We start from the raw sequence: 72,089 nt of genomic DNA on the forward strand, positions 1-72,089 counted from the left end.
AAAAAAAAAGACTGAACCTTGACTAATGCCCCTCGACAGCAAGTAATGATTGTCAAAGTCATTAATTAGAATGAAGTCATGGTACCCTTCTTTTTACATCTGTTATTTGCTTCTTTGTTCTGAAGACTCCTTCATTTCATTTTAGTTTTTCTTTAGAGGAAACATACACACAATTAATGTGCTTGCTATTTAACTGTGCTTATTAGAAGGACCACTTTTATTCAAAATTTCTACGTAATGACAGTTGCTCTGAAAACACAGACACTTAAGCTAGTAAGTAAATATTGTTCATTTTAGACCTGTAGCCAAGATCCTAATTCATAAATTTACTACTATTCTCTATTTAGAGAATTAGTACCCAAAAAAACATTAAAATGGAGACATTCAGATAAGTAGTGGCAGTTTGGAAATATTTTGATTTCTTAGAGCATTGCCTATTCAGTTTTTGCTAATAATATAAGACTTGGTGTGTTTGTCAGCTAGAACCTCTAAAAATGCAAAGTCCCAAGCTTGGATATGTAAATTGTACAAAAGAAATGTGGAAATGGGTTTTACCCTCAAGAAATTGTTTATCTAAAAAACCAAAGAAGTAAACGGATAATGCAATTACATGGGTCATTCAAAGCAACTCATTTTTGGAGGAAAAGAGAAACTATAATAATAATTAATCATATTTTTTCCAATCTATAATGCTCAAGTTCTCTAAATAACTGTGCAGTGCCCCATTATATTTGCCCTTGTAGACACAACCTAAAATAAATGAAGCAATTTAAGACACTCAACATTGCTTTAGCGCTTTTTTTTTTTTTTTAGTAATTGTATCTCTACACCAAGGAAGATTTCAGGTAGTTGGTGTCATTTTTATGTACCAGTAAGTTCAAGTGACTCTTTAATAATAATGGGTCTCTTATTAGACTCAAAAGAAAGATGCTAACATCTGAAATTCTTACTGCAAAATCATTGTACAGGTGACGTTGACATCTAAGTAACATTTATTACAATATGAAAACTCTGCAAAAAGATTTTGCAATAAGAAGACCGTGACAGTGGCTAGGTATCCAAAGAGATGAAAGGACTTGAAATAAAACTTAAGAAACACTGGCCTAGGGACAAAGAAAATTCATGTTCTCTATATAACTTCACCCATGTTACAATTAACCACCACCTAGTCAATGTTATTGCTGCTGAATCAGATGTAAGTGAAAAATTTGCTCAGTGTGATTTGTTATACTAGAGGCCTCACTAGAAATAGTGTAAGTTTTGCCCATTTCCTCAAAGTTCTTGAATACACCATAGGGTATTTCTGATGGGAGCCTATTATTGAACATTCAAGACATTATCAGATCCGGGGTTAGCTTCACGGGCAGCTACTTGGGCGGTTGTCCAGAGCATCTCTCTATAAGGGCCACTAGGGTATTACAGCAAGTATAATTAGATAGAGGAAATTGTATTTTCCGGAACTCTTCTTTGGTTGAAAGGATTAACATGATTAACTGCTTGGGGGATGTTTAGTGTGGGAGCAGGTGAGATCCTCAAAGTAAAAGTGTGAGTAACTTCAGTTTCATTCAAAGAAAGGAAAGTGTGGGTAACTGAAGGGAATTTATTTTGTTGAGTGGGTGATGAGAGTTTGGCGGGGGCAGAGCTAAGTCTCTGGGGACAGTAGAGAGATCATTTCCTATTTGTTAACATACCCTGTAGTAGAGCAGAAGTTGTTTCCAGAGTGCTTTGAGTTCCTCAAGAGCAGTATATATTAGCGGTTTTGGTCATTCATCAAATATATTTTAATCATCTCTGGAAGATGGTTCTTTGGGACACCAGTCTGCGGTCTTTCTGCTGGCTTTCTGAATAAAGTCTCTATTCCTTGCCTCCCCCTCGACCCCCACCAAAAAAAAAAAGATTATCTCTGATATGTTGTTGGTGAATTTAAAGATTAAAGACAGTTTCTTGCTCTCAAGGATTTACAGTCTGTTTGAAAAAAGGGTATACACACAAGTGTCTTCTGTGACATGAGTGTTATTTTAAAGGTATAGAGCATAGCAGAAGCCTAGAGAAAGCCAAAGCTTGCTGTGCCCGAGGGTATCAGAGGAGGCTTCACACAATAATATGTGAACTAAGATGTAGAGAACAAACGTGTGGACTCCAAGGGGGGAAAGTGGTGGGGGGGTGGGTGGTGGTGGTGGGATGAACTGGGAGATTGGGATTGACATGTATACACTAATATGTATAAAATGGATGACTAATAAGAACCTGCTGTTTAAAATAATAATAATAATAAAATTCAAAAAAAAATAGTAATGTGTGAACTAACGAGACAATACAAGTTTGACAAGGAAAGGCAGGACATTCTGAGTAGTAAGATCAGCATATGCAAAGGCAAGGAGGTAAAAAGAGAGAATGTTCAGTAAATGGCTCAGGTTTCTAAGAACAGAAGAGAATGTGAAGGGAGAGCTGGACAGCTGAGCAGCAGCCAAAGTAAATCCTAGTCTTTATGCTAAGAAATTGAGGTTTTTATATAGTGGATATATAGAGGGACATGAAATTTTTCAGGCGAGTTTTACTAAAATTGATATATATTGATGCTGGATGCTTATATTGTCGTGATGGCATGCAAGTTCTTGCTGAGAAGGAGAAGAAGATAAATTGAAGGTGGCAAGGCTGGAGGGAGAAAAGTTAAGAAACTACTGGGACAAGCTAGAAAGAGATGATATGGTTCTCAACGAGGCTAGTAGTAAAGAGGATTGAAAGAAAGGTGTGAAAAAGGGAATAGGTTGGAGAGGAAGAAAAGGAAGTATGTTCTAAATGACAGCAACTAATGTGATGTGAGGGGTGAGAAGTGAAGAGATTATGGTAACACTTAGATTGAGAACTGTGTCGATTTAAGTACCACTTGCTCAGATAAAGAAGAAAAGCCATTTCTTTTTGGTTGGCAGTGTAGTCTTCAAAGAGGTAAGATAAGATTACTTTTCAGAACATTGAGTAGAATAAGCACTCCTAAAATCAATTAGGTCTTCATTAAAGCATTAAATATATGTTTAATAGCTTCTGAATGTTAAATTCTAAGTGAAAAAATGACTTATCATCATCTGTCTTGGTTCTGTCCACAAGAGTCACTGAGCAAGAAAAAGCACCAGATAAAAGACAGTTTAGGGAGATCCTTTCTTGAATCATAGAAGCAAATAACTTTAGAGTCCACCATGTCTCATGGATTAAACATCTCATTCTCCTTAAGGGGACAAAGCAGGCTTCAGTAGCCCAAGAGCAGTCCTCCAAATAAGAGTTGCTATTTCTGGAAACAAAGGTACACTAAAACCAGGGGGCATTTACAAAAGAGATCAAATGGGATCCAAGGGCATCTGGGTGGAATAGAACACATTCTCAGCTCCAAAATCCTTCTGAGAATCTCTCCAGATGACCCCGGCTTAAAGGATCTCCTGTCACTCTGAATTATTGTTCGCAGGATTTTTCATAAATGTAATGAATTAACTGTGATATAACATTTTGAAAAGACATTCCTCCCTATCTATATTTTAAACTCCATTAGGGCAGAAATTATATTATTTCTAGCTATATCAGTCAGGGTTCAACCAGAGAACCAGAACCACTAGGAGATAAATATCCATATAATGTTAAATGATTTGCTACTGGGATTTGACCTTATGCATGTGGGAATTGGTGAAGCATTCTCTGTAAGGCTTTGTCTTCATGTCTCAAGCTGAAGTTCAAAGTCCATAAGCAGGCAGGCAAGAATGGAAGATGGATGTAAACTGAGGGAGATCAGGAGTAGGCTGGAACCCACAAACATGAGCTGGAACCCCACAAGGATGGACTGAAACCCGTGTCAATTCTTGTTTCCTCTGACGATGGTGGTGTGGATGTCTTGCACGCATCAGGGCCCATTTTGATGTAGGAAACATATTCCTGGCCCATGAGTCAAAGAAGCTTGAGGAAGATCCAGGGCAAGGTGGAGCATTACAGGTCCAGTTGCTAACTCACATCAACAAGGTGAGCCAGCAGATCATTGACAATGTGTGTGAAATTCAAAATGGCTCTTGCTTGGCTTCTACCCTCCAAATCTCCCATAAGAAATGTCTCTTCTGAAATATACAGGAAAGGGAATTCTGGGAAATGTCATTCAGCCTAGCTAAGTTGATACATTACAAAGGTACCACATTAGCTATATCTTCAGAACCTTCAGAGTGCCTGTCACAGAGTGGATGCTAAGTTTACATTCATGGAATGAACAAATACATGAATGACTGGTGGAAGGGGCAGGGTTTACCGTAGACTGATGGGAGTTCAAAGAGCAAGGATGAAATAAATGTTTAATCAGTCCTTCATCATGTTGCAGAATGTAGTCCAGTGCCAATGAGAAAACACATACAATTCTCTGTGTCTCTTTCTCTGTCTCTTTCTGTCTCTTGCTCACACACATGCACTGACACGCACACACACGCACACACTCTTTTTTCCTCTTTAAAATGTGTAAAGTGTAGGCAATGAATTAGTTGAAACAGCATTGTCCTACTTTCCAGGCTGTAAACTCATCACTGTAATAACTACAAAGCCTTTACAGTAATGGCACATGAGTAGGAATTTGTGAAATGAATTTTTTGGCAGTTCATTAGTAAATTTGGGTTTTGCCACAGCCTTAGGGAGCAGAAGGGATCCCAGAAGGTATAGCAATCAGCAGATGAACTAAACCTCCCCTCAATAATCTGAAATGCTATTTTAAAAGAATTAAGCAATGAGAAATAAAGCCTGGAAAATGAAATAATAGCTCATTAAAATTAATCTTTTTGAGTTATGTGGGTTGGGACAAAATACATTCTAATCACCACTGTAATTCAGATAACTAATGTGGTAGTTTCAAAGGATTTTTATTGTGTGTTCCCAAAAAGTCCTTTTACACTGGGTTAGCTAAATGCTTCAAGGTCTGTATCATGCTTTAATTCATTTTATGTCCCTGGAACCTATCAGAGTGCCAGCATGTCTTAATGCTCAGTAATATTTGTTGGCAGAATAAATGAGACAGTGAATTAAGGACATTTAATAGGAACAGACTGAAGTTAGTTAATGATATAGACTTGAGTTGTAGGCAAAATGCAGCTTAGAACACTAAATAATGGGTTCTTGTTGAGATGACAAACTGGCCTGGGATATTGGTTCCTCCCCCAAAGTCAACCCTAAGGAAACTACAGAAGCTGCAGAAAAGCTTGGATTTGAGGAATGAAAAGTGAAAAACCACAGAACCCCCAAGGAGTCTGAGGTCTGCCTTGGCCGTTTGGGAATTTTGGGTGGGTAATGGTGAAAAGTACAGATCAGAGGAGAAAAGGAGGCAGCTGTGAGGATACAGGTTGTAGGATCCTATTAAGCTTTGCTTCTGCTCTTTTACAACGGAAATCATACACAATACTCTAGACCTCCAGTGTCAGACAAGAGCAAGGCTAAGTTCAGGCTATGTAAAAGACATTACATTGACATTCCTTCAATATCAGGTGTGAGTGAAATTGCAGCTTGCCCTCCGTCTCCTATTACTGATGATCCTTCAGCTCTACCATCTCCCACCTCCTCTCCCTCCTCCAGTCAATAACTCTTCTTGCCTGTTCACTTGATGCCAGCCCCTGTATGCCAGCTGCTGTACTGTACTACTGTACTTTTCAAGGTGCTGTACTGTAAGATTAAAAGTGTTTATTTTTTGTTTTTTTATGTATTATTTGTGTGAGAAGTATTATAAACCTATTACAGTACAGTATTACATAGCTGATTGTGTTAGTTGGGTACCTAGGCTAACTCTGTTGGACTTATGAACAAATTGGACTTACGAACACGCTCTCAGAATGGAACTCATTTGTATGTAGGGGACTTACTGAATGAAAACTGGCAGGGTGGCCAGACATGCTCACGTATTCACATCTCTGTTCCTCTAAACCCAGCAATAAAAGATTAGGAGGCCCTACCTCCTGTTAGGGCCACTGCTTCCTAAGTGTTTAAAGGTGAAACAATGAGCAGAAGAGTTGCTTGGTGGATTGGAAATAAATGGGAGTGCTTAGCAGACTTTCCATAGTTCCTGGAGTTCTGTGCTCCAGAGCTTTTCTCTTTCTAACTCCTTATATTCACCTGGAGGTTCTTCAGCCCTGTCTTTCAGCCCTTTCTATTGTCGATTTCACACAGATCATCAGGTACCCATGACACGAATTAACAGGCAAAATAACCTGACACTTGCAAAATAACCAGCTACTAGCAAAGAAAGATCACAGAGGAACAACATAACCCATCTGAGGCAGAACAATTGAAACATACAGAGAACACTTAAAATAAGCATGGTAAATTTACTAAAAGGTAAAGGAAGGTGTTTGCAATATGAAGAAAGAACAAGAAATCATACAAAGAGCCAAGTGGAAAAACAGGAATAAAAATGATAGAAATAAAGAACTCAGTAGTCAGGATAAATAGCAGGACATAGAGAGTTATGAGAAGATCAGATGGATGGACTTTGAAGAAAGCTGAAAAAAAAAACATGGAAAATAGAAAAAGACATTTAGTGGATGAAAATGTTGAAAATAAAAATACCAATATGTAGGCAACAGAAAGTACAGAATGAGGGAGAATAAAAGAAAACTGGAAAAAGGAAATATCTGAAGCAATAATTAAGATTTCTAAAATTAAAGATGAAAATGTCATATTAAAGGGGCTCAAATTGGGAGAGACAAGGACAAGGTGTGCAGGAGGGATAAGAGAATGTCACAGTTAAGTATTTTAGTGAAATTTAAGGGAAAAGAAAAAAATTCCAGAGAGAAAGAACATGTCACCTACAAACATTGTCATTTATTCATTTATATGTTTGTTTATTTTTGAGATATAATTGACATATAACATTATATTAGTTTCAGGTGTATAACACAATGACTCAATTTTTGTATCTATTGTGAAAGGTTCACCACAGTAAATCTAGCCAACCTCTGTCACTGTACATAGTTACAAGTTTTTTCCCCTTGAGATAAGAACTCTTAAGGTCTACTCTCTTGGCAGCTTTTAAATATGCAATACAATGTTATTAACTATAGTCACTGTGCTGCACATTATATCCCCGTGAGTTATTTATTTCACAGCTGGAGGTTTGTACCTTTTGACCCTCTTCACCCATTTTGCACACCCCCTTTCAAACCCTCCCCCGGCCCCCTCCACCCCTTCCTCTGGCAACCAGCAATCTGTTCTCTAAATCTGTGAGCTTGGGGTTTTTTTGTATTTTGTTTTTGTGTTTTTTTAGATTCACACAGTATTTGTCTTTCTCTGTCTGACTTACTTCACTTAGGATAATGCCCTGTACATCCATCCATGTTGTCACAAATGGCAACATTCCATTGTGTATGTGTGTTTGTGTATATCACCTTTTCTTTATCTATTCACCCCTCAGTGGGCACTTACAGGTTGCTTCCACATCTTGGCTGTTGTGAATATGCTGCAATGAACATGGGGGTGCGTACTTTTTTTTGAGTTACTGTTTTTGTTTTCTTCGAGTAAATACCCAGAAGTGGAACTGCTGGATCATATGGTAGTTCTATTTTTAATTCTTTGAGGAACCTCCATACTGTTTCCCATGGTGGTTGCACCAATTTACATTCCCACCAACAATACACAAGGGTTCTCTTTGCTTCACATTCTTGCCAACAATTGTTATTTCTTGTCTTTAATAATAGCCGTTTTGACAGATGTGAGGTGATATCTCATTTTGGTTTTGATTTCCATTTCCCTAATGATTAGTGATGTTGAGCATCTTTTCATGTAACTGTTGGCTATCTGTATGTCTTCTTTGCAAAACTGTCTATTTAGATCTTCTGCCCATTTTTTAATCAGATTTTGTTTTGAAATTGAGTTGTATGTGTTCTTTATGTATTTTGTATATTAACCCCTTATCACATATATGATTTGTAAATATTTTCTCCCATTTAGTAGGTTGCCTTTTTATTCTGTTGATGGTTTCCTTTGCTGTGCAGAAGCTTTTTAGTTTGATGTAGTCTCACTTGTTTATTTTTGCTTTTGTTGCCTTTGCTTTTGGTGTCAAATTCTAAAAATCATTGCCAAGACCCATGTCAAGAGCTTACTGCCTATGTTTTGTTCTAGGAATTTTATAGCATCAGGTTTTACATTCAAGCCTTTAATTCATTTTGTGTTAATTTTTGTGTATGGTGTAAGATAATGGTCCAGTTTCCTTCTTTTGCATGTGGCTGTCCAGTTTTCCCAACACCATTTATTGAAGAGACTCTTCTTCCCCCATGGTCTATTCTTAGCCCCTTTGTCATGGATTAATTGACCAAATATGCTTGGGTTTATTTCTGGGATATCTACTTTGTTCCATTGATCCATGTGTCTGTTTTTTTTCTTTTCTAATGCCCATACCATACTGTTTTGATTACTGTAACTTTGTAGTATAGTTTGAAATTGGGAAGTAGTATGTCTCTAGCTCTGTTCTTCTTTTTCAAGGTTGCTTTGGCTATTTGGGGTCTTTTGTGGTTCCATACAAATTTTAGGATTGTTTGTTCTATTTCTGTTTTCATTCCAAAAATGCCATTGGAATTTTGATAGAGCTGCATTGAATCTGTAGGTTCCTTTGGATAGTATGGACATTTTAACAATATTAATTCTTCCAGCCCATGAGCATGGAATATCTTTCCATTTATGTGTGTCTTCTTCAATTTCTTTCAACAGTGTCTTATAGATTTCAGTGTACAGGTCTTTCACCTCCTTGGTTAAATTTATTCCTAGGTATTTTATTCTTTTTGATGCAATTGTAAATGGGATTATTTTCCTAATTTCTCTTTCTGATAGTTCGTTTTTAGTGTATAGAAACACAACAGATTTTTGCATATTGATTTGTACCCTGCAACTTTACTGAATTTATTAGTTCAAACAGTTTTTTGGTGAAGTCTTTATCATTTTCTGTATATAGAAGAAGAAAACAATTCCAGGGGGATTTTTTAAGTGATATAGGAGGTAGGGGAAATCAAATAACTTGGTTATGCTTAGGTTTTCTTAAAAAGAGGGAGAGAGAGAAAGAGAGAGAAATGTATTCTTAACAATTCAGAGCAATCCAGAATGCAAATACAGACAATACAGGAGGAGATATATATATTGATAAGTTTAAGAAATTAATGAGTGAATAGACATAACCTTGGTCTTATATTAAAGGCAAAAACTTGAGTACACATGTGTAACATATAGTTTCAAATATGAAGAACAAAACTTGTTTATACAGAGGAAAGTAAGAAAGGAAAAGGTGAAGGAGAAAAGTGCAGAAAATGAAATATATCAAATGGAACAGCAGAAATGTTCTACTATAAAAATAATTAAAATATTTATAATAGAGAAACACCAGACAACCTTAGACTGTATTTTTAAACATAACAAAAATGATCTAACAAAATTCTCTTTTAAAAAGAGATATTTAACACAAAAAAATTTCAAAAATGTTAAAAATAAAAGAAACTTACAGACCAGGCAAATATGAGTGTGAAAACTAAAATGGAATAGTACTCTTAATATCTGACAAAATATAATTTGAAGGGGAAAAATGTGGTATAATGAACATATTTGTTCAGGATTTTGCTCTGGGTTACCTGAAAAAAGGAACAAGCTGGATTCAGTCTCACATTTCTCTTTTCTATCAGGAAGGTAGAACTCAATTTGCCATGAGATTAGTGGCCCTTCCCCTGCAACTGGAAGAGAGATAATTACAGACAACTCCTATAAAAAGCCATTATCTGTATTCAAAATACCTAGCACCCACAGGATTTTTCATTGATAAATTTTCTCTATAAAAGAGCTCAAAAAGGGTTTCAGTTCTGACCCTTGAAAAATAGACTCATGCTATGGGTCCATGGTCCTATTCCACCTCTCCGTGGGATGTTGGGAAGATGCGGGGATCTTCTCTCCTTTTTCTCTTTTGACTCTTGTCTTCATAAGATGCCCCTTTTCCTTAACATGTGCAAGATAATATTGTAGAATTCATCCTGAGCACTGGTGTACTGTCGGGGAGTAACCATTCAGCAATCTAACCTCTACAAGAATATTGTAAGGGTCAAAAAAGGAGGTTGACTACTTATAGAAAGAACATTAGAGCAAGATGATATCACACCTATGCATCTAACACGTTAAAGATTAGTAAAAAACAAAAGTCGGTTCCTTGAAAAGATTTTCAGACTTTTGCTAAGACTGCCTCAAGAGTGAGAGAAGGACAGAGGATTAATATCTAGAATTCACAAAGAACTCCTACAAGTCAACAAAAAGAATACAACTCTAAAAAAATATGGCAAAGGATAAGAACAGGCGATCTCTATAAGAGGAATCTCCAGAGGATCACAAGTATATCAAAAGTTTCTGAAATTTATTAGTAATTAAACTAAGGCAAACATGAGCTATTACTTTATACCTAGTAAATACTCAAAAAATTAAAATATAGGAAAACACCAAATGGTGGTAGGATTGGAGATTATTGCCACTGCTCTGAAAATCACTTGGTGGGTCTTATTCAAATGCAGTGTGTAGGAGTATATATACACAGTATGCATACTAAACATATATACATAAATATATATTTATGTTTTATATATATATACACACACACATGGAACACACGCACACAGACACATGATCAAGCAGTTGTGACCCTGAGTTTAGAGTCTAAAGATTTTCTCACACAGATGATAAAGGGCATCTAGGAGCATGTTAATCATAATATTGCTCATGGTGATTGGAAATTAGGGTCTATCCCAACCTGAGTATCTAGCAGTGGGGTACTAGATAGGTCCCCAGTGGCAGATATATCCCATGAAGTACAAGGAAGCCCTCATAGAAACAGAAGTAAAACTGGATGACCCAAAGGCAGATAAGATAGGTGGATTGTAGGGCTTCCCTGGTGGCGCAGTGGTTGAGAATCTGCCTGCTAATGCAGGGGACACGGGTTCGAGCCCTGGTCTGGGAAGATCCCACATGCCACGGAGCAGCTGGGCCCGTGAGCCACAACTACTGAGCCTGCGCGTCTGGAGCCTGTGTCCCGCAACGGGAGGGGCCGCAATAGTGAAAGGCCCGCGCACCGCGATGAAGAGCGGTCCCCACACCGCGATGAAGAGTGGCCCCCACTTGCCGCAACTAGAGAAAGCCCTCGCACGAACCGAAGACCCAACACAGCCAAAAATAAATAAATAAATAAATAAAGTAGCTATAAAATTAAAAAAAAAAAAAAAAAAAGCTACTCTTAAAAAAAAAAAAAAAAAAAAAAGATAGGTGGATTGTAAAAATAGTGTAATGAGTATAAAAATGAGAGCGACAGAGAATTATCCGTTTATTGTTAAAATATACTAAAGATACATACAGCAAAATAAGAAACATTGTACAGATTGCACCAAGCGATGATTACCTGACTTAGCAAATTAAAATGCAGGATACCGAGTTAAATTTGAATTTCAGATAAAATATGAATTTTTTTTTAGTATAAGTGTGGGCCAGATATTTAGTATAAGTATGTCCCATACAATGTTTGAGACTTACTCATACTAAAAAGTTATTTGTAGTTTATCAGAAATTCATATCTAACTGGGGGTCCTGTGTTTTATCTGTCAACCCTATACCAAACAAATGATACACAAACACATGAGAATGGTTGCCTTTTGAGGGTGGGGAGGTGTAGGAAAATGCAGATAAAATGAAATAAAACAAACAAGGGGAATAAAAGCAAAAAAGGGCAATGCATAGATCAATGATGATAAAATGCCATGCTCTGACCATAACTGACTAGCTGATTCTAAGAATACAAAGAAAAAGGGGACATTTTTGGAGAAAAAAGGAATCTTCTGCCATGATTTGTAAGAGCTTGGTTATAAAAGAGATGTGAAGATCGTGGTGTGGAACTGACTTGTAAGGAAATTCCCTAGTAAATTAACAATTGTCCTTTTGGTTTTGGGAATAACTAATTATTTTTAGATAAGCAAAAAACCTATTTTCATTCTTTCTGAAAGTTTCATCTTTAGTGAATAAAACTGTTTAATGAAAGTTCAACACATTAAAATGATAAGTTCAGGGCTATTGTGTGATAAAAACATATTTTGAAATACCATACCATATTTTAACGCACACGGGTAAAATGCACATGCAGAGTAATTACTTGAGCAGCAAAGAGAGTTAGCTCTAAGATACTTTGGTCTCCTCCTGCCATTGTACCTTAGAGAAAATGCCCTCCGCCAAGCTAAACAAGACTCTTGGGTCCCGAAGCCCCCAACCCATCATAAGCCCAGGTATTTTAGCAGCAACGTCATCCTTATCACCTGTTTTGTCCTAAGACAAACATAGTTTTCTCAGGCCCGGCCATCGAAATGCTGATGTTAGTACCTTGCAAATTTGAAACAACGTGCAAATCAAAATGTTGGATTAATAAATTCTTAAAAGCAGCCAAATTCCAACAAGTGAGTTCACTCACAGGGCTACCCGCAAGCAAATGGCAGGATTCCTTGCTAGAGTCTTGTTTTCATAATTAAATCAGTATCTGGGTGTGGGAATTCTCTGCTTGTTTGCAACAACTTGAGATGTTGGCATCAGTTAGAGATGAGAGAAAAATTCATAGACCTAAAAACCCAATCCCTCTAAACCCCTCATGCTCTTGCACAGGGAGCGCCAGTTTCCTTTCTCTTAGTTACCTATTTCCCTTTACTCTTTTTTTTTTTCCTTTAATTAATAGTAATCTTTTATTTATTTATTTTTATATTTATTTTTGGCTGTGTTGGGTCTTCGTTTCTGCGTGAGGGCTTTCTCTAGTTGCGGCGAGTGGGGGCCACTCTTCATCGCGGTGCGTGGGCCTCTCACTATCGTGGCCTCTCTTGTTGCGGAGCACAGGCTCCAGACGCGCAGGCTCAGTAGTTGTGGCTCACGGGCCTAGTTGCTCCGCGGCATGTGGGATCTTCCCAGACCAGGGCTCGAACCCGTGTCCCCTGCATTGGCAGGCAGATTCTCAACCACTGCGCCACCAGGGAAGCCCTACTCTTTATCTTACTAATTGTTCTTCCTTTATGCTCTATCTTGCCGTCCTAGGTTAGATCAGCCAAGGTTGGTACCCTCCTCTTTGCTGCTTTTGGATAGAGTTTCACCAGTTCCTCATGGTTTACCTGTGTTCCTGCCTCTCCCAAGGTTTCTTTCTATAACTCAAGAGTCTTTCCTGAATTTATCACTAAAGTGCTTGACTAAGCAGCTGATGCCAACTAGCAGTTTATTTCTGAGATCAAAGATCTTTGAGCCAATTTCATATTTTCACAATAAACAATTAAATGGCCCTCTGCAATCTGGCTCATATCATTCAATTTTCGGAGTCTAGTAGCCAGAGGGTGGGGTCTGAAGTTATTATACCGAGTGCTTTGAAATCCGAGCTCTGGTGGCCAATGGCTATGTAAATATAGCAGGTTTTAGAACTTCTCTAAACCGTATCTTTAATGTTCCAACCAAATACAGTCTTTATTTTTTAATGCACATAAAGGAATGGTCACTGCCATTTCTTCTCTAACTTTTCCGTTAAAGTTCTTCAAAGAAAAAGCAGAGCAGAAAACACATTTCTAGCAGAAAATATTTGCCCTCTTTGTCACTTAATTTGCCTGTGATCCTGGGCAGATAATTTCCTATTTTTATTTTATGTATAGATATGAATAACAATCATACCTACCTCATGATATTATTGTGAACGTGAAAAATTCAGCAAATATTTATTGAGTGTCTGTAATGTGTGTCTTCAGTAAACAAGGTGGTCTCTTGAAACTTGTTTCTAGTGTGAAGAGAGAGAAAATAAGCAAATAGGCAAATATTAAATATGATAAATATCACCAAATGGTTATGAAATGTAATATACATACAGTTTCTGAAATATTTGGTCGTTTGCTTTTAGTTAGTTTAATCATATGCATATATATAAAGAAATTGAGTTACATGCTCACCGTCCTAGGTACTCTGCCAGATAAAGCAGGGTTGCAAACTTTTTTTGTAAAGGACAGAAAATAAATGTTTTAGGCTCTGTAGGCCATAACATCTCTGTCACAATTGCTCAACTCTGTCACTGCAGCACCAAAGCAGCCACAGACAATACATTAACAAACAGGCATGGCTGTGTTCAATTAAACTTTATGGACACTGAACTTTGAATTTTATATAATTTTCTTATGTCACAAAATAACGATCTTCTTTTGATTTGTTTTCAACCATTTGAAAATATAAAAAGTACTCGTATTTGGCATGCCATACAAAAGAGGCAGCAGCCTGGATTTGGCTCCAAAGTTCTCTGATGCAGACCAGCTTCTCAAACTTTAATATGTGTACAAATTACTTGAGATCTTGTTAAAATGCAGAGTTGGTTTAGTGGGTCTGGGATGGGATCTGAGATTCTCTGCTTCCAATAAGCTCCAAGAGAATGCTGATGTTACAGATCTTGAGTAGTGAGAATATAGAAATTATTTTTGTGAATGTACAGAAAAACTTCTGCAAGCATACAGTGAACGTGCTATAGAATATATCTTGCAGGACAATGGGGAGTAAATAGAATCTTCAGTATTTTTACTTTAAACTTCTGTTTTGCTGATTTTTTTAAACTGAGATTTCACTTCCAAAATAATTTTTTTAAGAAAGTGAAATTCAGGGCAGGCAAAAGCACACTTGGCAAAGGCATATTATGGCATTTTAAGGAGCTATAAACTCATGTTTTCTAAGAATAGTAACAAACATGGAAAACATGTGTAATATCATGTTATGAGAAAAAAAATAATACACACAGCATGTATTGTACCATACATAAACATGTATATATACCCACTAGAAAGAAATACCACAAAACGTTGGCAGTGATTATACGTGGGGAATGAATAAGAGAGAGTTTTACTTTTTTCTTTGTACTTCCATATTTTCCAAATTTTCCATGGCAGACACATGTTATTTTAAAATCAGAAAAAATGAGATACTTTTTTTATAGAAGATAAAGAAGCAAAAAGTAGGCCATGCTAAAGTCATGAGTTATTCTTCACTCAGAGTCAAGCATGGGCTAGCTTATTCAGCAAATGCTCCCAGAGCACAGACCTATGACCTTGAGAGAGTAGTAGCAGTAGTTTTGTTCTCCGAGTCTGGAAACTTCCAGTCAAATCCAACAACTGACAAGTGGCCCAACCTAGACTCCCACTGAGGCCTTCTAATTCCAAGACCCATGTTCCTTTTCCTCCTCTTTACTGTTTCCCCCTGAGCAAAGATGGGGTTGTGCAAGGCGCTCACTATTCATTCAGATCTACAGGTAGGATCACCCTAGGAAGAACTATAAATTTACGAATGTTTGGCTTAGACAATGCTATAAACTAAGGTATATATGAGGGGTGCTTAAATTTTAACAGACATAATCAAAAGGGGTGTACTTCACATATTAACATTTGAGGATGCCGAAAGTTTGGGAAGGAGGAAGACTTTTCTTCTAAGAACTGGGTAACTACACAAAACAGAGGCTTAATTATTCTTTGGAGAACAGAAATGACACCTATTTTTGTTCAATCTGAGGCAGATACAAGGAAATAGATACTTATGAAATGAACCTTAGAAAGTAAATCATGCAATCTCTGGAAGGCTCCTCACCACCTCCCTAGGTAGCCCATGCTTTATTTTGACAACATTTACTCTTACAAAGTTCTTATGTTGTGCTTCAATTAGAGAACTGCCACCCTCTGGCCTTTCTTGTCCTTCCTGGGACCATGTGGAAAAGTCATGAGATGTACAAAGCTCTTCTGTGAGGGAGCAGAGTTCCAGAATATTACTGTGCTCCTGCTTAGGAAGCTGATGTCATGATTTAGCCCTGTTCAGTACAATACCCTACACTTGAGTCACTCTGTAAACTTCAAAGCCTTTGGTACCCTTATCTCATTTAATCCTTACAGCATCACAATACCATCTGATATAGGCTGGGCAGGGTCTTAAAAGACACGACTCAAAAGAGTGTTTCCATGACTTGCCTAAGGACACACAGCACAAAGATGGTAGAGTTTACAATAGAAGTTGAAGTCTTCTGATTCTTGGCCCATTCTCTTTTCATTAAACTTCCCTGTTGATTTTACAAATGGGATAAACACAGAGCCAGATGACAGACAGCTAGATTTGTTAGGACTTTTCACTTTGTTTCAAGTTACAATTTTCAGTAGTTTTTTAGTTCCTACATTGAATCCAGTATAAGTAAAGCAGGAACTGAAGTAGACTAGGACACATTTAGCCCTGATGTTATGTGTCAAAATACCATTTGGATTTGTCCATTTGAATCTACATTCTAGGATTTTTCGAAACAAAGAATAAATAAATACATGCATTCTTGAGCACAGTGATTCATGAATTTGGGAGTTTCATTTTGTGATTTTTTTTTTTTTTTGGTAGACTGATTACTGTTCCAAGCTTATCTTTTGATCTTCTAAGAATAAATGCTTTTAAAAGAAATTGCTGTTGAAGTTGCTACAGTATTTTGGCTTTGATGTGTTGCTTTATTCACATTTTCTTGTTTTTCCTACTGTATATTACCTTTCAGGATCTTTGAGAAACAACCTCTTCATTTTCAAAATTCCAATTACAGATTTTTAATAAAAAAAGGGGTATGGTTGGATTTATTTGTTATTATAGATTGAGTTAAAATCCATTAGTAAATTAAACTGAAATTATTTCTTTTACAAAGGAAGAAATTTATAAATCAAGAAACCCAGGGTTACCATAGCAATCCGTGACATCTAAAGATTGGAAACAGAGGACTATATTCTACTTTCTAGAAAACACTTCATTAGAGGAAAGATATATGATGTGTCTTCAGGGCGGAATATGACAATAAGAGTAGATCATTGCTTAACAAAAATACTTCCATTTTTTTCCCTGACTAAAAATAATGCAAGGTAATTTGGAACAATTTTTATCAAAAATGTGCATAATACTTCTGTCTTTGGCACCATTTGATATTTATTCAATAACAGGAATGGGGTAGGATTGTGTACTTAGCTGACTATGTTTTGGAAATACCCTAGCTGTAGCAAATATGTTATGTGGGAAACTGGGCAGAAGGAGTGAGATTGGAGAGAAGACATTTTTTTTGAAAAGCAAGAAGTGAATCAAAGGGGAATGAAGTCAATCAAATGAGGTGGGCTTTCTCTAGGAATTAACACAGAATTGTCTGTGTGTGTGTGTGTGTGTGTGTGAGAGAGAGAGAGAGAGAGAGAGAGAGAGAGAGAGAGAGAGAGATGCATGTGTCTTTGCATAGTTTCTGGTCTTTTGGCTCATCAAATATACACCAAATAGACCTGCTGCAGTGGACATCTGTTGTTTTTGCCTGCCCAGCATCCATTCCCCCTTCTTTTAGAAACAGCATTTCATTTTTCCTTTGAAAAACTGTACTTTGCCCAACATGTATAGTCTTTGTGTGGTATTCATTCAAGGTGTCTTGTTTTCCTCTGGCCAGAGGGTAGACACCTGACCCCAGCAGGCCAGCCAGACTCTCCTTTGGGCATCTGAATCTTTCATGAATGATATACAGGCAGGAAAGGGTTGGCAGGGCTCCATCTCAGCCATAGAACCATGAAGAGATTCTCCTTTGCTTCCTGAATTTTGACACTCAGACTTGCCCCATTACTGTCTTTTCAGAGGTTTGATTGCTCAGTTTTTCTTGTATTTAGATTTTTCTTTTTAAATTAGCTTAAGTTAGCCAGACTTAGTTTCTGTTACTTATAACCAAACCCTAACTGTTATTCATGACAAATGGGGCATGAGACACACCAACTGCTAGATTGCATATTTTACAATTTTCTATTTTACTGTTGAGTTTCATTCGGGAAGCTCAATGGTCCTAACATTCATCATTTTCTAGGGGCTGAATTCTGTCCTTTCAACAGATCTTCATCCTTAAGGCAACCGCCAGTATTCTACTTAACTCGTTAAATTTGAGATTCAGGATGCATGTGAGGAGGAAGAACGTGGTGAATTTTACAAGCCAGTAGTCCAGGTTGGTTATTCCAGCGAAGCAGCAAAAGGGGAAGCAAGAAGACTAGTCAGTGTTCTGGACGCCTTACACCCATAGGTAGGACTTTGTGTGTCAAGAACAACGAGAGACTTTAGCCACAGACTGAGGCTCCAGAAGATGAGGAGGCCCAGATGAGAAGGAAAAAACCCTCAGTCATCCAAGCATTTTATAGAAATAGGATAATTCATAAAAGTAGTTGCAAAGGGGCTTAGTGGAAAGAAGTGTTCAGTTTTTTGTGAAGGACATTAGGGCAGGAGCTGTTGCTTTGATTTTGATATATAATGCCATACCCTGAAACTCACTGTTGTTATTTTTTATTATCATTTTTTTTTCCAATTCCATCTCTGGGTATTCCTTTCCTGAGTTAGGGACATGAGAGCCCATTTTTTCAGATGAGAAGAAGTTGTATCTTTGGTAAATGACTTATTCAAAATAACAGAGCTAGTAAGTAGAAAAGCCAGTCAAGTCTTTGTTCTCAATAGTAGGAAGTTCTATACTTTTAAAATTTAAACCAAAATTTAAATTCCGTAAATTTTATAAGTAATACTATACCTTATGTCTACGGTATTATACATATGTGGATTTCTCTCAACATTGAAAGATTATTTCTTCAGTCTCGGAAAGGTTGTCAGTTTTTCTCAGGCTCCCAGAGGTTCTGAGGTTTCTAAGCCCCTCTAGAAATAGTAATCAATATTAATGCTGCTAATAACAACAGTTAAACATTGTAGATCACCTGCTATTTCTCAGTCTCTGTGTTATCCTCAGTATATGCATTATTTCATTTAAACTTTACAGAGGAGACATCATTAGTAGTATTACCGTTATCTTCCTTTTATAGATGAAGAAGCTGGAGCTTAGTGAGGTAAAAGTGAACTGCCTGATGTCTCCCAGTTCCTGAGAGGTGGAGACAGGACTCAAACACAGGAAGTTTGACTCCAAAGACAAGCTCTCCCAACATCACACTCCTACCTTCTCAAATTGAGCTTTGCCTTTTCTCGGTGGGCTGCATCTATGAGTTACCATTCCTTAAAAGGTTGTGCTAAAAATTACTGAGAACAGTATACTTGTTACTTTCACAACAGTAAAGAATAGGTCAAATTAAATTATTTCACAGCAGGTTATCATTCTCTCTCCTTCTCTCTCTCTCTCTCTCTTGAATTAGTAATAGTATCTGCCTCCAAAGCAACTGTGGCAAGCCTCCCTCCCACCCTTTCTCCCAGGCATCTAACTCTTCTCCTATTTGTTCTATTTTAAGCTCCAACTAGAGTCCATCCTTAGTTAACCTTCCTGACAATTGGTTGTTCTCTCCTCAGTTCCGCCATAGGACTGATAACAGTGTAAAATACTGTTTTTCGGTTACATAGTCGGCTTCCTCATGAGATTGTGTACTGCTCTAAGTTGAGAACTCAGCTTGTTATATTCCCAGAGTCTTACACAATGCCTGGCACATGGTGGCACTCCCAGTGTCCATGCGTAAATGGTCTAAGGAAGTCTTCCTTTGAAATCCACATTGTCCTCTACCTTCCAAGTATATTTTTAAAAACAGAGCTCCCCACGCTTGATGTCCTCCCCTTCCGTTGATTTCAATTATTTACATCAGAATTACTTAATCATGTGGCAGATAATTAAGGAATACATTATTTATGTTAAATAAATTAACCCGACATCCCTTCTCCTCTCCTTCCCTTTGGCTGCCGAGCCTGGGTTTCAGTCATCTCACAAGGAGCGCTGGCGTCTTGCGGGCCCGCGTAGCACACTGTCGTGGCTGCCTGGTCCTCCAGACGCTCTGACAAGCTCACCTCCCACCTTGTGCCCTCACTCTCCTTTCTCTGCCCTGTTGCTGCCATACCCAGGTTTTTAGTCCTCGAAGCTCTGTGACCACGGGCAGCCCCCTAACCTGTGTGAGCCTCAGTTTCCTCATCTCTTACTGACGCACAGAGTTGTGGTAAAGGTTTAATGAGGTCATGCCTTGGATCTTTTAGGAAATAAAATGTCTGCTTAAACAATTTTATGCTCCAAAATGCATTAGTATCCTATCATATATCTGTAGGAGACATCTGTATTCACCAGCAATAAATTGGAGTTACACATCTATGGGATGTTAGAACTGGAAGCATTTTATCATAATAATCTATTCCAATTTCTCTTTCCACAGATGAGAAGATAGGCTCAGAATGCATAAGTTATTCTCCCAACATTTACTAAACTATTAATAGTAATGATGAACATTTATTAATAATAACTAACATTTAATGAGTCCTCGTCTGTACCAGGCATCGTGCTAAGGCTTAACATACTTTATTACGTTTAATGATTACAATAATACCTTGGAAAAAGTATTACTATCCTCATTTGACTGATGAAGAAGCTGAGGCAGAGAGTTTATGTAATATGCCCAAGGCCATGGAGGTAGTAAGTGTTAGGGATCAAGCCCAGGCTCATCTTATATCTGGAGCCCAAGTTCTCGCTCATTGTTCTAAATTACTTCCCACAACGTCGTCAGTTAGGAGTAGGGCCCAGAGTGGGCACTGGAGCCTGACCTCTTGCTTCTAAGTCAGCGAATCTTTGTGATACTATTTCTTAGGCTACCAAATCCCCAGCTACACACCTTGTATGTATATAGCAAGAATGTCTCTTTGTTGCAGAAACAGCTGCACCAGATCTCTCATGACCTTTTTTTTTGTTTTTTTTTGAATTTTTGAATTTTATTTATTTTTTTATACAGCAGGTTCTTATTAGTTATCCATTTTCTAATGACCTCTTGATAGATCTTTATGGCTGGGCTCTCAATGTCAGCATCCATGCATCTATTTAGATATTCTCTTTATGTAGGCATTTGTGCTTGTGGAGTTTCAGCATTGGTAAGAACATTCTCTCCTTTACCACCAAATGGCAAATGTGCTCTGAAGTATCTGTAGGATTTTCACACCTAATGGATCCATCCAAGCACATTGGTCAATAACATACATTTAATCTCTAGACAATGGCTATTTCCTCTGATTTAGGTGGGCACTTACTTGTGTGGTGTATGACACTCAAGTGTACTGTCAGACCCCAAATAGAGATTTTTGATTTCAGATGTCGAATATAACTGTTGATTCTGGCTCAGCAGTGTTCCATTTTCTGTCCAGTGTTGATGTGGAAGCAGTTGAAGACTTCAGGGAATTTATGTAGCATGCGGTACTCCAGTTCACACAAGGGAAGGTGCTGTGCCCATATTTGCTGCATGGACTACGTGTTTTATTAAATCTGCCATGATATTTGAACATGCTGTGTTGCACAGAAGACAGTGTTTTCCCCAGAGGAGAGATCCTGTGCTTGATTGACAGGGCGGGTGACCACAGGTCAAGGTTGCTTGGTGTTATCGGCCATCTGTTATCTTGGCAAGTATTTGACTGGAGGGCATTAATGTGTTCGTAATTTCCCACTTGATCTGAGAATAAGGCTAAAAAGACATTGTCACCAGTGGGAGCTGCAGAGCAGAGCAGCACCAGCAGTTCGTCTCCTGGCTTCCTGCTCAGAGTGGCATGGACTGAAATCAACCTTTCTATCTGAGTCCCCTTCCCTGACACGTCATTGAGAAGGCAGCCCCCTTGTCATGCTGCTTAGAGAGAAAAGCCAAAAGCAGGTCTCAGCAGCAGGATTATGTAAACAGTTTTAAATCACTCCAAAAGGTCTTGATCATTATAAAACCTTTTTAAAGTAAGACAGCCAATTCTTCAGTTTTGCTAAAAAGCAGTGAAATCTCATACCTATTCATATGTTCATTTCTTGTTGCCCCATTTGGTTGAGAAGTCTGTGCTGAAACATAGGATTTTGATTAAGCCCTTAATATTCAAGGAGATATTTACCTATTGATATGCTTGCTGTATGGATGAGAACAGGAGTGATCGCTGTGGAACTTCTGTGGTTAATGGTCAAGTCACTTTCTTGTACCCTCTTCAATGCAAAATTTGCAACAAGTAAAACATTCCAGAGAAAGATCAGCTATAATATGTCCTTAGAGCCAACATGAAAGCCCAGGTGAGCCATACTGACTAACAGGAAATAAGATTTTAACATCCTAATGAATACATTAGTGTATGCTGCTGTTTATTGATCCACTGAGTTTAGGCAGCTCTTCCTTTTAAACTAAAACAAGGAATAAAAGCAGATGGAGAAGAAATTCTTAAACAGACTGTAAATGAATCAAGAAAAATAACATATTTTCAGGCAGGGTATGCTTTAAAAAATAATATAGTCACCCAAAGAGATAGGAGGATTTGTCAAAAAGACTGTTATTGCTGAAGTTTAGTTTTTGTTTGGGAACTTCAACTCCCTAGAAATGTTAGTCTAGCAGAGGACCAACATGTATAAGTTCAACTTTCAGAAGATATCTGAAAACATTAAAATATTATGAAGGTAAATCCAGATCTCTCTTTCCTCATGATTTTTATCTTTAGCTGATAAATCATGGCTGAAGACACTCAAGTACATGTATAGACCTTATAACTAGTGATATTTGTGCAAGGAAATCAGGCCTAGCTCCAAAGATGGATGCTCTAGATTTTCTAATCTCAGAGAGATGAAGGGACCGGGGGACTCTGGTGGGGTTCAGAAAGGAGGAGTCTAGCTGTTTTGACTATTGTGATAACACTGCTTTGCTTTTGATTAATAACAAGAAAATCATTCCCCAAAAGTACTACTTTCCTTATATTCCCCCAAATGTATTCAAATCCTTCTCTATGATAATTATTCCAAAAATCTCCTCTAATTTTTTTTGTTATTATAATAAGAAACTCAAAATTGAGTATTATTAAAAAAAGTCCAGGGTCTTCCCTGGTGGTGCAGTGGTTAAGAATCCACCTGCCAATGCAGGGGACATGGGTTCGATCCCTGTTCCAGGAAGATCCCACGTGCCACGGAGCAACTAAGCCCGTGTGCCACAACTACTGAGCCTGTGCTCTAGAGCCCGCGAGCCATAACTACTGAAGCCCACATGCCTAGAGCCTGTGCTCCGCAACAAGAGGAGCCACCACAGTGAGAAGCCTGTGCACCGCTACGAAGAGTAGCCCTTGCTCGCCGCAACTAGAGAAAGACTGAGCACAGCAACAAAGACCCAACATAGCCAAAAATAAAGAAAAAAAAAGGCCAAAAAAGTCCATTCACTTTCCATGCCTATATATGAATAAAGGGGTATAGGTATGTTATTGGCTGAAAGTTCCACCTAAGGAATAAATGCACTTTACTGTTCTTTATCATGTCAGAGTAGTGTTTACTGAGTTCCAGAGATATTTATAAATTATTGCTATCGATGGGCTGAAATATAATTGAGAAAGAAGGAAAGAGAATCATCCAGTGATCAAAAACAAGTTGCTTTGTCTTTCTAATATTACTTGCCCAACTTCAGAGCAAATTTGCGGGTAGTGAATTCTTTTAGTTTCTTCATCTGATAATGTTTTGTTTTGTTTTGTTTTGCTCTTCATTTCTGAAGGATATTTTCACTGGGTTCACAGTATTTTTTGTTCAGATTTTCACTGGGTTCACAGTATTTTTTGTTCAACACTTTAAAAATGCTGTGACACTTCCTTCTGGCCCCATGGTTTCTGAAAAGAAATCTGCTATCATTCAAATCATTACTTAACCGTAGGTAACATTCAAGGTTTTTTTCTTTGTCTTTTGTCTTTAGCAGTTTAATTATGTTTGGAGGCATTGATTTTTTTTTTCCTTTTGGGATTTGCTGAACTTCTTAAATCTGTAGGCTTATGTATTTCACCAGACTTGAAAAGTTTCTAGCCATTATTTCTTCAGATTTTCTTAGTACTGTACTCTTTCTCTTTTCTCAGAGACAGTAATAGACATTCTGTTATTGTCCACAAGTTCCTAAGACTGTTGTCTCTTTGTTGTTCAGATTGGATAATTTCTATTGTTCTATCTTCAGATTCACTGACTTTTCTCCATTCTGCTAATGAGCCTATCCAGTGAGTTTATAATTTCATTTATTGTATCTTTTCAGTTCATTAGTCTAATTAATTCTTCTTTATATCATCTTTTTCTCTGAAGAGACTTTCTGTTTTTCCATTTGCTTTAAGTGTCTTTGCAACTGTTTGTTAAAGCATTTTTATGCTTTAAATTCTTTATCAAATAATTCTAACATTTTTCTTATCTGAGCATCAATATCTGTTAATTGTCTTTTCCCATACAAGTTGAGATTTTCCTGGTTCTTGGTATGTCTGGTAATTTTGTGTTAAGTCCTAGACATTTTCAATATTATGTTATGAACTTTTGAGTCTGTTGAATTTTAAGGAGAATGTTTATACTTTTGTTTGAGCAGTTTAGGTTCAAGTTGTAAGTTATAATGTGCCTTCTTTGGGCTGTGGCCTCAGTGTCAGTTCAGTGTTCAAATCCTTTGTGGTGCTGTTCAGATCTGCTCCACATATGTGCCACATGGTGACCACTGTGGGATCTGGGCAGTGATCTATTTGTTCAGCTCTCAAATTATTCAACATGCTGATTAAAATCAGATCCATGCAATTCATAAACAAGTTCATGGTTATTATTATCCCAAACTTCTTCTCTTCAGTCTCCCCAGTATTTACCATTTCTCTGAAGTGCTCCATTTCAGTTCTCCGTCCAGAATGCTGGGGCTTTGGTTGCCCAGTGCCCAAACTTGCTGTGCACCACTGTGATTGTGTCTGCATCCAAGGCCAAGTTGCAAGAGGAGAGAGAGTGAGCAAGCGAGAGAGAGAGAAATCTTCTCTTGGAACCATAGTTTCATAAAATAGAGAGGAAGGTGCTCCTCTCTCTGATTTCTGGCTCCTGCAGGCTCCCATTTCTGCCACTACTGCTGCTAGCACAGGATTTCTTGGGGGCTCGAGTGTGAAGAAATGGAGAAACAGTAAAAGAAAAATGATCATTTCTGCCCTCTCTCTGAGTGCTTGGGAATCCTTTCCACTCTTCCAGCAAAATGAGAAGGAACTCTCTGTCTGTGCCCCAGTTACCACTTTTGGGTCTCAGATTACATTGAGATCGGTTAGGTTGAAAGAAACAAGAAGAAAAAATGTTAGTAATCTCATTGCCATTTCAGAGGTGTTATGAATTCTTGTGTTCTTCCCCAATCTGCTTGCTGCTCTTTATTTTTCAGAGTCTTCACCTAGTTGCTCCTTGCATCCTGTCAGGTTTTATAGCTGGGTAGAGGTTGTGTAGCTGTATAGAGAATGTATACAGTGTGAAGGATGGGGTGGGGTGTGCTTACTCTACCTCATCTGGCCCTGGAGCCAGTTTGCTTAATATTAAAGTCTTAGTAATGATCGGTCCAGTCTCACCTAGAACTTCTAAAATACTTTACAAAGTTCTTGGAATTTATAATGTTAGTGCCACTAATTCAGCTTTACTATAACTACCAAAAGAAAAGTCTACAACTTCACATTTGTGAATTTTAAAAATTAATAGGTTATTTTGAATGTTGTCCATTGAGTGTGTAGTAATCACAAAAGATTGTCTCTTCTCTAAGCCCACAAATTCTTAAGTGAAAATTCACAGCTGCTACAGTAAGTACTTTTAGCGAAGAACTAAACTATGATTATGGCGTGTTATTTGTGTGTGTGTGAACCGACAAGTGTTACTTTTAAACAAAACTATAATATGCTATACACTTAGTTAGAAAAAGGGGCGGGTAGTATCCTGTTCATCAAGATAGTCTCGACTCTCAATCAAAGCAAAAGAAATAAATCATTTCGTAAAACAGTTTATTATTATTTAAATTCTACATAGGTGGCTGTCCAAAAAAATTTAAAGTTGCTCTGTTCTAGGGGATGCAGAGTACATTTGGGCCTCTGGGGACCATGGTGCACTTTAATAGATGTTTTAGGTAATATTTCTTCTTAAGAAGAAACTGAAGCAAAGAGTTTAGGGTATCCAAGATCTAAGTCATTACTGGTAGCCTTCTTATGTTTTCCTAAATGGAAAGGTGGATACAGTTAGAAATATGCTCCCTTGTAATATTGCTTGCCTTTCCTGGCACCTCTCTCCTCTTCTTACCCATTTCTATAAGGTCATGTTACCTTTTTTCTAAGCCAATAAGATGATAAGTGATTTCATTTTATTAAAGCTTTGGCTGAAAACGCTATTATGTCTCTTAAGATGGTGATTTGTTGAAGAACAGAAGGGCTGAAATGATAAAATCCAATAGTAGAATTTCGGGCATGTTAGCTGGCAAGAGAGAGAAATTCTACTTAAGAAGCGTCCCATTCCTCTAAAATTAAACCACGTGTATACATGCTCATTTATAACCTTGTGTGCATCCTATGCCTCTTTATTGTCTTTGAAACACATTGTTTTTAGCACTATCAGCCATAGAACTGGAAAAGGTCAATGGAATATAGCATCACCAAATGAAAGAGGAATTTAATTAACCATTTATTAATATATTAGTAAATGAGGGCAGCAGTTCCTTTAACAAACTGTGAATGGTAACTGTGGCTGTTCTTTTTTTCCCCAGTGACTTGGTACTTTTTGTTCTGTGATGACAATATTCTGCTTCCAAAAGGGATGACTCAGTCTGTAAAGCAATGTCTTCTTACTTGCGGAATAAGATTGCTAATACTGAAAAATGGATCCCTGCACTTAGATGTTTGCTACTATCTCTTAGGTTTCCAAGTGACAAAAAGTATTTCGTGTTACCCATGAAATAATAATACAAAGAGCTAAAATTCATCAGGTCCTTATATGTGCCAAGCATTGTATTAAACACCACATGCATTAACTAATCACACATTTGCCACCCAACCTATGTGGGTAGATGCTGTTTTTATTCATATTTTATAGATATATTAAACTGACACTCAAGAGAGGTGAAGTAAATTTCTTAGGATAATTCAGATAGCAAGTGGCAGAGTTAGCATTTAAACCCCGCATTGTGTAACATCCAGGACAATGTCTTATCTGGTCTGCTGTCAATAAATAGGAAACAGCTGTTCTTAAAAGTGTTATTGAACTCAAAGACGAGTTAGGTGTTAGTGTGCTAATTAGTAAATGTATATTTTAAGAAGGCACACTTAAACAGTCTCTTTGGTAACATTTTCACAGTGAGTGTGAAAGAAGTGCATATTTTTAAAAACTTATACTCTGGGAAAGCATTTTGAAATACGATGTTTGGAAAAGTTTACATTGAAAGGCAATTCCATTGCCAGAAACAATGTGTGTCACATTAAAAAAAAAAACAACAACAGCAACAACAACAAAAGAGTCATGTCTGAGCAGTTAAAAGTTTGGAAATGGCATTTTCAAACCTATTTTAAAACCCTCGAAATAGTATTTTTATTTTTATTATCTTTTTTTATAAATTTATTTTTAATTTATTTATTTTTGGCTTAGTTGGGTCTTTGTTGCTGTGCGCAGGCTTTCTCTAGTTGTGATGAGCAGGGGCCACTCTTCATTGCGGTGCGTGGACTTCTCATTGTGGTGGCCTCTCTTGTTGCGGAGCATGGGCTCTAGGCGTGTGGGCTCAGTAGTTGTGGCTCACGGGCTCTAGAGCACAGGCTCAGTAGTTGTGGCACACGGGCTTCGTTGCTCCGTGGCATGTGGGATCTTCCCAGACGAGGGCTTGAACCTGTGTCCCCTGCATTGGCAGGCGGATTCCCAACTACTGTGCCACCAGGGAAGTCCCTAAATAGTATTTTTAAGCTGGAGTTGTAACTAATCTCTTACATTATAATAAAAATAACACTTTATGACTAGTTTGCAAGAATAGCTGAATGACATTAAAGAAGATTGAAATTTATGAGCTGCATTTAAGCCAAAAAGATACCCTTACATAATTGGTGGATAAGATTGAAAAATGAATATCATGATTTAGTAAGCAATGTCAGTGATTTGTGAGGTTTCCTTTTTATCAATGACAATGATTAAGAACACATGTTAGGACAAAAAATCAAACTGAACTTGAAATCAGAACTGTGAATCATTATAACACAAAGTGCATATTCAGTCACTTTGCCCTCACTAAAAATATATTTAAAAACATGATGATGATGATGATATTCTTATACTTCTAGATTCAAATACAGGATCAAACAACAAATAGAATAGATATGAAGGAGTCAATCCACAATGTATACCTTTGTTTTCCTAACATCATATATAACCATTTCCTCATTCTTTTTTTTATAAGAGTTTTTTTCTTTTTTACATGGACCATTTTTAAAGTCTCTATTGAATTTTGTTACAATATTGCCTCTGTTTTATGGGGTTTTTTTTGGTTTTTTTTTTTTTGGCTGTGAGGCATGTGGGATCCCAGCCCCTCAACCAGAGATCGAACTCGCATCCCCTGCACACGAAGGCGAAGTCCCAACCACTGGACTGCCAGGGAAGTCCCCATTTCCTCATTCTTAAACTTCTAATCAAACATAAAAGCGATAAACTGCCTAGCTGTCAAAATAATACTAATCTATGCAACATAGATAACTATTATTAATATATTTTAGAAAGCGCATAATGTTTTGGACCATTAATTAAATAATATAACATTTCATGCTTATCTCACCCTTTTCTGTTTTTCATGTGTATATCATTTGGTGCAGTTTTAAATATATATAATGCGCATTTGAATAAGAATTTGTTGGATTCATGCTCAACAGATTTCTGTTGGGAAGACTGCTCAAGTTAAAAGCTTGGGAGGCCAATGGAATGAGTTTTCTGTGCATGGGCAGCAGTAGAGGATGGTGGTGTAGAGCATAGCTTTCAGAGTCAGACAGCTCTGTGTTTGAAGATCAAGCCAGCTCTATGTTTGCCAGTTACTTCCATTCTCTGAATGCCAGTTTCTGTTTCTGTAAAATGGAGATAAAATTACTTACTTCAGACTATTACAATGAGAGGTATATTATATAAAACACAGAGCACAGTTTTCATACCTAATAAGAGTTCAGTACATTTTAATTTTTTTTTTAAGGCAGCATCATAGTTTGCATAGAATATATGGGAAGGTGACAACATATGTCTTAGACATATTTGTTCTGAGCAGATAACAATTTATCTTTATACATGATGAAAAATGATAGCACCAGCATTGCTTATAATTGTATGAAAAATGGAAACTGAGTCTCATACTTGAAAAGAGTGTATGAGAGTAAAATACAATTTAATAAAATTGTATTTTATTCATTCAAGTAGATAGTATATGAAATGAAAACAAATGTACTAACATGGATAAATCGCAAAAATGCAATTTGGAGGCTTTTTTTAAAAAGAACAAGTTGTAGAATTTAAAAAACCAAGTTGTACAATATAACAATACATAAAAAAATTTGGAAACATGACAAACAATGTTGTTTACAGATAGGTGCATATAGAATGAAGGTATAAAGAAATGCTTGGGAATGATAGGTACCAAATTCTGGAGAATGGTGGTTACCTCTTAGTGTGTGAAAAAGGAATGAACTTCAACAGCATTTGTAAGGTTTTAATCCTCAGTCTTGGTGAGAGAAACATGAAAGTTCATTATGTTTCTCCTTTTACCTTTTTGTTGCCACATTTTTCCCTATTTAAAAAAAGTCGAAGACAAAAATATTTGTCTATGCAAAAAATAGTGAATGGCCAACGATTTGAGACTGCTGTCTTAAAAGAGAGGGAGGGAGAAAGGAAAAATATGGAGTAAAAGTAATTTGCTTGACATTTTCCTTCGAAAAGCATTTTGAACAAGCAAGCCAAAAAAAAAAAAAAAAAAAAAAGTGGAAGGGGGCACATCTGGTTAAGGGGCTGGCGTTGAATGCTTAATTATTCCATTTTTGACACAAGGACGTGTTTTAACATCTTGAAAAACCAGGTAACTTTCCTTATATGAAGCCTGAGTAAGAAAAGGAAAAGCATTGTTAGTCTCTATACCTTTCTTCTTTTTATTTTAATAAGAAATGGTATCATCGTAGGCAGACAATTTGATGTCATATTTTTCTATGATATTTTCACAGTGTGCACTAGGGCGCCTGTACTCTGCACTATATGCCATGCAGGAATTTTTTTTTTTCCCCCTTCACATCAGAGCCTCAAAAACAAGCTCCACGGCATCAGGCACAAAGACTATCAATAAACATTCCATCTTTTCATTTTCTCCCTAGTTATTTAATAAAGAAAAGGCATGACTGTCCAACAGCAGTCATTTTCAGAAATGATTTCTCTTCTCATGGGTCTTTGATGACCAAGAGTTCTCCCACCTCCAGCCTCTCTGCTTGACCCCTGGGGATGGGCAGGAAGCCTCACTAGGGAAGGCAATTGAGAAACTTGCCCAGCACAGTCGTTGGCCTCCCTTGTGATCAGACTGCCTGCGACTTGAAGGAATATCTGGCACCAGTGTGTGTGTCCTCTCCCTGGCTGCACGCATTTGTGTTCCCTCCATGGCTTTGCTATCAGTGGGAGTGGCTTGCTGACATACCTGGCAAAATGCAGGCCACTCCTGTTAGCATATCAGCAATGCGGCCCAGGTTGCTAGGGAGCTGCCCTCTGAGCATCCCTTGATCTATTTTTAAATTTCCATGCTTGTTTCCTCTCTGAAAGGAAGCAAAGAATAATACCGCTTGGCTTTCTCCTCTTTTAAGAAACAAAGTAACCAACAAGGCTAGGACCTGTTGTGAAGTTAAAAAGCATTTGCTAATTAAGCTTCAGAATGTTATGGTATTTGTGCCCATCTAGTTTCTGCTTAATTAATTTCCAGATAAGGCAGCATCTCAGAAGAGGTAGAAGCCGGTGTCTAAAAGAAGTGTAGGTGAAATTTGCTGGTCTTTTTTTTTTTTTTTTTTAATCCATTATGAAGCTCTTGAAACACTATTCTTCCAAGTGTTTAACGATAACCCATTGTGGGGCACCCAGGATCTGCCCCCCATGGGTAATAAATGAGAAATTTGGAGGGCTATTGAACAGTGAGTTTTCACAGCTGATACACAGAAAAGTATTTAGCACAGGTGTTTTGGTAACTGTGAAATACTGAGGAAATTCAGTCTTCTGTGACGCTTAGATTCACTATCTTGTGTGGGATGGAGTCTTACGGAACTTGCAAAATATCTGTAATATAAATAAAAGAAGAAGAAGGACAAAATTAGCTTTTCACAGAACTCCAGAAATTGTTCCTTGTATGGAAAAGTCTTCCTTTTTGGCCATCGGTAACTAGCAGTTTTCTTAGTATTTTTTTTCCATGTTAAAATGAATCCAATTTCAAATGTTGTTAGTGAATTTTTAAAAGGATGTGTTATATGCATGCAGGTGTGGAGAAATCTGGTGGAATAACAAGTGTGCTAGTCTCCATGTGTCAGGATATTTTTTTTGAGCCTTTAAGAAAAGATTTTTTTTTTCCTCCTTCTCCATGGCCAGTTTCAACCCTCAACAGCAGCTAATCAACAAGGTTAGGAGCTGTTCGCTCTTCAAATTACAATGCTAGAAGCAAGTTACACTTTCTGGAATCCATAGTAATATTCCAGGGCTACCATTTGGGAAGTCGTGAGCTTGGATATCGTGGTTTTTCTCTGTACATCAGTGAGGAGTTCAGTTAGTCTGAACTTTGAGGCAACAGTCTATATAAATTTCCATGAAATTTCTTGTCTTTTAAAATTTATCATCTTCGGTCTGATGTATTTTTACCAGATGAGATATTGTTTAAGAAAAACAAACAAACATGCATCTGTAGGAAAGTTTATATAGAAACCACTAGAATTACAGTGGAATTTCTTCATTTAAAACACACAGTTTAATTTCTGACATCTGTCAATAACTTTCTGGGGACCAATCGTTTTTCTAAATTCTTCATTGTCTTTAATATTCATAGAAACCCTATAAACGAGATGCTATTGTTATTCTCTTTTTTATAGCTGAAACAACTCCAGTTTCCTGAGAGGAAGTTATTTGCTTTAGGTCATTCAAACACAGGGCTGTCAGGTCACAGAACCTATATACACTTTCCTACTATCCCGTGTGATCTCACTTCTTTGGACAAATAGTACACATGATTGATGTTAGCTGAAATTGTTGAAACAGTTTCTCAACTAACAAATTCAAGGCATCTACCAAGATGCACTCCTCAAAGGTTGCACGTGGGTTGGCTCACTCTTCAAACATTAGCCAAGGAGAGGCAGTTTGGCCATGGGGATCAGCAAAATATGGGTTTTAATCCTGGCTCCTCTACTGGCTACCTGAACTTGGGCAAGTTATCAAAGCTCCATTTCCATCTGTAAAATGTTGATAATATTATCTCCTCCTTTGGTGGTTATGAGGATTAAATGAGATGCTATAGGTGAAAAACTTAATAAATAAATGGTAGCTAAAAATTAAGACTTAACACTGTCAAAGTGTAACTTGGAAACTGTAATCACAAATTACCTTAGGACTTAAGGAGTCTCTGTCTTACTCTTCCAAGTTGAGGGATAAATGCTTAGTGTGAAGCTCTGAGCACCAAGGCCCACTTCCATATTTTCAGTAACTTGTGTAAGAGCATAGCTCCAGCCTTAGAGGAAAGAAACCAGAAGGGCAGGACATGTAATTACCACAAACTGTCAGGAGCATCTTGAAGCGTGCCCTCCTTTGTCCATGTCTTCATTGTTTTGGTGGGTGATGATGTCCTTGGAGAGATAAGAATTGTTCCTTGTTTCCATTTTTTTAAATGATTCTGAAATCTTTTGATATAAAATGCAACATCACTGGTGAGAGATTGATTTTCATGTTTTTTGGTTTTGTTGTTGTTTTTTTTTTTTTTACTATTCTGACACGGCCTGGAAGCCAAAGAGTGTTTGACGTTCTGAAATCTCATCCTGATGACTTGCCATTTGTGGAAGAGGAACGCAGAAAAACATTGAGTCTTCCTAGCTAAATGTGATGTTCTTGTTCTGCTCTTTGGGTGCAGACCTATCAAGTATTATCCATGATCTGGAATGGGGCAGACATTCCAGTGTTACTGCTGCAAAGACGAACTAAGAAGGAGCTAGAATCTTTGGGGGTTGCTTATGTTCTTTCATTTACTGAGTACCTAACCACATCCTCAAAATAGTACACAGTGCTATGTCCTGTGTAGCAAATACTGCTAGTACTGAGCATACGGACACCAACTGGTTGTACCCCTGGCTCACTTGCATGAAAAATCAGGCAGGTAAACAGGACAATGAGTGCCCGAATTGTTCTCTAAGAATATTGCTAAGGGAGGTAGGGGAAGCTGGGGTGGATTTTTTCAGGAAATGCCAGTTATTCACTCCCTTTTCCCCTTTGGCTTCCAAACCAGTTGAGAAGTAAATCTAGGAAGTGAGATAGCAAGAAGATTGTCAACTTCATTACAGTAGAGCTGGATTGGAGAGTGTGACTTAGACTGAGGGGCCAACAGGGGTTTCTCCCAGCCCCCAGCCCCGCTTGCCTGCCCAAATGAACTCATTATTCCCCTGGTCTCTGGCAGAGGACCCAGACCACGGCCGGCTGGGGCAGCACTCCCCAGGCTGGCTCATCTGGCAGAGAAGGCTATAGGTGTGGGCGGTAGGTGAGTAGCTTCAGAGAGAGCCTCAAGAGGAAAATGAATGTGCAGGAGCACTTCTCCTCTTACCACAGAGTTAAGTCCCTCTGCCTCCCCTGAACATAAATGAGAAATGGGGTAGGAGAAATGGGTGCGTACTTACTCCACCCAGCAGGCCAAAAGACATTATGTCTTGGCTCACGAAGGAAACGTGTTTCGAGGGAACAGTCTGTTCCCCTTACAATGCTTCTTTGAGCTGAATCATGCAGGACCAAGAGGAGCCTGCAGAAGAACAAAGGGAAAAATGTTTCAGACAGATGACACAGCATATGCAAAGATGGAGATAGAAGGGCCTGGTGTGAGATCCAGGTGAATAAAGAGAAGAAAATAGAAGTACTGTGGATTTATGTTTACAGCTCCCAATGTACTACACTATCAATATTTCCTTTTGATCTTCATGATAATGCTGAGAGAGAAAATTCTGATAGCATTTGATATTCTTAGTTTATATGGCATCTGTGGTTGAATGAGCTAAGTTATACAAAGCACTCCGCACAGTGTCTAAAGGACAATTGATAAGTATTAGCTATTATTAGTTACCACTACAATCCTATCAGTTACTGTTACTGTGGTTGTTATTGTTATTATTGCTCTTGTTACTGCCAAGGTCCCACAGCTAGGAAGTACCATTATTAGTGACATAGCTAGTATGTGGCGTAGCTAGTGAATCTTGTAGCAAGTAAGTGGTAGAACTGGGACTCAGTGACATGGTGTCTAGTAGAGTCCAGGGACTTAATAAGCGCTCTAAAGAGCTGTGAAAATCTGTGAGTTTGCCCTGTTACATGAACAAGTTAGCCTGTGACTATTCCATGGGCCCTGGCTCACAAGACTCCTGGCTCAGAACAAAATAACTTTATGACTTGTGGGACAGCAGGAGGCAAGGGCTTCATGCTCCCATTTGTTCTTCTTGACCCCAAGTCCTATCAGGGTGATGTGGGATGGCCTAGGGGGATGTCACCCACAGTGTGCTTGCGCCACAGCTGAGGAATCCGAAGCTTCGAAATCCCCCAATTTTACGAAGAGTTGAAACTTCCTAACCTTTACCTGGAGGGGAGATATTATCTTTATTATCCTGATCAGGAGGCAAATCTGCCCTCTGACCCCTGGGAAAGATAGGATCTCTATCTTCTAATGCTGTTTGCTACACAAACATCTTTGAAAACTATAGTCTAGAAAAAGAATGGATATAAAACGTGCAGAAACAGGGAATAGTCTCTCAACAAGCATGTTGACAGAAAGTCACTCTCCGATTTTGGGGATTAGCCATTTAGTTAATCTAACAGTACCCAGAGAAAGCTAAATTGATGCACATAACAGAGAAGTTTACAGATAAGCTTGGTAAACAGATTTCATTCACTGGAAACTTCCTTACAACTCTTCCCTTAAGGGACTGCAGAAGAGAAGGGAAATTTGCCAGGGAGAAATCCAGCAGAGTCTCAGATCCCTCAGACCATGGATTGCTCAGGAACCCAGAGGAACCGAGCCCTTCCAGTGCTTGGAAGGAAGGAAGCGTCATCACCTTGAGCATCGTGTGCTCCAGAAAGTAAGGATGGAGGAGTGTATATTAGAAAATGGAGACACGGTCTAAAAGTGAAAAACAGTGACTGACTATCAAGGAGCAGAAGTGAGGTCATATATTCCTTTGGACAGAAGCATAAATTCAAGCACTGAATTCTCTCTCTCTTTCCCCGGGATGCCTGGGTATATCTTTTAATGAATTCTTTACCTTTTAGAAATACCTGTTTCTGGTTCCTAGCCCTAAACTTTCTCATTCAGTATGATCTGAGGAATCTCTTTTTTGAAAACTCCCCAGGTGATGAATGGACAGCAAGGACTGGGGACTGCTCATTTTGGATACATTCTAATATTTGGCTTCATATGCAGCTAAGTGATTTTAAATAATTGTCATAGCAGCTTATAATTTAAGAATTGTCTTTTGAGAAAAACAAAAAAAAACCAAAAACCCTCCCAGACAATGTAAGGAGAATTAAGTAATAATCTCTTAAATCTTGTCTTATATTTGGAATTAAGATGTGTGGTTTCATAAAGTATCTACTCTTGGAAACTCTAATGCTTCCTCATAAGAAAATAGGTTATGGTAATAAAGATGCTATGCTAGATAGTAGACTTCGGGTTTTTCACATTTGCTTTAGAGAAATCAGGCCTCCGAAATACACTCAAGAAGGGAGCTTCATGTTAGCTTTTCTCATTTGTGGTGGCATTCTAATGCACAACTTCATAATTGATCTTGAACCTGTCAATTCCATCATCTAATCTCTAATCAAAAATAGGTGCTAGGTGACTCTGGTTCACATGCTAATGTGACTTCCTGGTTTTTTCTGACACTATCATATAATGTCAAGACTCTTCCCAACTCTCTTTAACCATTCAGTTTTTCCAAAGAGCAGGCCTGTCAGCTGGAGGCAGTAAAACTGGCTTCGTGTTTTCCACACTTACAGATCAAATGCAGTCACGGTGGCTCCAAGACAACTGACTTTGCATAAGCACCTCCAGTTTCACATTGATCTACATAGAGGGTCTTTTCATCTGCCCCCTAATATGAATATTAATATTCAGTGAACAGACCAAACTGTGTCTGGTCCCAGGAAGGAGCACTCAGTGGCACATTTCAGGACATGATGAAAGAAAACTGAGTTTTTTGTAGTTATATTGGTATTGTTTATTACCTGTTTTGTTAGGAAATTTCCGCCTCATGTACTGGAGTTGTTTTGTTATGTGCTAGTTGCTCTAACTAGGATTTCTAAAAAAACAAAAAAGTTGGAACAGTTAAACTTTATTTGCAGGTGGGAGTGAGACTGAAATTTTTGGGAGAGGGATAATCTACTGTGTTTAATATTAGATTGTTATTTTATTTAACAAATAGTAATCGAATGCCTCTTAGGGCAGCATAGTAATTGGCACTAAGAAATCTACAAAATAATAATCCCGTCATTTGTAGTCTGAATACCTCTTGGATGCTTATTGTCTTATTTTGTAAAGATGGAGAAAGTATAGCATTTTTCTTCAAGGAGATTATATAATTTGAGGGTGGGGGGTTGAAGGAGTGGGGTAGCATAAGTAATAAATTAGCTAATAGGCTACAAATTAAAATGTAATCTCTTAGCAATAAGAGATTATATAAAGTAAAGCATGGATAGGGAATTTATTTTGACGGATAATTCACAAAGACCCAATCAATTATGATGAGTGGAACCAAATTATGAGTTTTAAGATACTTAAGGTAGTAGAGTGAAAATGGCTTCTCTTTAAGATAATACAATTCAATTTGGCAAAAAATTTCCTAAGCAGTTTAACTTTTAAAGGGCCTTTGCACTTACGCTTTTTTTTTTTTAAATTAATTATTTATTTATTTATCTATTTTTGGCTGTGTTGGGTCTTCGTTTCTGTGCGAGGGCTTTCTCCAGTTGCGGCAAGCGGGGGCCACTCTTCATCGCGGTGCGCAGGCCTCTCACTATCGCGGCCTCTCTTGTTGCGGAGCACAGGCTCCAGATGCACAGGCTCAGCAATTGTGGCTCACGGGCCTAGTCGCTCCGCGGCATGTGGGATCTTCCCAGACCAGGGCTCGAACCCGTGTCCCCTGCATTGGCAGGCAGATTCTCAACCACTGAGCCACCAGGGAAGCCCTGCACTTATGCTTTTTAAGAGGAAAGAATGGTTCCTCCTCAAAGCTGAATGCAACTGCTCATTAGCAGTTCTATTGATGGGATCCCTAAGATGAACTGTCACCTTCTTCTGTCACAGATATGGTAAAGGCCAGAAGAAGGAGTGGGGAGTGTCTGTGATTTTGAGGCAAGCTCAGTATCTATAGTTCATTTCGGCATCTAAAGAGGATGAGGGCTAAAACCAGGAGAACTGGGTTTTCCAAAGGTGATTAAAAATTCAAAATCAGGGTAAACTGTTTTTTAAACTATCAGACTTGACTTTGGATTCATAGGTAACCACAAATGCTCTTTAAACACCTGTTTAAAGAAAAGAACCAGAGAAACAGAAGAAAACATTATCTTCTGTGTGTAGTTATCTGTTTCTGTGTAGCATTACCCCCAAAACTTTACACATTAAAACTACAAGCATATAACACCTTAAAATTCTGTGGGTCAAGAATCCAGGCACATTTAGCTTGTCCTCCGGTTCCAGTCTCTCACTAGGCTGCAATCAAGGCTACAGTCATCCCAAGCCTTGACTTTGGGAGGATTCACTTTCAAGCTCACTCACCATGTGGACCTCTTCATAGGGCTCTTCACAACTTCAGAAGTTTCCTTCCAAGAGAGAAAAAGATTGGGGTGAGGATGGGGGGTTAGTGGGGGGGGGGAGAGAGAGATCACAGTCTTTGTACCATAATGTCAGAAGTTTCATCCTGTCACTTTCAGTTTATCCCAATTCAGCTTACTCTGTTTATTAGAAGTGAATTACGAGGCACAGCCCATGCTCAAAGAGAGGGAATTAAAGAGAGGGATTTACCCAGGGTATGAATACCAAGAGGGTGGATCCTTAGGAGCCATTTCGGAGGCTGCCTTCCATATATAGAAATAATCTAATCCAATCTCTCATTTTACAGCCAAGAAAACTGAGGCGCGAAGTGGTTAATCACTTGTTAGTGTTGCAGAGGCTGTGGCTATTGTTGCAAGAGCCTAGATATCCTGACATAGTCCCAAACTCTCTGATAAGAGGAGGGCAAGAATGGACAGGGTAGAACCATAGAAGCTGTCTTCTGCAATAGTGGTTTGCAAACTGTTGTTCATAGAATAAAGTGGGTGGGCTTCAGATGACTCATCTGGCTCTTCCAACAGTATAAACTGTATTTCAGTTAGTTTTACATATTGGTCTTTCTTTGAATGAAATAGTTCTGCTGGTCAAAATATCTTGACAGTAATTGTTCTTCATGAATTTTATTTGATAAAGTTTTTCAGGTTTAATTCTGGAGCTGATCACATTTGTGCATCTTTTTCTGACCCTTATATCCTTTTATCTAGAAATTATTTTTATTACTTACAAGGAGATAAAGGTTTTTAATAATTAGTTTTTTTGTAAGACTCAGTATGTTGGAAACTCAGTTTTTAATCCTTTTATCAATCACTTAATTAAGCCACTTCATAGTATACCTTCTTGGAATTGTTCTCTCACACCATATTACAATGAATAGAATGGTGAGACTTCTTGGGACCAGTGATATGATATCTTTGAATAAACTTTTGTCATCTAGTAAAAAAGATAGGTACACATCTGGCTGAGGACCTATTACATGTAACTAGATCTTTCATATATTTCTGTCAAAATCGTTTTATATCCCACCACATACGTTCAGTAAAATAGCTGCAAACCTCAGGAAGACACACACACAGAAAACCCTTCATGTGAGGTTTATTTATTCTTTTGCCAAATTTCTGAAACTTTTGCTTGGAGACTTATTTATTTTTTTAATGTATCACCTCAGCAATCTGTTTTTCAACCTGCTCTTTTCACTTAAAATTTTATGAACCCTGTTAAATTCTCTAAAAACACATTTTAGATCAGTTTCACCCCTCATTGTCATTTAGAATGTTTCTAACTTTAAAAATTTATTATAAATATCACTGTGAAGACTGTTTATGTACATTTATCTATATACCCTTCTCTGAGTATATATCTCCTTCTGATAATTCTCTGGGAGCCATATTTCTGAGAGAAAGCGTACTTAAAGAGTTTTGGTAAAAACCACCAAATTGTCCTTGAGAAATTTTCCTTTCCCAGGAGCAGATTAGGAGAATAGAGGAATGTAAATATAGGTTTCTACAACTTTTGTTTGTGACAGCCCTTTTGTTTAGCACACACACACAAACACATACACATACCTTTTTTTTGTTGTTTCTGCAAAGGAAACAGTCACCATCTTCTAAGAGGAGGGGAACTTGTATAGTAGGAAAACATAAATTTAGGTTTGTGTCTCAATGCCCAGTAGGTCCAAGTGGATACTCCTGGCCCGATGCACTATTGCGTTCCTAATCACCAAAGTGTTATACCAGGAAAAGGTAGCGTTCTGTTTTGCTCCCCATCTCTCCCATCCATTCTGACACTGCATCACTTTAGGAAATATTAAAAAATATATCACAGACATTTAGAGGGGAACAGGGGAACTCATTGATTTTCTGAAAGCAATTTGTTAATTAACATCAAAGGAATGAAATCTGACTTGCATAGCCTAGTGAGTGGCATTTTTCCATAGTCCTGGTTGCTATGGTGATGAAGGAAACTCGTTTGTTCTGGGTCACTCCTAAATTTGTGCATGAAAGCATAAGAGATTATTCCTGTCTAATCAAGTTATATGGAAAAGTTGAAGGGGAGGTGCTGTGTTTTACAGCCATCAACCCTCACCAGAAGAAAACACAATAGCTGAGAAAAGGGGATTATATTTTCCTTTTGAAAACAGAGCAGAGAATTTCTAACTGACCCCAAAGCCTCTTCCAGCAGAATATTTTTTTTTCCTCCTGCACTAATATGAGGAATGTGGAATCACGTTTCTTAAAGGGAATTAGAGCACATATTGAAAAACTCTGCAACCTGACTTTGCATAATGAATAAGGAGTAGGGTGTGCATTCATTAAACAATTTTACTTTTGAACTTAAATTCTACAGTGTGTCAAATGCCTCACTAGCTCTGCTTTGCCAGGAAGCCAAGTTCTGTTACAATTAACATAATTGGGAAAGCTGGAATCGAGAAGGAATGGCTCACCTTTTTTTTTTTTTTTTTAGCAGATGTCCTGGCCCCTGTGGTGTATAGATTTAAGCATCTCTTGCACGTTCCTCTGCCTGCCCAACACCTTAGTTACTCCTTAAGCAGATGGTAGTTTTGTATGTCATTACTGGAATTTCTGAATCAGCCCAAACATTATTTTTATAAAAGATTGTGGTTTCCTTATGTTTTGATTTTTATTTACACAAAGCTTACTTTTTTTTTTTTTTTTTTTCTTCTGAGACACACAGATGTGAATTCAAATCTTTACCCTTCCATTTATTAGCTGTGTGGTTTGGGAAAATTTTTATACCTCACCTGCTTTATCTATAGAATGAGTAGATTTACCTATACAGGATTGTTTTAAGATTTCCCCTATATTAGTCATCTATTACAGCATAACAAAATACACCCTACATTTAACAGCTTAAAACAATAAATATTTATTATATGACACAGTTTCTGAGAGTCAGGAATCTGGAGCAGCTTAGCTGGGTGATTCTGGCCCAAGGACTTTCATGAGATTGCAATCAGACATCAGCCACAGCTACAGTCATCTGGAGACTCGACTGAGGCTGGAAAACCTGCTTCCACGCTCACTCATGTGGTTGTTGAAGGTTTCCATTCCATGAGACGCCTGTTCCTAGCCATGTGGTCCTCTCCATAGCAACTGTCTTCCCTAGGAAAGAGTGATCTGAGAAGAAAAGTATGAGAGCGCAAGAACAAGAAAAACACCCAACACAGAAGCCACAGTCTTTTTTATAACCTAATCTCAGAAGTGACAACTCATCATTCTTGCTGTATGTTATTTATTAAAAACAAGCTGCTGACATCCAAAGAGCCCAACAAGCCCACACTCAAGGAGAAGAGAATTAAGCTCCACTTCTTAAAGAGATGAAGTATCAAAGGATTTGTGGATATATTTGTAAAACCACCAAGTCTTCCATAGTATACAATTTACATTCACCTCACGTACAAAATACGTACCCCAAATCAAAGCCCCCCAAAGTCTCATGCTATTGCAGCCTCAGCTGAAAACCTGGAATTTTACCATCTAAATTGAGTCAAGGTGCAGATAAGGTTCTTCGGATTAAATTCCCTAATTGTGGCCCCTTGAGTACAGTTTCCCTCTGCTTATGAACCTAAAGGCATATATTATCTGCTGCCAACACACACAGTGTACATACACCTCTGTAGTGTTGGGGCAGACTTAGGATAACCACTCTGAGCTTTCCTGATCCAAACAAGTAAAAATAGGCACGAAATGTCATTGGTGCATAACTATTGTGAAATCCTGCTGGACAACTGTTGGATATTTATTGCTAAGTTCTCAGAGTTTGGGAATAATTTTCCATGGCTCTCAGCTTCACCATCTGGGCCTTTTGTTCTCCCTCATCCTTCCTTTTTTTGACACATAGAATGTATTTGCAGCTAAGTAGTTTTCTTAGCCTGCTTTCTGATAGTAGAATTTTGGAGGTCCAAAGCCTTCTTTTCATATTCTATTGTTTTTGTCCTTTTCAATTCAAGCTGGCAATGTTTTTGCATATATAATTCTTCTATAAATCTTATTTATGTGAATCTTACAGAGGATCACTCTATTAGAGAAAAGCCACACCTCCAGTTTCCTCAAGATAAGTCCTTTAGCATAGGATTCTGCTGAGACTCCTGAAGGACAATGCCCTTAAGATTCCTTAGCACTCCTATTGTTTGATTGAGAGGATCTGCAAGACACTCAGTTGATAGCTTTATTGAGTCTTTTGTCTGATTAAAAGGAACTCCAAGGCACTGTTGTAACTTTTTCCGTGGCCTCATGAAATAATTTTACAGTCACACACTTGGCTTCACCTTTAGGCTAGTTTTCCTGGCAACAGTCTGTATATGTGCTTTGCTGAGAAGCCATTGCTTAATTTTAGAATTGTTTGCTATCTGGAATGTCTGAGATTTCTCAAAACCATCAGGTCCTGGTTCTTTAAAGTTTAATGACCTTTCCTTTATTTTTCTCCTCTCTCATTTTACTGTAAGGAGCAAAAAGAAAGCAGGCAGTACTTAGAACAACTTTCTTAGAAATTATGAGGTTGCAGTCACCTGTCAGCTGTAGCTATAGTTATCTCAAGGTTTAAATGGGGCTGGTGAATCCACTTACAGGTTCACTCATATGGTAATTGGCAGGCTTTAGTACCTCACTGGCTCTTGGTTAGAGGCCTCTGTTCTTCATTATGTGGGTCTCTATGGCAGTTGGCTTCTCCTGGATCAAATGATCCAGGAGGGTAAGACCTAGAGTGTGAGAGTAAGATACAGCATGCAAGTTGAAGCTGCAGCCTTTTTATAACCTATTCTTGGAAGGATGTCTCATCAGTTCTGCCATATTTTATTCATTAGAAGTAAGTTATGAATCCAGACTGCACTCGAGAAGAGGGGAATTAAATATCACCTCTTAAAAAGAGGAGTATCATGAAGGAATCAGGCTCTCTGACTTCAGACTATACTACAAAGCTACAGTAATCAAGACAGTATGGTACTGGCACAAAAACAGAAATATAGATCAAAGGAACAGGATGGAAAGCCCAGAGATAAACCCATGCACATATGGTCACTTTATCTTTGACTAAGGAGGCAAGAGTATACAATGGAGAAAAAATAGCCTCTTCAATAAGTGGAGCTGGGAAAACTGGGCAGCTACATGTAAAAGAATGAAATTAGAACACTCCCTAACACCATACACAAAAATAAACTCCAAATGGATTAAATACCTAAATGTAAGGCTGGACACTATAAAACTCTTAGAGGAAAACATAGGCGGAACACTCTATGACATAAATCACAGCAAGATCCTTTTTGACCCACCTCCTAGAGAAATGGAAATAAAAACAAAAATAAACAAATGGGACCTAATGAAACTTAAAAGCTTTTTCACAGCAAAGGAAAACATAAACAAGATGAAAAGACAACCCTCAGAATGGGAGAAAATATTTGCAAACGAAGCAACCGACAAAGGATCAATCTCCAAAATATACAAGCAGCTCATGAAGCTCAATATCCAATAAACAAACAACCCAATCCAAAAATGGGCAGAAGACCTAAACAGACATTTCTCCAAAGAAGATATACAGATTGCCAACAAACACATGAAAGGATGCTCAACATCACAAATCATTAGAGAAATGCAAATCAAAACTACAATGAGGTATCACCTCACACCAGGCAGAATGGCCATCATCAAAAAATCTACAAACAGTAAATGCTGGAGAGGGTGTGGAGAAAAGGGAACCCTCTTGCACTGTTGGTGGGAATGTAAATTGATACAGCCACTATGGAGAACTGTATGGAGGTTCCTTAAAAAACTAAAAATAGAACTACCATACGACCCAGCAATCCCACTACTGGACGTATACCCTGAGAAAACCATAATTCAAAAAGAGTCATGTACCACAATGTTCACTGCAGGTCTATTTACAATAGCCAGGACATGGAAGCAACCTAAGTGTCCATCCAGATGAATGGATAAAGAAGATGTGGCACATATGTACAATGGAATATTACTCAACCATAAAAAGAAACAAAATTGAGTTATTTGTAGTGGGGTGGATGAACCTAGAGTCTGTCCTAGAGTGAAGTAAGTCAGAAAGAGAAAAACAAATACCATATGCTAACACATATATATGGAATCTAAAAAAAAAAATGGTTCTGAAGAACCTAGGGGCAGGACAGGGGTAAAGACACAGACGTAGAGAATGGACTTGAGGACATAGGGAGGGGGAAGGGTAAGCTGGGACAAAGTGAGAGGGTGGCATTGGCATATATGCACTACCAAATGTAAAACAGATAGCTAGTGGGAAGCAGCCGCATAGCACAGAGAGATCAGCTTGATGCTTTGTGACCACCTAGAGGGGTGGGATAGGGACGATGGGATGGAGACGCAAGAGGGAGGGGATATGGGGATATGTGTATGCCTATAGCTGATTCACTTTGTTGTACAACAGAAACTAACACACCATTGTAAAGCAATTATACTCCAATAAATATTAAAAAAAAGTATCAAAGAATTTTTGGACATATTCGAAAAACCACCATAGCTTACTTTTATGGACTGACTTGCATCCTCCCAAAAATCATACATTAAAGCCCTAACCCCCAGTTTGACTGTATTTGGAGATAGGATCTTTAAGGAAGTAATTATGATTAAATTAAATCATTAGGGTGGGACCCTAATCCTATAGAACTGGTGTCCTTGCAAGAAGAAGAAGAAACACCAGAGATCTTGCTCTCTCTCTCTTTATTGTGTGTACATAAATAAAAGACCAGGTGAGAACATATCAAGAAGCCCAGAAGAGTGGCCTTTCCAGAAACCAGTCCTGCTGGTACCTTGACCTTGGTCTTCTAGCCTTTAGAATTGTGAGAAAATAAATGTCAATTATTTAAGCCATCCAGTCTGTAGTATTTTGTTACGGCAGCCTGAGCTGACTAATACATTCACAAAACACTACTAAAGAAGGAATCAAACTTCTTAAAGTCAGAGAAAATCCAGCCCCGAATTCACCTGCATGTGAAAAATTTCTTTATAGTTTTTTTTATTTGTAAAGTTTATGAAAATATTATATATTATATAGGATCAAGTAAAATTGACGTTTTGGAACAATGTGCTATGATTATACTGTGAGTAATGAGTAGAAGCCTTATTACACAAAGTAGGTGTGCAATAAATAGTAATTTTTAAATTAGAAGTAGGTATTTGTCTATATCAGTTATTCTAATCTGCATTAAAAACTCCATGAGAAATAATAATATTATCCCTACTTTCCATATGAGAACTTGGGCTCAGAAAAGTCAATGGATTTGTCCCATCTTGGCATTCCCAATAGTAACAGAACTGTGCTTGAGTTGTGTTCTTATCACTATACAAAGCTGCCTTTCTAAAGAGGTCACACTGGTATTTTGAAACGATTCACTTCTCGGAAAATTGACATTTTAAGTAGGAAAACTTTAGGATCCTCCAGTGACAAATACCATGAGTAGAGAAACCAGTAAAAATTATTTTATCTTATAGAATCTTTGCTTACATGAGATTCATGTATTTTTAATTGCCAAGCACCAAACCTTACATAGCAGCACACTTTGGGAAATAGAAAAGAAGATATACATTTATTCATTCAACATTGTTTGGACACTCACACCCTGCAAGACATTGTATTAGTTGTTTCGGAGGTCTAAGAGAAGACTGACGAGGACTCTGAACAACTCATATTATCTCATAAAGGAAATTAGGTATGAGCACAAAGAATAATCTTGAGTGTATTGGTTACTATTGCCACAGTAACACTGGGTAACAAACCACTCCAAAACTCAGTGACCTATAACAATAGTTTATTCTTGCTTACTTGTCTGTAGGTTGCCTAGGCAGGTGTAATCTGACTTAGCTTGCTCTTTGCTTGTCTTGACACAAGGTGATAGATTGCATCAAGGTTTGTTCCAAGTGTCTCTCATCCTCCCTGATCCAATGTGCAAGCCAAAGAATGCTCTTCTCATGCTGATGGCAGATGCATAAGAGGGGCAAGCAAAGACCTCCAATGCCTCTTAAAGACTAGGCTCTGGACACATTGCCACTTATCCCATATTGCATTGGCAAAAGAAGTCACACAGTGAAGCTCAACATTAATGGGGGTGAGAAAATCAACTCTGCCTTTAATGGAGGACTTACAAAGAACAAAAGACATGGATACAGGGAAGGGTAATGAGTTGAGAACAATAATACAATTTATCACAATACGTAATAGAATATGATAAATTCCTTAAGAAGCATCTAAGAAGGAAAAGAGTAAGCAATGTAAAAAATGAGAAAAAAAAGAAAAAAAAATGAGTTAAAAAGCTTATTAGAGCTTATTTTAAACCCATCTCCTTCTTTAATTAAACATACATTCATTGTTTAACTGTTTGGTGCCTCAGTTTCCTCATCTTAAAATGATTTTTGTAAAGATCAAATCTAATCACAACACGGGCATGAGTACCAGTGCCTGGCACGTAGCAAGAACTCAATAAAAAAAGAATAAATACAAGACTAAAGTTGTAAGAGTTAATATTCTACTGAAAGAAGCAAGACATCCAGTTGTGAAACAACTGGAGAATGACACAGGCAACCTCTAAGTAAGAATAAATAGCATATCAAAGTTGATCCATGTGGAGAGAGCTTAGCCAGGAAAGTCTTCTTTATCCACGTAGAATGAAGCTCACCAAATGAATAACTGTAGTTCTCTCTGTCTCCCTTTTATTTCTTAACAATTAATTTCGGGAGAGCATGAATATATTTCCATTCATCTTAACTGTTTATAAGATATTCTGGCAGTGAAATGACATGGTTGTCATGGAAGCAATCAAGAATCAGGAATCAGAACTCAGGAGACTATAGGCAGCTGACCATGGCTCATTTTTTACAACACAAAAGATTTTGGGTTTTTTCTTTACAGTAAGTCACTTGTGAAAGAACATGTCTAACAAAATTTTCGCTTTGTGATTCCAAATTAAATTCATTAAGCAGATATAGTCCCATGAGTGCTAAATACAGACACATTTATATATGTGTACTTGATATCTATATGCATCTTACACATATTTGTGCATTTTAGGTATGGCTAATTCTCATTCCCTCATTGCCTTCGCTAAGTTTAGAATTTTCCTACTATCCTGGATATTGAGACTAAAATTCAGCTCAAGGATCTTTTTATTCGGCTGGGTAAAACCTCTCTACTCTGAAGGAGTTTCCAGTTTACAGTAGTTCCCCCTTAACCATGGTTTTGCTTTCTCTGGATTCAGTTACTCCCAGTCAGTCATGGCCTGGAAATATTACACGAAAACTCTAGAAGTAAACAATTCATAAGTTTTGAATTGCTGGCCGTTCTGAGTAGCATGGTGAAATCCTGTGCCATCCCCCTCCATCCAACCCGGGATATGAACCATGGCTTTGCCCAGCATATCCACTCTGTATGTGTTCTGACATCTTCTCCCCATTAGTCACTTAGTAGCCCTTTCGGTTATCAGATGGACTGTCATGATATTGAAGTGCTTGTGTTCAAGTAGCACTTATTTTACTTAATAATGGCCCCAAAATGCAAGAGTAGTGATACTGGCAATTTGGTTGTTCTCTTGCTGTGCCTAATTTATAGATTAAACTTTATCATAGGTATGTATGTACAGGAAAAACATAGTACGTATAAGGTTGGGTATGAGCCACAGTTTCAGGCATCCACTGAGGATCTTGGAATGTATCCCCTGCAAATAAGAGAGGACTACTGTATTTGAGAAAATAAAAAATATTTAAAAATAAATGTTCAAGAAAACTGATAAGAATATACAGAAAGGGGGCTTCCCTGGTGGCGCAGTGGTTGAGAATCTGCCTGCCAATGCAGGGGACATGGGTTCGAGCCCTGGTCTGGGAAGATCCCACATGCCGCGGAGCAACTAGGCCCGTGAGCCACAACTACTGAGCCTGCACGTCTGGAGCCTGTGCTCCGCAACAAGAGAGGCCGCGATAGTGAGAGGCCCGTGCACCGCGATGAAGAGTGGCCCCCGCTTGCCGCAACTAGAGAAAGCCCTCGCACAGAAACGGAAGACCCAACACAGCCAAAAATAAAAATAAATAAATTAATTAATTTTTTAAAAAAAAAGAATATACAGAAAGAATAATCAGTTTCCCCTAGGTTCTATTCTATGCATTCTGGCTCCACCCCCTTCGTATTTTTTAAGTATTTGAACAGACTCTTTTCCAAGGTGTCATCTTCATTTGTTTTACCCAAAATCTTTATTTCAATTTAATTTGGCAGTGATCATGAATGTTCTAATTGTAGGAGAACTGTGTTAGGTGCTTTGGAAGGTACAAAATGAAAACAAACAAACAAAAAAACCACCGTAGTTGTCCAGAGAGATCCTAGCAGTGGAACAGTCCAATAAAAAACTGTTTTGTGCATTACACAGAAGAATGAAATTTTGTGTGTACTTTCCTCTAAGGAAAGAAGAAGGCACAAAGTAAGTGACATTTGAGCTGCTCTTAATTGATGAATAGGATTTCCTTAAAGAAATACAAAGTAGAGACAAAGTACCCTAGAGATAAAAATATGGAGATATCTTGTAGGCCTTTGAAACTCTACATCTTAGACTTAGGCAAAACACCAAGACTGGAAGTGTAGCTATGGAAGTTATAATAATAGTGATGTTATATAAAACCACATATATAGAGAGAGCCATAGAGAAAGACTATGAACAGAAGGAAAGAAAACATAAAGGATGATAAAGGGAAAAAATAACCCCACAGAACTGGAGACTAAGAAATGATGACAATGGGCAATAAAGGGAGTGCAGAGTCATGGAAAATGAGGAAGTATCAAATTCAAAAGAAAAATCAATTGGAGTATAAATGAGAATCATGAGGAAGAAGTTGGTGAAAATTAATTATCTTACTGGAGGGAGGATTTTTTTTTTTTTGTAAGTCATGAGAAAATAAGGAAAGGACAAGTGAACAAACAAGTAAAATTTCAAGGAGAATAGGAGAGAAATTGAAGAGGTCAGTATTAAAAGATCTTAGTGTTATTGTTTTATTGAATGATCTGGATCTGGGTGAAGTCACGTAGTGAATTTATTCTTTCTTTCACTGCTCCTTAAACTGGATGCCTAGACTCATTCTTTCATAATCTGGATAAAATCTCAGTTGGGTACCACTGCTTTTCTGACCTCTTTAATTCCCAAGAGTAACCTTATTTTGCTAACTGAATAGTCCAAAACAATATAATATTTAATCTCAAAGGCATTCAATTTATAATTGTCTCTCCTTCCCCATCTCAGGCTAACTTTAGGCTTAGAAGCTTGCCATCGGGAGGGATACATAGGTTTATTCTTCTCTTTCCCTTATTTACCTGTTCCCCCACTCCCTATTTATTTTTATCCCTCCAGGATATAGTAAAGTGGAAAGTGGAGAAAGGGGGAAATTTCTCAATCTATGTGGCTGGAATAGTTGTCATCTGTTGTCCTTATCCTCTTGAGGTACATGTACAGTTTCAGGCTCCATGTCTCTTTTGTTGAGTTTCTCAGAAAAGAATCTTTTGTTGAGTTTTTCAAAGATACACACACTGGGAAGCACCAGTGGCAGCTTCTGTAATCCAAGGCAAGACTTCCAGTCTGACTGGCTGCTTTCAATTCCACCCTCATCCTCTGGCCTCCTGATTGTCCACCTCTCTGCTGAGTCACTTCAGCCCTCCACGCAGTTCCTAAGGTGGTCCTAGACTGACACTCTATCTTGAGAACCATTTTATTTCTCAGGAAATGTGCACCTTTTCCAGCTGTTGGTGGAGGGGCAATTTGCTCCTGGTGCAGGTCACTCTAGGCAACAGCTTTTCCCTTCAGACTTTTCCCGGTAAGAACCTCATGCCAAACCTTAGGCCCAGCTCCAAGGACGTATATTAAGGTCTCCTTGGGGTCCTTTTGAAAGGTCTTTCACACAATAGAAGGTGAGGAACAAGGATAGGACGTAATGGTATTTCAACTCTTCTCCCCAGTGAATCCCCTCATGACCTCTTAAACGTCAATATCTTATACATTCAAAAGGTAGTGATGAGCCTATGCTAGCAGAATTGGTTTTGAGCCATCTCTTTTGCAAGTCCTGTGTAGCTGGTTTAGCAACTGTCTTTAGAATGGGGGAGTATTTGGCAACTACTGTGTCACTCTCAGCCAAGAACCTATGCAGAAAATTCAAGACAACAGGAAGAGTTGAATTTAACATCCTGATACATTAGTAAAATGGGAGATTAGATCATTTATTAAGCCTCAGTGAGGGCATTTAGGGATTTTTGTGGTTAATAAAAGAGAAATAGGGATTCCGATAAAGGAGGTAGACAGTTAATACAAGAGAAATAGGGACTCCGATAAAGGAGGTAGCAATGAGAAAAAGATTTGGTGAATTAACAGTTGGGGGGGTTGAATACATCAATGTGAACTTCAAACCATCAATACAGTTATGGGAATTTTGCTGTCAAAAACCAGTAGGAGGGCAGCTAAAGAGAAAAAGAATAGTGAATTTATTTTCCAATCATGACGACTGGCAAAATGTTTTGTAGCGTAAGATGGTACTAATTAATGGTGAAGACCTAGAAGAGAAACCAGACTAGGCAGAAAGGAAACAACAATAATGACCTTAATCATTCATTAAGCATTTCCTGTGTGCCAAGGAGTTGCTAATGTCTTGTAACATACTCTTGTAATATTATCCTTGTTTTACAAAAAAAGAATGAGTCTAGTCTATCCTAGTATAATAGGATAGATTAAATAACTTTTTCTTAAAGTCCTGCAGTTCTAAGTAGAGGCTGTGGTTTCAACTCAGATCTGTTCCACAGAGTCAGCACTCAAAGGTGAATCAGAAGAGTACAAGCAGACTTGGAGATTAATGATTATATAGATCCAAATGAAAAGAAGAGTGTGGTTAGTGTGAAGTGGAATGATGGGGGCCTGCCAATCAAGAACAGAAATTCCAAGTTACTATCATAGAGTACTAATGAAGTGCAAGTGTGGCTGTGCAAATGGGTTGCCCGTGTGGAGTAGAGCTGAAGGTCACTGGAGTAGAAATAAATCCAAGAACTGATACACTAGGGTGTTGTTTCCTTGATCCTTGTGAATCATGTATCCATTCAAACTAAAGGTGGAGGATAAGGTGCAAAATAGAGAATCTATGACTTAGGGAATAAAGATGTCAAAGAATGTAAGGGAAACACCATGGAAGTAGGCAAAATACGATGGCCAAATGAAAAATGTTCAATGGTATGGGCTTCGTAAAAAGCTGGAATTGTTGAACGAAAGGGATTGCAAAATAATTAGCAAGTGGCAGTAGGAAGTAAATAGAATTCCAACCCTGACTCTTGGCTCCAAGGTGTGAGAAAAGGAGTCACCTCTAGAGGGAACTGAGGAGGATGTATGGTTTTCAGGAAAAGAAAGATCATTCTCCATGCTTTCTACCCAATCTAAAGTAACTCCCTCCTCCAGTATTCTCCATCACATTAGTCTCTTCTTTTTTCCTTGTGGTGTTTATTTTTATATAAAGCTACTCTTGTATAATACTTTATCCATCACTACCACATGAGCAACATGAGGGCAGGGACTTTGATTTGTTGATCACTGTAGTCCCATCATAGAAAATAGAGTTTGGCCCCTAGTAGGTGCTCAATAAACACATGTCAGATACATGCATGAGTTAGAGTGAACGTCTGAGGAAAATCTTAGGTCAAGAAGAACAGCCTGATGTAGATGGAGAAAGTGTTTAGTAAAATAGAAAATACACCTAACTAGAGAAGTTTAACTTTTGTTGGTAAATGGAAATCCCCTGAATGATGGAGGTAGAGAACCAAGGAGCAGCAGGCTGTAGGATCAAGTTCATTATGGGAAGAAGATTGGATTATAGAACTCAGTATTCCAAAGACCTTTTTGGGACTCGGGTGAACTGTAGATTCTTCACCACCTGTGACTCTGTTGGACTTCAGTTGTTTGCGACTGCTGAAGAAGGTAATAAGGACACAATATGATCCCATTCCTCTCATATGTATCATATTTTTCTTGAAATCATAAAATAATTATTTGATTCTTGGTAAACAGACTGTTTTTCAGGTAAAACGAAGTGGAATGTTGATGTTATTGCAGAAGTAACTTTGTTTCTTAAGAAAACTACACTGGAGAAGGATATAGGACAGGAGAGCACACAAAATAATTTCATTTGCTTTCAGGTTTCAAATGGTAGAGGAGAAGTAAAAAGTGCGCTATTTAAGGTATGATTATTTCATAGTGTTAAAGTTTAAAACAGGTAGGGAAACAAGCAAAGGGAGGCAAGCAGAAGGGCTGAGAAAGCTTGAGTTTTTCCATTTACATTGAAAACAAACTGGGATTTGGATTAAATAAACAGGATAATTGTCAGACTGTACCACATTTACTTAGGTTTCTACACTGGAGTCAACCAGAAACAACCTCCAAAATATCTGCCCGGAATGGCTACTTGACCTTTTGTTTCAAGGGAGTGAAGTGGTCTGATGAACCCTCACAAACTCCCTGGCATATAAAACTTTTCAAGAGAGTCTGCTCTTATGTTAGCCTAAAAAAATCAAGCAAAAGGTCCTGGAGTTTGCATTTGAAGCTTATTTAGATCTGAACTGATTCAAGAAAGGAAAATCACCCCAATGCTTCAAAAAATTGATTCTCTAAATTCTGACCAAATAGTTTGGAATGGTTGTTTATCCTAATACATTAGAGCTCATTAGATAAAACACAGGATTTGTCAGAGAGGATTAGTGGGGGTTCTATTTGTTTGTTTATTTACGTTTCCTTATTGGGATTTATAAATTCAGCCATGGATAGATGAGGGATACAGCAGTGACTGATCTTAAAAGAAATTAATTAAAATATTGGAAAACGAGGGATTTGGTAAATGATCCAGATTAAAACGTTGAACAAACATGGGAGAGATTCAGAGAACACAATAAAATTTAAAAACATGGTGAGGCAAGAAGGCTCATTCTGTCTGCAGTCTCCTTACAATAACCTGGAAAGAAGCGCTTATGAAGCCCAGGAGGCCAAGGGGCCACCCCTGGGTGTCTATGTGTCAGAGGCTGTATGTGTAATGGTTAAAGCTGCTGTACTCTGTAGTTAGATTGCTGGGTTCATAACCCACCCAGATCACTTCTTAGCAGATCTTGGGCAAATAACTTTGTCTCTCTAAACCCCGTCTTCTCATCTGTGAAATGAGGATAATAGAATCGACCTCATAGGGTGGTTATGAGGATCAAATGAGTGCATGCGTAGAGCAACATCTGGCCTTCCATAAATATTAATTATTATTTTGCCATCATCATCATCATCATTTCTGGTGACTCTTACAGTGTCTGACACATGGCAGACACTCAGTAAATATGTGATGAGTGACTGATGGAATGAATGCTAGCCAAAATAAATCTTTCTACCTCCTGTTATCACACTTAAAGTTGACCATGAGGAGCTAAAGTTGGGCCACACACTTGGTGTCTGTATGGTTCATTCAAGGCATGTAAATGAGTAAAGCATGTTTGGTGTAAGAAAACAAAATAAGCCTTTTTGGCCTACATTTTATGTTCTCACTTGAGGTAGATCTCTGGGCATTGAGAAATAGTTTCTGTAGTCTCAGTAAAATAATAGCTCATACACTGATAAGTGGCAGCTGATTACTTCTCTTTGTCAAGGATGCGATAAGGAGTGGTGGGGACTGTGGCAACCTGGAGACCCCACAACCTTGGAGAGCAGATACCTTTTGTGCAGTTCCAGCTGATCATTGCATTTCAGAATGCAAGCGTAGAATTACCAACTCTTTGATTTTTCAGAAGAACCTGGAAAGAGAGCGTAAAAACACTTTTTCACGTGTTGTCTCAATAGTCTTTGTAGTTATTGCTAGTCTTTTAAACACTGGGCAGGCTACACATGCCCTGACTGCACACTGATGATCCATTGCAAGGTCCTCTAAATAGGAGAGTAACCTGTTAAAATGCAAATCCCCTGAGAATGCTGAGCTCCTAACAATACTGTTATCTGCAGGTGTCACTGGAGAGAGGACTGGGGGTGAAAACATCTAGGGGAGGAAAGATAAAGGAGAGGTGGGAGGAAGCTAGAGGGAAAACCTGCTTACTCCACCGTTTCAGCTAAAACTGGTCGTAATACAGAGAACTGGAGAAAAATGAGAGGCTATTTTTGAATGATCATGAAGGAACACTTAAGGGAACTATTTAAAAGTTAGTGTTCTTGGGAAAGATGAATAAATTAAAAATTAAAAATACTATTTTTCAGTCAACTTAAGAAGTGTGCGGCCGTTAGTCTTAAAACCACCCACTTAGAAATTGAGTGTCATTTTCCGTTTATCTCCAACCATCTCATGTTTGTTTCTTAGAGATGCAAATACCTCAGTGTTTTTTAATCTGCGAGACTTTTGGGGAAATTGAGAATTCTCTGTTTGTACCACTGCTGAGCACATTTTTGTTCTGTGTAAGCTTGCTGCTCTTGTCATCGATAATGGTCTTGTCATATATTTGCAGAATGTCTGCCTTTGATTTTGGTCATGAACTAAACTTTTGAAATACATCCAGAAGTTCCCATCACTGCAGAAGTTGACCATGTCCATGCCTCCAGGTACTGGTGTCCTGCCATTGTCCACATCATTGATTTAGGACCCATTGCATTTAATTCCCTATTCAAGGAAAGTCAGGCAATAAAACAGAAAGAGAAGATAGAACCATGGTCATTTAGGAGCTTAAAATCTAACAGAGAAGACAAAACATTAAACAATGGCAATGTAAGATTACTATAGTAGTTATAGTACAGTATATAGTATACCGTAGTATAGGGTTTATATATAATATACCATATATAATATATAGCATAACATTGCAATAGAATATATAGTACTGCCTTGCAGTAGAAAAAACAGGGGTTGAATTTTGTTCCTCTGCTGACCAGCTGGTTGACTTTGGGCTTATCTGTAAAAATGGAATAAAGATGCCTAATTCCCAAAAGGCTGAGGATGAAAAGAAATACTGTTTGTTCATCACTTAGCATGCAGTCCCTAGCTTATAGTGAGTGCTCCAAAAAGACAGATATATAAAATGTTGCTTGCCTTCAGAGAGCTTATTATCTAGTTACAGGCGAAATATATTTCATGTAAAAATTTAAATAGCAATTCCATTGCTACCTAACTCTGGATTATAATAATAAGGTGTCTTGAGGCAATAATATAATTCATAAATGATGATAATGAGAGACATTGCTCAGGATTCCTGTTTGGAATATTAAGATCTGTTAAATTATGTATACCTAAAAATTGTTGATGAAGGTATAGCATACATGCAGTAAACCACATGGACCTTAAGTGCGCATCTCAGTGAATATTTTTCCTATGTATACACCCATGTCACAATGAAGACATAGAACATTTCCATTATATTAGAAATTTCTTTTTTTCCCCCTTTCCTGTCTATATATCCCTGCCCTCCACCTTCAATTAACTGCTTATTACTACTATTTCCTTTAATCTGAAGGTGAGAGTTGTTAATTACTGAAACAGCTCTAACTTCCAGTTCTGGATTGCCTACTCAGTGACTCTGGACAGGTCTCAGATACCATATCTACCACCCATGTCAGAGGCACTCTCTGGAGTGACTAGAGACAATTCTGGCTATAGGATGCCTCTTTTATTTTTGTTGAATAAATGTATTTACTCAAACGTGGAATTTGCTCCCAGATGGCTGTATATTACATTATTGAGATTCTGTCCTTTAGTTCCATCCTCCAAAGTTTTCTAAATGTTTGGAGAACAACATCTGTGACTAAGAGGAGTTCTGCCTGATTTTAATTATTTTCACCAGGACAGAAGTAATAGGCCCGCTATGGATCTGACTCCAATTTTCTTTTGTCTTATATGGAATACGAAGGGGCAAATTTCTCCCTAATCTGTGGAGAATCAAATAACTGTTTAATAAAGAAGTCTAAAGTAACTTGTTTGAAGATATTACTTATTCTCCCTTATAGCTTAACTTTCAGTGTTAATGGAGGATTGGGATTTAGATCACCATATTAGTTTTCTAGGGCTGCCATGACAAAATACCACAGACCGGGTGGCTTAAACAAGAGAAGTTTATTTTCTCATGGTTTTGAAGGCTGAAGGTCCAGAATCCAAATTATCAGCAGATTTGGTTTCTTCTGAGGCCTCTTTCCTTGGCTTGTAGGTGACTCCCCTCTTAATTCTCCTCACATGGTCCTTCTTCTGCACTTGTGTGGCCCTGGTGTCTCTTTATGTGTCCATATTTCTTCTTCTGTAAGAACATCAGTCAGACTGGATCAGGGCCCATCCTAACAACCTTATTTTAACTTACCATCATTTAAAGGCTCTGTCTGTAAATACAGCCACATTTTGAGGTATTGGGGGTTAGATCTTCAGCTTATGAATTTTAAGGAGGACACAATGTAGCCCATAACAGTCACTGATATGTATTTTAGAAAGTCGACACGGAAAAGTGCCAGATTAGCAAGCAGAGGATATGTCCAACAATCCACAAATATGTGTTTGTCATGGAAGCTGAGAGTTCAAGAAATGGAATAGGCATGGAAACTCCACAAACCAACATTACCCAGATGTACAAAAGACTAGAAAATAGACTGAAAAGGTAAGTGCTGAGAAGGTCCAGTTAAAGCACACACATTGAACCAAGAGGGATCATGAAGGAAGCCTTTCTGATGGAGAAGAATGGGAGCTGATTTTTTTTTTAAATTTTATTAATTAATTAATTAATTAATTTATGGCCGTGTTGGGTCTTCGTTTCTGTGCGAGGGCTTTCTCTAGTTGCGGCAAGTGGGGGCCACTCTTCATCGCGGTGCGCGGGCCTCTCACTATCGCGGCCTCTCTTGTTGCGGAGCACAGGCTCCAGACGCGCAGGCTCAGCAGTTGTGGCTCACGGGCCTAGTTGCTCCGTGGCATGTGGGATCTTCCCAGACCAGGGCTCGAACCCGTGTCCCCTGCATTGGCAGGCGGATTCTCAACCACTGCGCCACCAGGGAAGCCCGGAGCTGATTTTGAACAGTGTGAATATCAGATTTTCAGGAAGATGGAGGACATTATCTCAGAGAAGAAAATTTAGTACAGGGACCAAGGATGTCAGTCAGATGAAAATGGGTGGGATATAAATATAAGATAATGGTTTATATTTACTTGATTCCTTTCAGATCTGCATTCATGGAACTCACTTTGATGTAAAAAATCCTGTCATTGTTGTGAGAGACATTTATTAAAGCACCTCTTGGAACCAAATTCTCATGAGGAACCAAATTCTCTCGTTTCCTGAATAGAAGAGAAAAATCATCTTATTATGCCTTCTAATACCAGTCAAAATCTGCCCCTGTATTCTCACCAATGTCTCCAAATCCTAGGACTCATGGAAGATCTTTTGTTCCCTGGGGGCGTATCACACCAATAATCTAACATAGCAGTTCATTGCCAAGATCAATGGTAGAGAGAAAGGTAGAACAATAGCCAGCTCCCTCCTGCCAGTGGTCCGGGACCCACAGGATGTCTCATGTCTACAGAGGTTCCCAGTGAGGCAGCCACTGGACATAACCAAGGAGAAAAATATTTGAAAACTACTTGCCTAATAAGCTACATGCCCAAAACATGTTATACTCTTCTGTCCATTGAAAATGCAATTTTCTACTTTTAAAATCAAAATTGGACTAGATTTTTAAATTTTTCTCCACATAAAACTCTGGTCATTATTTAAGAGAAATCAAATGATACACTAGAATGTAAGGAAGAAAACAAAAATCACCTGACAGTATCCCACCCTGAATTAAATATTGTTATCTTGTTGGTGACTATTATTGTTAACATCTCCCTGTAACTGGGTATTTTTAAAATTTTACATAATTGAAATCGTACCATTCCAGCTTATTGGCAACCTGCTTTTGTCATTTAACGATATGTCATGGACTCCTTTTGATCTCAACATGTTTAGATCTACATCATTATTTTTAATAGCTGTGTGGTACTCCTTTGTGTGGATAAACCATCATTCTTAAACCACTCCCTTTTTGAAGGACCTTGACATCATTTCCAACTTTTTTGCTCTTATAAGCAGGCTTTAATGAACATCCTTGTGCACTATTGTGCACTGGTCCTATTGTGTTCTTTGGATAAAGTCGTAGAATCTGGAAACATTCTTAAAATGGCTGTGTATGAATAAGATATAAAATTTCCCCCAAATATGCCAGCCCCATCTTTTATTTTGAATCATTTTGTATTGAATATTTATGGCTTTGTCTTTCACTTTCAAAGATTCTACTGTGCAACCTTTACTCTCACACCTTCTATGTTGGTCAGAAGGAGAGAGCATGTATTACTGTTTTTAGTTCTATGTTCACATTGCCATGGGCTGTATGTAACTAAAGGGTGAGGATGATAGAAACTCTTATAGTAGTTTGAAATGCAGGATTGTTGTAAGATGGATTGTTTTTGCCTGAGTCTTAAAAGAAAGGTAGAAGTTAGGTAAAGCATTTTAGGGAGGAAAAACTTCAAGAACGGTAAGGTAATTGTAATGTGCTCGGCGTCTGCGGGGGTAAAGGAGGGAAGTAGTGATTAAAACATTTTGGGTCAAGATCTGTCAGTCCCTGTTTACTTCTCCAGACACATCTCTCTTCATTTCCCTTCTTGATCTCTACCCCATCTAAGGAATGTCTTCTAATTCTTTGAACAGGGCAAGCTCTCTCCTATCTCTGCTTACATTATTTCCTCTGCTCTATGCCTGGGACATTCCCTAGAATATACACCCTTCACTTGATTAAGAAATGGTTACTACAGAGCTCATAATATGCCCAATCTTGGAGGCCAGTCTCATTAGGAAGCTTTCCCTGAATCACCAAGACTGAGTTAGATGCCACTTCTATTTGCATCCATACTTCCACTAACATTATATTGATTTCATTGGATTTAAATACCCCATTTTAATTATCAGTTTTCCCCCATTCAAGGATGACATGCCTTGAGTGTAGTGGCTTGTGTCTGTCATTTCTCCATCACTCATAATCTGTAGGTTCCTACAGAACCCTAGAATCTAAACCAAGAAATGACAAAGGTTTTCAAAGCTCGATTAAATATTGTAATTAATCAACTTTTCTTGCAAAATTAATGATAGCCAATACAAGCTTCAGCCTGGCTACTTGGGAATAAGGTTATCACAAGCAGCTCAGAGATTTGTTGGGAAAATAGGTGCTTCTCCAGAAAGCTGAGAGAAGTGAAAATGAAAAGAAAACTCTGGACAACACAGTTTCTCTCTCAAGTCATGGTTAACTTAGAAGAGCCTCTTCCAAAATGGTATTTTGTGGAAAACAATTTTAGATGATGATAATAATAGATGTGCACAATGACATTTAAGGTTGTGAAACATTGCCTACAAAATCCATTTCTGTGTTATTCACCACATACATTAGCATATTAGATGCTCTGAGAACTCCTACAAGAAAGAAAGTTGTTTAGCTACTTTTAACCTCATGTTTCCCAAATGTAATTATGACACAGAATACTTTTCAAAGCATACCTATTTATTTGTTGCGGAAAAACAGTATGAGGAAACATTGTCTTCAGAAGTCAGAGGGAGAATTTCTGAGATTATTCAGGGCTAATATATTTGACACCACTTGCAGCTGTCCTTCATAGGGCTTATCAGTCTTGTGTGCTGTGATTATAATTAAATTACTGATTTTAAATTATTTAAAATGCATCGCGTACTCATGACTTTGAGACAAATCTATGGAGACAAAAAGTCTAAGCTAAAGTACACTAATGGTAAAATATATGTTTATCACTCTTGGGTACACATGAGACAAAAATACCTGGGCAGGAGAGCTGCCATTAGACTACTTTTAATAATCATGTGAAAGTCATTTGAGATTGGCATACTGGTGTTTTGAGTCTCCCAAATGTGTTTTCCTAAGGAGAATAAATACTCCCACTGAACTCCTACTTACCCTTCTTATTTGCTCATCTCTAAAATTCTGTAAGTCAATGAATTTCAAATGGGCAGAGTTTGAATTAATGTGATTTAGATCATAGGTCAAAGACTTAGCATTTTAAATGGAAATATATTTTCTATTGTTCTTCTATGGCAGAGTTTTGTGAAGTGTATAAAGCACTCTTCATATGAGCAAGCAACCCTAACAATTATCTGTTTCATTCACTTTCAGACTCTTTTTTTTTTTGAGAGAACATTTTTGCTTGAGAAAGTTTCTCATGTGTAAAGAAACCCAATAAATAAGAGCAGATAAAAGTAGAGTATCTTGTTTGAAGTGGAAGATGATCATCATTAAACAATAACCACAGGGTAGGACACAGAAAATTTTTAAAAATTTGATATAAATACATTAAGGTAGAGACGATGGTATATGTTGAAGGTATATTACAATGGTTGAAAATGTGTAACTGGGTTCAAATTGCAGCTCTACGCTTCCTAACTCTGTAAGCTTGGCAAATTTACATCTATAAAATCGGAAAAATACCATTACTTCTCTTGATGATTGTTGTGATAGTTAAAGAGTAAATAAATATAAAATACTTAGCATGTGTTCAGTACACAGAAAGTGCTCGGTAAATGTTATTTATTATTATTATTATTATAAAATTATTATAATTTAGTTCTGGTCCTTAAATTTTCTTAGTCTTTTTCAGCTGTTTCAGGAGACAACTATCTTATTTACACCTGAGTTTCAATGTTCTGTAATACATTTTGTACATTGTGGGTATTCAATATTGATTTGCTGTTTATTAGCTGATTTAGTATTATTTACTGATTTGCTAGTATTTAGTTGCTTACATTATTAAAATCTATTTTCCTGGCTTTTTACCTAGTCTCTGTTTTCCAAGTACTAGGGAGACGTCCATCACATCTTTTCTTCCCTCATCTTCACATGTCATTGCTAATTTCTCTCCTAGCCCAAGGGATTGCTCCTTTTCCTGAAAGACTTTTTTGGGGGGGTTCTTTTCTTTTTTTAAGTTTCAGGTATATAGCAGTATCATTCAACATCTGTATACACTACAGAGTGACCACCACCACAAATCTTGTTACCATTCATCACAGTTGACCCTCTCCACCCATTTCACCCACCCACTGAATACCCTTCCTCTCTGGTAACCACTCATCTGACCTCTGTATCTATGAGTTTATTTTAGTTTTATTTTGTTTGCTCTTTTTAAAAAATTTCGTAGATTCCACACGTGAGTGAAATCGTGTGGTATTTGTCTTTCTCCATCTGACGTATTGCACTTAGCATGATACCTTCAAGGTCTATCATTGTCACAAATGGCAGGATTTCATTCTTCTTTTTTTTTATCCATTCATTCATCAGTGGATGAACACTTCAGTTGTTTCCATATCTTGGCTATTATAAACAATGCTGCAATGAGATAGGGGTGCATATAGCTTTTCAAATTAGTGTTTTTGTGTTTTTTTTAATACAAATTCTCAGTGGACAATGTCCTTCTTTCTGTTCACTTTGGCCTATTGTCTAGTTACAGTCTTCAGTTAGAATTTAGCCATCACCCCCTACTGCGTCTTCTTTTTGTTGTTTTGTCTTGTTTGAAAGGAGAGAAGAAAGTGTTTTTGCCACCTACACCAAAATGTAGTATCCAGTGAAGGGTAATGATTAAAAAAAAAAAATGGACTTTGGACACAAAGGGACCTGGACTCATTTTACCTGCTTTTTCCCTTGCTAACTCTATCAGTGTAGTTGGTTATTTCTCCACGGGGAGCCTCAGCTTCCTCATTTGTATAATGAACGTACTACTAACGTTGGTGAGGATGAGAAAACATGTATGTCTAGGATGGAGGGAATCGGTAAATTTTGACTCTGATCATTATAATTTTCCTGTTTTACTATAACAGTTCATCATTCAGTTAACAAATCAAGGGCCACAATTCATTTCAGTATTTAATCTTCAGCAAAATAGGAATATGCTTAATCATCATGTATAATTTGAAACTGATAGGGCTAACTTCAGAATCTTCTCACGTGTCAACTGATAAAGCATTATTTAACTTCTTTTCTGCATATTAAACAAACAGTATATTAACTTTGAATTTTAAAAGATCCCGTTTTAAAGATCCCGATCATTGAAGACTTCCTTGTTTGATGGTTTGCCAACATTTTATGTACAGATACTTGGAAGAGTATGAAGAGCACAAAGCATCCTCTCGATATGTTGTATCATTTTAGCCTCCAATTAGAATCTTATTTGAAATGTGATGCAGTGTACATGAACAAACACAAATTTTATGGTGTTTTTGTTTATACATCACATATCTCTCCTCCCCCTCTAGGGAGGGGTAGAAATTCTGCAGAAGTTAAAGCTAAAGAAAACAAATTTTGGAAAAACAAGTGATTGGTGTGATGCAAGTCAGAATTGTTCAGTCATAGACTCATTCAAAAATGGATCTGCTGGCATACGTTTGCTCTGGGGTGTTGTGATCCTGAATTCAAACTATCTCTGCCACTCATTGGCTTTGTGACCATTGTTAGCCTCTCTGATCATCATCTTTTTCCATGGAAATACTAGTGCCTGCTCTATAGGTGGTTGTTAAAGATAGGGGAGATAACATGCTTACCATATAGTGATGACTCCTGATTACTAGTGTACTTTTCCCCAGAGCCCTTCCCTGTATTCCAGAAGTAGTTTAAAAGAAACAAAAAACAAACAAACAAAAAACAACACACAAACAAACAGACAAAGTATGGCTAAGAAACAGCACCTGCTCTCCCAGAGGTCCCAGTCTGTTGCTGGAAGAGTTGACCTAGATTGTTGCTGTATCTGGGGCTTACAACCATGTTGTTAATTTCACACATGGGCAAAGTTTGGATTTTGAACATCGATTTTCCTGGGTAATTCCTAGCTCTACCTCCTACTAGCTCTGCAAGTTTAGGCAAGTTGCTTAACCTTTCTGAGCTTGAATTTCCTTGCCTGTAAGACAAAGCTAATAAGGGTAGTGGAAATTACATCATACATTTATATGCAAAGTTTAAGGGCTCAGTGAAAGCTTTTTATTATTACTATTTAATAATAATTCTTCAGCAGAACAGCAGATATACTTGAATCATTGTTTTAAGAGGAATTTCTTCCAGTTTTCACAAATTATAGGAGAGCTCATAAGGAAGTTAAACAAGTGTAGACAGCAATGATCTTTATTATATTTCATTTTTTTCAGACACTCAGACACTGGGTTCTCATCGAGCACCACATTGGGAGCACTGAGATTAATATTAATAAGAAGGATGATGGCTCTTTTATAGCCTCAGAGAAAAGAACAAGACATCAGTTTTTTAATACTCCTCTCAAGGAACCTACCATTGCCTTCTCTAAGTGCTCAGAACATTATCTTGCTATGGATAGCTCCACCCTCGTGGCAGAGTCTACATTATTGTGGTATCTCTAATCATAACACAGTGAGATTCAGATATTTTACTCTAATTAATGTCATCTTAAAGGGTGTGCTGTGATGAATATATGTAAATATCTCATGCATTTGACCAAGCTTTCAGATCTGAACTCTGGCTTCCAGGAGTCAGTGCGAACTAATTGAATAACAGAAAGCTCATAATTTAGCTCCTGTAAAGAAACTGAAATTGTCCTGTACACTATGCAAACTAGGTCAGGGTACGTAATTATCTGTAGAATAAAATATGAAATAATTCTTCAGTTTCCTTGTGTCTTCTAAATTTTAGCTGAAGATATTAAAGTGGAGGAAAGAGCATGTTACAACTTTGGAAGTTGAAGACACATTTTAAATGTAACTCCTATGGTCTGCGATGTAATACATCGTACTTAGTCCTTAGTGGGTGCTCCACAAATGCTTGTTAACCACAAGAAAAGCACCAAAAGGTCACAGAAGAAATGGGTTGGACTCCTCTGTGTTCTTTATTCAGGTTTTGTCTTGCTATATATCCTCAGGCAGTACCCTGGATTTCTCTCTCTGAGCTGAGAGGGCTAACAGTCCTGTCTTCTCTCTCCCCTACGGCCAGACCTTCATCCAGTCCCATTTCCATTGCTGCAACTGTGTTCTGCATTGCCTGGCCTCTCCCAACCTGCACATAGCTGCCAGACTAGCCTCCCTAGTACATGACTTTCAGCATATTATCCTCTTAAAAAGGACTCTGAAATACTCTGGAATACTCTTGCCTGGTCAAATAATATAGTAGTAGGAAAGATTATAACCAACGATTATAGTTATGAACCATGGCAGTAATAGTTGTTGAAAGTAAGGAAAAATCCAACTTAAACTGACAAACACACAGGCAAACAGCATTTACTGGATAACTCAACTAAAAAGTCCAGTAAGATGTTTGGCTTCAAGTGCTCCAGGCTATCATGTTAGGCAGGTCTGGTTTCTTCTGATCTTAGATCTGTTGGTCCCACCCTCCTCCATGGATTGGCTTCATTTGCACACAGGCTCTTCTCCCAGTGGTTGTATCGATGGTTCCTAGCTATCCTGGGTATGTTCCCATCCAGAAGAAACATGTATGTCCTTTTCCTGATGATATCCACAAATGTCCTGAGGGAATCCACAAACTCCCTCTCATTGGACAGCTTTGGTCATATGACCATCCCTGGTAGATTCTTCAGTGATGATCAGGAAGTTTTGCCTGAAGTATGTGTAAATGGTGACTAGGTGGCCCAAACAAGAGATGTGTATCATGCACATCTATTGTCAATTTTACCCCTTGAACACAGTGTTAACACAGCTTTTAAACTGGTGAACTCTGTGGAATGTGTAGATTTATGTGAATACAAATGTCAAACAATACAAAACATGTCACTTGCTATAAACGCTTTATAAAAGAGCTTTAAAATGTGTATATTCTGGCTACTCAGAGAAAGATCCAAACACTACCTGAAAATAAATAAAAGGAAAGCGCACAAGACTCTCTGTGCATATCCCCCCCACCAAAAAAATCCCAACCCCCCCCCCAAAACTGTAGCTTTGATGTGTTATTTTAGAAGTTAAACATTAATTTAACTAGAAAAGGGTAAGATAAGTAATGTGAAAAGCTAAGTCAAGATAAAAAGATAAGATAACTTATTTATCAATTAGTATGTGGTTTGTAAAAATATTTTTAATAAAAGATGTAAAGATTTAATATTTGAAGCATTTTTTAACTTCAAAAATATGAAATGTTTGCAGCTTCTGATACTTTAATCGCTACTTGCCATTTCTGCTCAATAAGGCTCATGCTTTCAAAATGCCATGCAGGACTTGTAAGGGTGGAAGAAGAAAAAGAAATCTTTATTCTGTGTTTCTAATGAGAACCATTTCTTTCGTACAAATGGAAGTGCCTGTGGATTCCCCTCTGCAGATTGGTGAGCTGAGCTGCATATGTTTCCCACTTAGTTTTTAGTCTCTGAGAATCACACTCCCCATATTGATTCTCCCTAATATGTTTTTTTTTAACGTCTTTATCGGAGTATAATTGCTTTACAATGGTGTGTTGGTTTCTGCTTTATAATGAAGTGAATGAGGTATACATATACATATATCTCCGTTATCTCCTCCCTCTTGCGTCTCCCTCCCATCCTCCTTATCCCACCCCTCTAGGTGGTCACAAAGCACTGAGCTGATCTCCCTGTGCTACGCAGCTGCTTCCCACTAGCTATCTGTTTTACATTTGGTAATGTATATATATATGTCCATGCCACTCTCTCATTTCATCCCAGCTTACCCTTCCCCCTCCCCGTGTCCTCAAGTCCATTCTCTACGTCTATATCTTTATTCCTGTCCTGCCTCTAGCTTCTTCAGAGCCATTTTTTTCTTTTTTCTTTTTTAGATTCCAAATGTATGTGTTAGCATATGGTATTTGTTTTTTTCTTTCTGACGTACTTCACTCTGTATGACAGACCCTAGGTCCATCCACCTCACTACAAATAACTCAGTTTCCTTTCTTTTTATGGCTGAGTAATATTCCATTGTATATATGTGTCACATCTTCTTTATCCATTCATCTGTTGAATGGACACTTAGGTTGCTTCCATGTCCTGGCTATTGTAAATAGAGCTGCAGTGAACATTGTGGTACATGACTCTTTTTGAATTATGGTTTTCTCAGGGTATATGCCCAGTAGTGGGATTGCTGGGTCGTATGGTAGTTCTATTTTTAGTTTTTTAAGGAACCTCCATACTGTTCTCCATAGTGTCTGTATCAATTTACATTCCCACCAACAGTGCAAGAGGGTTCCCTTTTCTCCACACCCTCTCCAGCATTTACTGTTTGTAGATTTTTTGATGATGGCCATCCTGATGGGTGTGAGGAGATATCTCATTGTAGTTTTGATTTGCATTTCTCTCATGATTAGTGATGTTGAGCATCCTTTCATGTGTTCGTTGGCAGTCTGTATATCTTCTTTGGAGAAATGTCTGTTTAAGTCTTCTGCCCGTTTTTAGATTGGGTTGTTTTTTTTTTTTTTAATATTGAGCTGCATGAGCAGCTTGTAAATTTTGGAGATTAATCCTTTGTCAGTTGCTTCATTTGCAAATATTTTCTCCCATTCTGAGGGTTTTCTTTTCATATTGTTTATGTTTTCCTTTGCTGTGCAAAAGCTTTGAAGTTTCATTAGGTCCCATTTGTTTATTTTTGTTTTTATTTCCATTTCTCTAGGAGGTTGGTCAAAAGGATCTTGCTGTGATTTATGTCATAGAGTGTTCTGCCTATGTTTTCCTCTAAGAGTTTGATAGTGTCTGGCCTTACATTTAGGTCTTTAATCCATTTTGAGTTTATTTTTGTTTATGGTTTTAGGGAGTGTTCTAATTTCATTCTTTTACATGTAGCTGTCCAGTTTTCCCAGCACCACTTATTGAAGAGGCTGTCTTTTCTCCATTGTATATTCTTGCCTGCTTTATCAAATATAAGGTGTCCATATGTGCGTGGGTTTATCTCTGGGCCTTCTATCCTGTTCCATTGATCTATGTTTTTGTTTTTGTGCCAGTACCATACTGTCTTGATTACTGTAGCTTTGTAGTATAGTCTGAAGTCAGGGAGCCTGATTCCTCCAGCTCCGTTTTCCTTTCTCAAGATTGCTTTGGCTATTGAGGGTCTTTTGTGTTTCCATACAAATTGTGAAATTTTTTGTTCTAGTTCTGTGAAAAATGCCATTGGTAGTTTGATAGGGATTGCATTGAATCTGTAGATTGCTTTGGGTAATATAGTCATTTTCACAATGTTGATTCTTCCAATCCAAGAACATGGTATATCTCTCTATCTGTATCATCTTTAATTTCTTTCATCAGTGTCTTATAATTTTCTGCATGCAGGTCTTTTGTCTCCTTAGGTAGGTTTATTCTAGGTATTTTATTCTTTTTGTTGCAATGGTAAATGGGAGTGTTTCCTTAATTTCTCTTTCAGATTTTTCATCATTAGCGTATAGGAATGCAACAGATTTCTGTGCATTAACTTTGTATCCTGCTACTTTACCGAATTCATTGATTAGCTCTAGTAGTTTTCTGGTAGCATCTTTAGGATTCTTCATATATAGTATCATGTCATCTGCAAACAGTGACAGCTTTACTTCTTCTTTTCCAACTTGGATTCCTTTTATTTCTTTTTCTTCTCTGATTGCTGTGGCTAAAACTTCCAAAAGTGTGTTGAATAATACTGGTGAGTGTGGACAACCTTGTCTTGTTCCTGATCTTGTAGGAAATGGTTTCAGTTTTTCACCATTGAGAATGATGTTGGCTGTGGGTTTGTCATATATGGTCTTTATTATGTTGAGGTAAGTTCCCTCTATGCCTACTTTCTGGGGAGTTTTTATCATAAATGGGTGTTGAATTTTGTTGAAAGCTTTTTCTGCATCTACTGAGATCATCATATATTTTTTTCTTCTTCAGTTTGTTAATATGGTGTATCACATTGATTGATTTGCGTATACTGAAGAATCCTTGCATTCCTGGGATAAACCCCACTTGATCATGGTGTATGAGCCTTTTAATGTGCTTTTGGATTCTGTTTGCTAGTATTTTGTTGAGGATTTTTGCATCTGTGTTCATCAGTGATATTGGTCTGTAGTTTTCTTTCTTTGTGACATCTTTGTCTGGTTTTGGTATCAGGGTAATGGTGGCCTTGTAGAATGAGTTGGCTATATTTTTGAAGAGTTTGAGAAGGATAGGTGTTAGTCTTCTCTAAATGTTTGATAGAATTCACCTGTGAAGCCATCTGTTCCTGGGCTTTTGTTTGTTGGGAGATTTTTAATCACAGTCTCAATTTCAGTGCTTGTGATTGGTCTCTTTATATTTTGTATTTCTTCCTTGTTCAGTCTCAGAAGGTCATGCTTTTCTAAGAATTTGTCCATTTCTTCCAGGTTGTCCATTTTATTGGCATATAGTTGCTGGTAGTAATCTCTCCTGATCCTTTATATTTCTGCAGTGTCAGTGGTTACTTCTTCTTTTTCATTTCTAATTCTGTTGATTTGAGTCTTCTCCCTTTTTTTCTTGATAACTCTGGCTAATGGTTTATCAAGTTTGTTTATCTTCTCAAAGAACCACCTTTTAGTTTTATTGATCTTTGCTATTGTTTCCTTCGTTTCTTTTTCATTTATTTCTGATCTGATCTTTATGATTTGTTTCCTTCTGTGAAGTTTGGGTTGTTTTTGTTCTTCTTTCTCTAATCGCTTTAGGTGTAAGGTTAGGTTGTTTATTTGAGATGTTTCTTGTTTCTTGAGGTAGGATTGTATTGTTATCAACTTCCCTCTTAGAACTGCTTTTGCTGCATCCCATAGGGTTTGGGTCATCATGTTTTCATTGTCATTTGTTTCTAGGTATTTTTTGATTTCCTCTTTGATTTCTTCAGAGATCTCTTGGTTATTTAGTAGTGTATTGTGTAGCCTCCATGTGCTTGTATTTTTTACAGGTTTTTTCCTGTAATTGATATCTAGGCTCATAGTGTTGTGGTCGGAAAAGATACTTTATACAATTTCAATTTTCTTAAATTTACCAAGGCTTGATTTGTGACCCAAGATATGATCTATCCTGGAGAATGTTCCATGAGCACTTGAGAAGAAAGTGTATTCTGTTGTTTTTGGATGGAATGTCCTATAAATATCAATTAAGTCCATCTTGTTTAATGTATCATTTAAAGCTTGTGTTTCCTTATTTAATTTCATTTTGTATGACCTGTCCATTGGTGAAAGTGGGGTGTTAAAGCCCCCTATTGTGATTGTGTTACTGTTGATTTCCCCTTTTATGGCTGTTAGCATTTGCCTTATGTATTGACGTACTCCTATGTTGGGTGCATAAATAGTTAAAATTGTTATATCTTCTTCTTGGATTGGTCCCTTGATCATTATGTAGTGTCCTTCTTTGTCTCTTGTAATAGTCTTTACTTTAAAGTCTATTTTGTCTGATTTGAGAATTGCTACTCCAGGTTTCTTTTGATTTCCATTTGCATGTAATATCTTTTTCCATCCCCTCACTTTCAGTCTGTATGTGTCCCTAGGTCTGAAGTGGGTCTCTTGTAGACAGCATATATACGGGTCTTGTTTTTGTATCCATTCAGCCAGTCTATGTGTTTTGGTTGGAGCATTTAATCCATTTAAATTAAAGGTAATTATTGATATGTATGTTCTTATTACCATTTTCTTAATTGTTTTGGGTTTGTTTTTGTAGGCCTTTTCCTTCTCTTGTGTTTCCTGCCTAGAGAAGTTCCTTTAGCATTTGTTGTAAAGCTGGTTTGGTGGTGCTGAATTCTCTTAACTTTTGCTTGTCTGTAAAGGTTTTAATTTCTCTGTCGAATCTGAATGAGATCCTTGCTGGGTAGAGTAATCTTGGTTGTAGGTTTTTCCCTTTCATCACTTTAAATACGTCCTGCCACTCCCTTCTGGCTTGCAGAGTTTCTGCTGAAAGATCAGCTGTTAACCTTATGGGGATTCCCTTGTATGTTTTTTGTTGCTTTTCCCTTGCTGCTTTCAATATTTTCTCTTTGTATTTAATTTTTGATAGTTTGATTCATATGTGTCTTGGCGTGTTTCTCCTTGGATTTATCCTGTATGGGACTCTCTGTGCTTCCTGGACTTCATTGACTATTTCCTTTCCCTTGTTAGGGAAGTTTTCAAGTATAATCTCTTCAGATATTTTCTCTGTCCCTTTCTTCTTCTATTCTTTTTCTGGGCCCCCTATAATTCGACTGTTGGTGCGTTTAATGTTGTCCCAGAGGTCTCTGAGACTGTCCTCAATTCTTTTCATTCTTTTTTCTTTATTCTGCTCTGCAGTAATTATTTCCACTATTTTATCTTCCAGGTCACTTATCCGTTCTTCTGCCTCAGTTATTCTGCTGTTGATTCCTCCTAGAGAATTTTTTATTTCATTTATTGTGTTGTTCATGTCAGTTTGTTTGCTCTTTAGTTCTTCTAGGTTCTTGTTAAACATTTCTTGTATTTTCTCCATTCTTTTTCCAAGGTTTTGGATCATCTTTACTGTCATTACTCTGAATTCTTTTTCAGGTAGACTGCCTATTTCCTCTTCATTTGTTTGGTCTGGTGGGGTTTTATCTTGCTCCTTCATCTGCTGTGTGTTTCTCTGCCTTCTAACTTTGCTTAACTTAGTGTGTTTGCTTAACTTAGCCTCCTTTTCGCAGGCTGCAGGTTCGTAGTTCCCGTTGTTTTTGGTGTCTACCCCCAGAGGCTAAGGTTTGTTCAGTGGGTTGTGTAGGCCTCCTGGTGGAGGGGACTGGTGCCTGTGTTCTGGTGGATGAGGCTCCATCTTGTCTTTCTGGTGGCCTGGACTGCACCTTGTGGTGTGTTTTGGGGTGTCTGTGACCTCATTATGATTTTAGGCAGCCTCTCTGCTAATGGGTGGGGTTGTGTTCCTGTTTTGCTAGTTGTTGGACATAGGGTGTCTAGCACTGTAGCTTGCTGGTCGTTGAGTGGAGCTGGGTCTTAGCGTTGAGATGGAGATCTCTGGGAGAGCTTACACCGTTTGATATTACGTGGAGCCGGGGGGTCTCTGGTGGACCAATGTCCTGAACTAGGCTCTCCCACCTCAGAGGCGTAGGCCTGACACCCGGCTGGACCACCAAGACCCTGTCAGCCACATGGCTCAGAAGAAAAGGGAGAAAAAAAGAAAGACAAAAAGAAAAAAATTAAATAAATAAAATAAAATAAGGTTATTAAAACAAAAAATTTTAAAAATTGTTAAAAATTTAAAAATTAAAAAGTAATAGAAAAAGAAAGAAAGAAGAGAGCAACCAAACCAAAAAACAAGTCCATCAATGATAACAAGTGCTAAAAACTTTACAAAAACAAAAAAGAAAGAAAGATGGACAGACAGAACCCTAGGACAATTGGTAAGAGCAAAGCTATACAGACAAAATCACCCAAAGAAGCATACACATACACGCTCACAAAAAGCGAAAAAGGAAAGAAAAATACGTACCTATATTTTAAAAAAAAAAGGAAGAGAGCTACCAAATCAATAAACAAATCTACCAATGACAATAAACTCTAAATACTAAACTAAGATAAACATAATACCAGAAACAAATTAGATGCAGAAAGCAAACCTCAAGTCTACAGTTGCTCCCAAAGTCCACTGCCTCAATTTTGCGATGGTTCGTTGTCTATTCAGGTATTCCACAGATGCAGGGTATATCAAGTTGATTGTGGAGGTTTAATCCACTGTTCCTTAGGCTGCTGGGAGAACTTTCCCTTTCTCTTCTTTGTTCACACAGCTCCTGGGGTTCAGCTTTGGATTTGGTCCCGCCTCTGCGTATAGGTTGCCTGAGGGCATCTGTTCTTCACTCATACAGGAAGGGGTTAAAGTAGCAGCTGATTAGGGGGCTCTGGCTCACTCAGGCCCGGGGGAGGGTGGGGCATGGAATGCGGGGCGAGCCTGCGGCGGCAGAGGCCAGCATGACATTACAACAGCCTGAGGCGCGCCGTGCGTTCTCCCGGGGAAGTTGTCCCTGGATCACGGGACCCTGGCCGTGGTGGGCTGCACAAGCTCCCGGGAGGGGCGGTGTGGAGAGTGACCTGTGCTCGCACACAGGCTTCTTGGTGGCGGCAGCAGCAGCGTTAGCGTCTCATGCCCGTCTCTGGGGTCTGCGCTAATAGCCGTGGCTCGCACCCATCTCTGGAGCTCGTTTAGGCGGTGCTGTGAATCCCCTCTCCCCACGCACCCCGAAACAATGGTCTCTTGCCTCTTAGGCAGGTCCAGACTTTTTCCCGGACTCCCTCCCGGCTAGTTGTGGCGCCCTAGTCCCTTCAGG

This window comes from Balaenoptera acutorostrata, chromosome 2, assembly GCF_949987535.1.
Source record: "Balaenoptera acutorostrata chromosome 2, mBalAcu1.1, whole genome shotgun sequence".
In the NCBI taxonomy this organism is placed as follows: Eukaryota; Metazoa; Chordata; class Mammalia; order Artiodactyla; family Balaenopteridae; genus Balaenoptera; species Balaenoptera acutorostrata.